At 37.3% G+C, this 54,774-nt stretch overlaps 2 long non-coding RNA genes and 4 other non-coding genes across 8 annotated transcripts; all 6 read left to right on the plus strand.

Annotated features, from left to right (window-relative positions):
- Nucleotides 1-24,246: 24,246 nt before the first annotated feature.
- On the plus strand, nucleotides 24,247-24,319 carry TRNAA-AGC. The gene has a single exon. It is a non-coding gene; the product is annotated as a tRNA-Ala (tRNA).
- A 9,611-nt stretch (nucleotides 24,320-33,930) lies between these two features.
- LOC113284186 lies at nucleotides 33,931-39,885 on the plus strand. Of its 3 annotated transcripts, XR_003327979.1 has the most exons (4): nucleotides 33,931-34,160; nucleotides 34,911-34,957; nucleotides 38,666-38,797; nucleotides 39,755-39,885. It is a non-coding gene; the product is annotated as an uncharacterized LOC113284186 (long non-coding RNA). The 3 variants fall into 3 exon arrangements; XR_003327978.1 differs by lacking the exon at nucleotides 39,755-39,885 and having other exon boundaries at nucleotides 38,666-39,062; XR_003327980.1 differs by lacking the exons at nucleotides 38,666-38,797; nucleotides 39,755-39,885 and having other exon boundaries at nucleotides 34,911-36,433.
- On the plus strand, nucleotides 35,028-35,119 carry LOC113284773. The gene has a single exon (XR_003328387.1). It is a non-coding gene; the product is annotated as a small nucleolar RNA SNORD96 family (small nucleolar RNA).
- LOC113285055 lies at nucleotides 35,315-35,401 on the plus strand. The gene has a single exon (XR_003328566.1). It is a non-coding gene; the product is annotated as a small nucleolar RNA U36a (small nucleolar RNA).
- Nucleotides 39,886-46,459: 6,574 nt separating the features above from the next.
- On the plus strand, nucleotides 46,460-48,116 carry LOC113284185. The gene is made up of 3 exons (XR_003327977.1): nucleotides 46,460-47,598; nucleotides 47,684-47,824; nucleotides 47,931-48,116. It is a non-coding gene; the product is annotated as an uncharacterized LOC113284185 (long non-coding RNA).
- Nucleotides 48,087-48,159, plus strand: TRNAA-AGC. Its single transcript has one exon. It is a non-coding gene; the product is annotated as a tRNA-Ala (tRNA).
- The last annotated feature ends 6,615 nt before the right edge of the window (nucleotides 48,160-54,774 follow it).

Below are 54,774 nucleotides of genomic sequence, written 5' to 3' on the forward strand. Positions count from 1 at the left end.
GTAAGATGCGTCCGCTGATTTACAGCTGGATAAGATTAGGAGAGAGATAAAGATGAGAGGTATATCTGCTACACAGCTGGACTAATTACGTGTGATGAATTAAAGATTTCTACTTCCCTATGGCCTTATTGAATAAAACGTAATGATGATTTTTTTTATTTTTTTTCAACACAAAAATAACAAGACAAAAATTTAAATGGCCATGAGAGAAGGACTTTAGAACTTAGGTCTTCGCAACTTATGATGTCTTGGTATCATGAACTTCAACAATTTATATCATTTGCTCTTATAACTTCTTGTAACTAAGTCTTCAACATTGATTTTTGATTTATTATTTTCTGTTGTTGCTTCTAAACCTTAAACGTCTTCAACTTTCTTCATAGATTTTAATGTCGCTCCGCTTGTTGATGATGATAAGTTCCTACTGAGACAGAGTCGTAATCCAGTAACTAAGACTACATTGTGAGGTTGCTTTGTCTTTCTGGCATTTCCTTCTGACCTAATTGCCTTTCCATCATGTATGGTTAGGTCCATCATGATTACCCTCTAAAAGGAACAAGTTCTCTCCTGAATTTCAAAGATCTCAATGTCTTTTTTTCTAATGTCTCAATAGAGTGTTATCCCTAGCAATTCCAATTTCTATCTTTTCGGAGAGAAACAGTATGTAAACTTAGCTAACTGGATACTATGTGACGCTAGAAGTTTCTCCCTTACCCCAAAACTTAAATATAACATTTTCCTAAATGTTCTAAAGATAAAAATAAAAACATGAACAAGGAGAAACTGTTACCACTTGAGGGGAAAGAAATAAGGAAGGATATTACCGTAAGCATGAGTGTAGGTGCCTCCCAGAAAATGCTAAATTTAAAGTCTTTACCTAGACATCAAATACCTCAAAAAGGATTGTGACCTTCCAAAGTCATATACCAATAGCCGAAATAGTTGTGGGTCCTCAGAGCCAAATAGAGCAGACACAAAGGAAAGACTACCATCTCGGATTAGAAAAATAAGCAGACAAAGAATAACTTGATCTAGGGATTTTCTCAAGGCAACTAGATTTATCTGGGGTGTCTCTTTGGGCTCTATATGAATGTCTAGGAAAATAGGTTCAACCGGATGACATGTTTCTAAGAAATGGATTTCCTCATGGATAATATCGGGAGGATCGGATAGCAGAGTTTGAAGAAACTCAAGTAATACCTTAGAGGCATAAAGCTCGAGTCCCAAGTTAGGGACTTCAATTAGGGATACTTGAAGATCACAAGAATCATCATTACCCCCTAAACTTAGGGTGAACACTATCCTCAAATGGACCAAAATCTATCGGATGGATTCTAGGGTCCATAAAGTCAACAAAATGACTAACTTCTTTTGGGGACTGGTCATCTAAACGAACAACATCTTCGTATAATGGATTATCAAAGAAAATCTCTAGCATAGGCTCATCAACTAAGGTGTTCGTCATGCTCATCTCCCCCGAATCACTAAAGGGTTCCTCAAATAAAGGATTATCAAACACACTGCAGGCCAACGGATCTTTACCTAAAGTGCTAATCATGTTCACCACTTCTAAATCATCTATTTCAGAAGACTTAATCACATCAAAGACATTTAGCTCAGTAGTCATATTACCAAAAGATATGTTCATAAGTCCGGTTCTACAGTTGATGACAGCATTAGATGAGGCTAAGAATGGGCGACCTAAAATCACCGGGATTTGAGCACTTGGGTCCTGAACAGGCTGGGTATCTAGAACAACAAAATCCACTGGGTATATAAACCTATCGACCTCAATAAGAACATATTCTATGACACCACGAGGCACTTTGACAGACCTATCAGCTAATTGAAGTGTCATTTTGGTCGGTTTCAACTTACCAAGACCTAGCTGGGTGTAAACATGATACGGAAGTAAGTTAACACTGGCTCCTAAGCCAAGTAATGCCTTATCGACCATGTGATTACCAATCGCACAAGATATGGTGGGGCGTCCAGGGTCCTTATACTTAGGGGGTATTTGGTTCAGAAGAATAGAACTTACTTGACCAGCTAAAAAGGCTTTCTTATGGATATTAAGCTTACGCTTTCGTGTACAAAGATCTTTAAGGAACTTGGCATAAGCAGGCATCTGCCTAATTGATTCTAATAACGGAATGTTTATGTTCACCTGCTTAAATGTTTCCATTATCTCGTTGAAATCGACTCCTTCTTTGTTGGGGCTAACAACTGTGGATATGGGGCTCTAGGCACAAAGGTAGTCCTATCAGGAATTTCTTTGGACTCCTTAGATATTGTTTCAGTTTCCTCATCTACGGGATCCTCCTCTTGTGAAGTAGAAGGTGGAACTACAGTATGTCCACTAGGTATGGATACCTTATTGTCTGTCGTTTTACCGCTCCTAAGGGTTGTAACTGAATTCACATGATTTTACAACTTCTCTCCTTTGGGTTAGGATCAGTATGACTAGGTAACTTTCCATCTTCTCTCTTACTTATATACTTATCTATTTGGCCGACTTGAAGTTCTAATTTAGCTAGAGTGTGCATGGTTTCTTGTTGAAAGCTAAGGTGGTTGGCTGATAACATATCATGGTTCTTTGGTAACATAGTAAGAGTTTCTTCTAAGGTCGAGATCCTTTTCTCAAATGTGTTCTGAAACTGAGTTTGACCTGAAGGGTCCTGAGTATGACCAAAACCTGGGGAGGTTGAAAATTACTAGAATGACCTTGATTCTGTCCCTTAGACCAAGAAAAATTAGGATGGCTTCTCCAACCATAGTTGTAGGTCTCTGAGTATGGGTCAAACTTCTGACGGTTTTCAAACCTAGCATTATTATAAACATCATGGGCTTGCTCTTCACTAACCTGACCTTCCCAAAACGAGCTATTAGGTTCTACTCCACAACTAGAGACTTTAAAGGCTCTAATCTTATCATCAGGTTCAACAAGAGACCTATGTTTAGACTGATTCAATTCCAAAGCTTCTAACCTTCTAGACAAAGCCGCAAACTTAGCATCTGACCCAAATCTTGAATCTACCATATTTGTGCTACTTCTATTGACCAAGAGTTTCTTAGGGGGTTGAACACAAGGTTCCCACTGTTGGGATTTTTCAGCAATAACTCCTAAGAAGGTAAAAGCATCATCGACATTTTTACTAGTGAACTCACCAGCACACATAGACTCGACCATGGCTTTGGTCGAATAGTCTAAACCATTATAAATAACCTCTACTAGTTTCATTTTCTCAAACCCATGGTGAGGACATTCGGATAGGAGATCATTGAATCTCTCTAAAAACCTATAAAGAGATTCCCCCTCTTGTTGCTTACTGGAACTAATTTTCTGCCTAACAGTTGAAGTTTTATGCTTAGGGTATAATTTCAAATAGAAAACATCAATAAGTTCCTGCCATGTTTCTATAGATTCAGATGGTAGGTTGTTAAGCCTGGTCTTGGCTTTATCTCTCAAGGAAAAGGGGAACATCTTAAGTTTCAAGACTTCATCAGTAAGGTCCTTAATCTTAATTGTTCCACAAATTTCTTCAAAGTCCCTAATGTGAAAGTAAGGGTTTTCATCATCTTTTCCTAAGAATATAGGGATCATCTGAAGAATACCAGGATTCAACTCATAAGTAGCCGTAGAGGCTGGAAATTTAATATACTATAGTCGGTTGGTCCTTGTTGGGTACATGTACTCCTTCAAAGTTGTCATTTTTGGCACAGTAAAAATCCTAGGGGTTAATTCCTCACTAAGACTTAAGTTCTCAAAACTGAAGTTTCCAAACACAGGGCTCTCAAAAGAAGAGTCTTCGAGCTCCCCGTTTACAAAAGAAAAACTTCTAGGCTCGTCACTAATCAAATGGCCAAAAGTATCTCTTTTCCAAGCACGCTCACTAAGGGACTCGAGCGATTTTCGCATACACTACAAAAAATTAAAAATAAAAATCCTAAGGAAGGGAGGTTCTAAGCAACAGCAGGCTGACTCCACCAAAACAAACCTAAAGATTTCTAGCAAACAAAAAGCATGATGGCTCCACTTAGATTGTTTCTAGACCAGCTTCTAATCTTTCGAAAGGGAATTCGTTAAAATTTAAGCAAACCCCTATGGAATCAATCCGAGTCAAAGTAAGTTAAATAGAGGCAAAGGAAGCTCGGTGGATCTTTGATACCCAAGGCCTCACTGGTATTACAAGGCGGCGCAGTCAACTCACAGAAACCATCATGAACTTCGAAGTATGCTTAAAAGAGTAACCAATATTTTTCGAATGACTTTACTATTAAGCTCGTTACCTTATCGGTCTCGTTCTATTCCAAATTTTAAAGCTTGGGTTCGCGTATTTTAAAGCTTGGATTTAGAAAACGGTTCAGATTTTTGATTGTCGTTGTATTTTTAGTAAATAGGATTCGAACTCTTAGACTTGTTAAGATTAATTTTAAAGGAATAAAATAGAGAGTTATTGGGTCTAGGATTCGGCCAAACTCATATCAATAGGTTCAATTATTCATTCTCAGACAATTATCGAACGACAAATAAAACAACATCGACTCTTATTCTTGCCAAGGTAGATTCTCCAAACATTAGTTATAAATCGTAAGCATGGGACATCAAACATCTAAGCAAGCATGACCCATATAATAAAATAATAACTAATTTTTTCAAATCATAATTCTATTTTAATTAAGTGCAAAAGTCAAATAGAAAATAAAACAAATTCACCCAGGTATGAAATTCGGCTTCCTCCGTCGACCCCGTGTTGGGGTCTAGCTTCTCATGATAAAAACACACTCAAAAAATATGATTTATAGCTCAAATGGTGTTTTTATTAATAAAACAATGAATCTGCAACGCTGTATATGCGTTACAGAAATCACTGTTACAATATTTGTTGCAAACTGAAGCTACTTGTTACAATGGACTGTTACAACATTTAAGACGCTAGGATGTTGGAAAAATAAGACACTAGAAATAACGACTGCAGTTTGCGGTCTTATTTTCTTCGTGGCTTATTCTTCCTGCAGGTGATGATTCACTCTACAACCTCCTATTTTACACTCAGTCTCTGCCCCAAACTCTCGATGGCCTTTCTCTGCTCCCAACCACTCTATTTGTACTCCACAGGTCGAGAAAATCTTTGTAGTAACTCCATATATTCTTTCTTCACTTTGCTGCATGGTTAGGATATTTTATTTCCATTCTTCTTCTTTCTTCTCTTCTCACACGTCTTATACAACTCAGCACACTCCTTACACGCTGAATACAACTCCAAGGTGCAGAGTAAAACTCGTGCAAGCATGGCATATTCACGTAATCTTCTTAACATAACCCCATGAAACTCTCATGCTCTGTTTTCACCAATCCACGTAACCATCCCACTTTTCTCGATTCCAACTCATATACCAGTCCTGTTTTATTCAAACAGGATATTTTAAACTGATTTCAGAGATTAAATCTCCACCGAGCTTCTCCAAAATCTTCACAAAATCTATACAGGGAATATCGCAGGTGACACACCGTTTTTCCTGTTTTATCTTCAAGTTCGATATCCATCCCAAACTGATTGAAACTATCGACCATACCATCCCTGTTTAGTAGAAACAAACTAGTTTCAATCCAAATCTGAGGTTTAGTCTCTCTCAAACTCCCCACAATCCTTCACAGAAACTTTCGGGTTTTTAAGCCTTCCCTGTTTTCTTCTCTCCGACGATATAGACCAGGTTAATCCAATCCAAAGCCCTTACCAACCCTATTTGGGTCTAATAAAGCTATCACAAAGAAATCAGCGATTGAATCTCTCCCTAGAATGCCCAAAAATCAAACCCTAAATTATGTTCTTCACTGCCATATTTTCCCGCCAAAACTGTTCTTGCTATTTCCATCAATCGTTGATTATCCAACCAAATGTAACTGAAAAAAAGCACATTACCAACTCTATTTAGGCCCTAGGAACAAACCCATTTGATTTCAGCGCTTTAGTCTCTTCCTAACGCCTTCAAATCTTCAACCCTAATTTTGCAGCCATTTTCCCGCCAAAATTCAAAATTCAAACGAAGAATATGACTGCCCCTTATCCAGATCCAGCGTCCCTTTAGCAATTTGGGGTATATTTATCAATTCTTGGGGTGTGAATAGTAATAGGGTTACCCCTTAGTAATTGAGGTGCCCCTTAACCAGCGATGAGAGTCCGAATAACACGCGTCCTCCGGGTACAAAAACCACTTTTCGAGCAACTTTCTCCATAAGAGCTTATTTCACAAAAACACCTACAAACAAGTTTATTAGTGATAAAATGAGTCCCATCTAATGTATTTATGGGTGAAAATGTGTCGCACTTTCGTGCTCATCATTTCTCTCGTACTGTTTCCGATGGAGAAGCTAGATAGTTTGTGATCTTTTGATTCTTGTCGATGATGTTCAGTCGAAGAGTTATTTTTGGTTGTACACCATTTGAATTCGGTCGGAGTTGGTTGAAGTGCAAGATCGTTTGAAGAAACAGGTTGGTCTATTTGTGTTGCGATATGTTCCTATTTTGGTAAAGACCCATTGTGAGGAATTAAAAAGGTATCGCTTGGACACTTCAAGAGTTTAAAGAATAAAGATATAATACTACAATGTGTATAGTGGTGTGGCTATGGAAGCTAGCACATACTACAAGGAGAAAGCGCGATGCATGAATTTGAGTAGGGCTGCAATTTCGGCGTGTTTTTTCGTCAACCTTTATTATCCATTGGCTATTTGATTTCCTGATGATCGGTGTGAGACTTTCTGTTGGATAGAGCTACATTATAGCAATGGTAATATTTGGGGGTTTTCTTGACTGCTACAGTTATTGAATTTAATTTCAATAGTGAGAAAGCCTGTAGAGATGAAGGTAGATATTTCTATTGAGAAATTTGGTTCAGCAACGATATAGTTTCCGTCAAGTTATTTTCTCTAGATAGCATGAGTAAATAAATACAACAGCGTCTTGAATTACTTGGAGCTTGAATAAGTTACCAAAGGTTTCAGATTATGGCTGGGGCGTGATTGGGTCTTTATATGTGAATGAGGGTGACATTGAATTCTTGGAGCAAGATTGGAAAAGGGATATGCACAAGAGATAATGTGTGACAGTATGCATTTTTATGAGGGTGACATTGAATTCTTCGACGATGGTCACAGTTCTATCCGAGTCCGATTGTGTTGTGGTTTGACTGTCATGAAGTCGAAACTACATGCTTGCTTAAGAAATTGGTAAAAGACTAGATTGACAATTATGTCAAAGCCCGTTGAGGTTGCTGAAGTGGTGTAGAAGATTGGTGTGTCAGCTATCGAAGACTTTGTGAAGTTGAGCACGTTTTTGGTATGTATGCATTGGTAGAAGATATGATGAGCTTTTTGAAGGAGTAAAACTCAATTGAGGAAATATGGTCAAAGAATCATGATCCATTCGAAGATAGGCTCGGTAAAGTAAGATTCATACCGATGAGCTCGATATTGGCACGCAGTGGCAATGATCCGTGGATTGGTTGTATTTGGTGCGCAATTAGAGTTATGCTCAGTATGCTTTGGTACATACAAGATGGTTAGTTTCTTGGAAGCTATCATGGAGGTTGGTTTATTACAAACTGGCGCAAAGTTTCTCGTTAACTCGCTTTGGAGGACATGCTCGTAGAAAGGAGCATGCGCCTGATCAGTTGTTTGAAGAAGCAATTGGCTTAGCTGGAGTTTAGAGACGAATATGAAGACTATGGTTATTCTAAGGTAACACTTAGGCAGACGCTTGGAGGCTAATGTGGTAGTTCGTTTGATGATCGATTAGTTATGGATGTTATCCCTAAAAGATGTGTTGCGTAACTTGGAGTTAATGGCTCGGAGTAGCGGAACATTAACTCAGGTGGAGCAAGGCCAGTCAATACGGAGTTGTGTTCGTAGTATGGAACAAGTTCGAAGGTGCAAAGGCTCAAGGACGCATAATCACTGTAACTAACTTCGTACGGTCTAATTGAATTGGCATTTAATACACCTAGAATGATGCCAATCAATGTGGAGTTGTGAACATAAAGGAGTAAGGTGTTTCTCAATATGATGAATAACGGATGATCATATGATGATAGTTGTTGAGATGGTCAGATTTGGAGATTTTTACAATCATCGGTAGGTTGGATTTTTAGAAGATGGAGGGATAACAAGTTGATTGTATCATGCATAAATGCATGATCCGAGGTTCTTATTTTTGGTGTACTTTTCTAGGTTCTCTACTAGGCTATTTATATACACATAGGTAGGGATTAGGGTTAATAACTTGTCTACAAAGTTCTTAGACTTTTGGAAGAAGTAAACAATCCAACAGTTCTCATAACTCTTGCCGACTGATTTTGGTTTACCTAAAATCATCTCCACCGACCCAACAAGTTTGAGTTTATCTCAACCTTTCCACCGACCTATTTTAGGATATAGGCATTCACGGTTTTGGAGTTACCGTGTCCTATAAACACGCCAGTATCCAACAATTCTCCACCTCGGATCATGCATTCATGCATGAGACGATCAATACACGAAATCTCCTTCGTCTTCTAACGTCGATTGCGCCATAGGCTGCCTACGTATCCTCTGCAAGGAATCAAACCGACCGTAGTTCACTTAATGGCCTTACTAGAAGGCCTCCACCAGGTTCCTAAGAACCTCTACCCCAAAGGGTATCACCAAACCGGAAGAATGTGGATCAATTTCGAGAAATTACGAAACTTGACACCAGATACTACTTTCGTTAACATATCAACTGGATTGTCTTTGGTATCTATCTTCACAAGTAGAATGTCTTCTTCTTCCAGAATTTCTCTAACAAAGTGAAATCAAACATCTATATGTTTGGTTCTGGCATGATGCACTTGATTCTTATCCAAGTAAATTGCACTAAGACTATCACAATGCACAGGAAGTTGTTCATGCACAACACCCAAGTCATCCAGCAAACCCTGTAACCATATAGCCTCCTTAAATGCCTCTGTCACTGCCATATACTCCGCTTCAGTAGTTGAGAGAGCCACCGTAGACTTCAAAATCGATCTCCAACTAACCGGTGCTCCGTCCATGGTAAATACATACCCTGTAGTTGAACGTCTCTTGTCCAAATTACCAGCATAGTCAGAATCCACATAACCAACACACAGCTGATTGTTCCCATATTCCTTCACAAACTCCAAGCCAACATCAACAGTACCATAAAGATACCTCAAAATCCATTTCACATCTTTCCAATGTCCTTTACCAGGATTATGCATATAACGGCTGATCATACTTACTGCATGTGAAATATCCGGCCTTGTACATACCATCGCATACATCAAGCTACCAACAACACTACCATATGGGACTTGGTCCATATACTCACGCTCTTCTTCAGTAGTAGGAGACATATTAGAGCTCAACTTAAAATGAGGACCAAGGGGATTACTTACAGATTTAGTTCCTTCGCAGATACCAAATTTCTGTAACACTTTCTTCAAGTATGCCTTTTGAGACAAACAAACTTTACCCTTCTCTCTGTCACGTTGAATCTCCATGTCAAGAATCTTCTTATCTTCTCCCAAATCTTTCATCTCGAACTCAGTTGATAATTTCTGCTTCAGATTCTCAATCTCTTTCTTGTTATTCAATGCTATCATCATAACATCGACATACAAGAGCAAATATATGAAAGACCCATCACGTAGCTTCTTGAAGTATACACAATGGTCATATTGACTTCTTGTGTATGTATGGCCAATCATAAACTGATCAAATCGCTTGTACCACTGTCTTGGAGACTGTTTCAGCCCATACAACGATTTCTTCAGCTTGCATACACAATCTTCTTTTCAAGCAACTTTGAACCCACTCGGCTGAGTCATATAGATCTCTTCTTATAGATCACCATGTAAGAAAGCCGTCTTGAAATCTAGTTGAACTAGGTCTAAATCATATTGTGCTACCAAGGCCAACAAAATTCTGATTGATGTGTGTTTCACAACTGGAGAGAACACCTCATTGTAGTCAATCCCTTCCTTTTGGGCATAACCTTTCGCAACTAACCTTGCCTTGTAGCGTACTTGATTCACATGAGATCCTTCTTTCTTAGCATATACCCATTTGCACCCAATTGCCTTCTTACCGTTCGAAAGCTTCGTAAGAATCCACGTGCCATTCTTGCAAAGAGACTCCATCTCATCCTGCATAGCAGCTTCCCATTCTTGATGCTCTACACTGTGTATAACTTCAAAATAGGTATTAGGAATGCCTTCTTCAATAACTGGTAATGCATAAGCTATAAAATCATTCATCCAACCAGGTTTCCTGATTGATCTTCTCGGTTTGCTGGTTGCTATGGTCTCAGTGACCGTATTTTCTGTATCTTCCACTGCTTCATGTTCCTCTTCATAAACATCATCACTATCATTTGAACTTCAGTAGTTACCTCCCTTGTAGACGTCACGCCTTCGGAAGTAGTCGTAACAGATACAGACTTAGCTGGAATTAGTGGAGTTGCATCAATATCCACCTGATAGACATATTTATGTGTCTCTTTTGATCTTAATTGTATATATTGTTAGTTCTCGATTTTTTACTTATTATGGTGTTTTATGTCTTTGTAGGTATTTTTGGGCAGTAAACATTTTTGGAGAAATCGGCTCGAAAAGTTGATAAAGGCGCCCCGGAGGACACCTACTATTCGTAATCTCAGTTTGGATAAGGGGTACTTCAATTACTAAGGGGCACCTCACTGTTATTTGTACCCCAGATATATTATTTACACCCCATGGCTATGTGCACCCTACTCTGGTTGGGAGGCATCCTATATTCCTTGTTTGAAAATGAAGTTTTGGCGGGAGAATGAGTTACAGCTGCGTAACTTTCTGGCAATAATTTGGGTGCGATTCTGTTGGACTTGTTCACAGATATGGATCGTCATGGGCTTGGTGCAATAGAACAGGAATGGTAACGATTTATTTACATATAAAAAAAAGGAAATATTTCGATTCGAGTGAAACAGGGAGATAGGCTTCTCGGATTTATATTTGGGAAGAACTGGAGAGATTTAATTGGATTTGTTGCCATGTACTGATTGATATGACCCTGTTTTATTTATAAGGGAAGTTTTACCGAAGCAGGGAAGGTGAAGATATTCACAGGATTGTTTGGATATTTTAAGAAGAGATATACTCGGATATTTTCCGTAGTTTGATTGCTTCGGGGTACTGCTGTTGCAGCCGGTGGTGAGTCTGAGGAGGAGCAATAAGAGCTCGAGTCTGTGTGACAAAGTTTGGCAGTTGATTTTCGCGACAACAAAACATGGCATAGGTTTATCGGGTTTGTTTGGGTTGAGCAAAAATAAAGGAAAGTACGTGAGAATAAGATAAGATATCTTCCTATAGAGATTGTAATCTATCTATGGAGAGGATTGAACATGTCACACTCTGTTATTACGCGTTAAAAAGAGAAATGAAAAAGGAAAGAAGCCGCGACTTCCGGTGAAAGGCAGAGAGAGATTTGGAAGATGTTTTAGGGATATTTTGGATTGTTCCAGGGAAGAAGAAGGACAGTGCAAATCGCAGAAAAAGAAAGTCGCAGAAACCGTTACCCAATCTTTCAAATCCAATACCTTTGTAACAATTTTGTAACAATTAAGTTTGAGTTCGCAACACTTCTGCTAGGGTTTCTCTGTAACAGTGGGATTTGTAACAATTATCTCTGTTACAAACTCGCTGCACTATATTATTTTTCAATAAAAACACCTTGTGAGCCATGTTTATATCTTTCTGGTGTGTTTTCGACATGAGGAGCTAAACCCCAACACTAGGATGACGGAGGAAGCCTTATTCACAATTGTTTGGTAATTATATTAGATTCTTTTTGACTTTTGCACTTGATTCAATTGATTTATGATTTTCACTAATTAGTTGTGATTTTGTTTGATGGTGTATGCTTAGACGTAAGAGATTTTGATATACCATGTTTGTGATTTACATCTAATATATTAGAAATTTACCTTGGAAAATAAATAGAGTCCATAAAAGAGCTAGAATTGTTGTGAGTCATTATATGAACCAATTGAATGTGATTAATGCTGGAATTCGAAGTCTTAGTGTCTCTCGTTATCGTGACAATTCTGTGAATATACTTTATTTGTTTTTATTTTTAAGTCTGAAATTGAGTCTACACAAGTCCGAGTTGAACGAACTTTACTTACCATTTAAAAAACTACATCAATTTTTGGCGCCGCCGACGCGGATTTGTGTTAGGTTTTAGATTTATTTTATTTCTTTTAGAATTTTTGTTCTCTTTTACGCCTTTGGTATTTTTTGATTCTTTTCAGATTTCGATCGAAGCTACAAGGAAAGAAAAAGTGTTATAAAAGGAAGCATCGCCAAAGAAGGAAAGAATAGAGGAATCCAAAAGGAGTGAAGAAGAATATTTTGTATATAGTTATTTTGTTTTATTTTTAGAAACTGTAAATAGGGTTTTAGTTTTTGTAATTTTTCTTTTTATTTTTGGACACTTTTTGGACTTTATTTTTGGACTGGACATTATTTTTTTTAAAACCCTATGGAAGGGTTAAAATTAAATATAAACTGTTTGCAGGGAAGGACGACAGTTACGATACTGTCTCGGCCCCTTGGATTCGTACACTGACATCGGAGTCGGTGGCCTGAGTCGACTTCAACGGTTCATCGCCCGTATGGTACGGGAGGTAAGACTCTATACACCCACGAATCCCCTGTCAGTGGGTTTTATTTTGTGTGACAACTCACACCCTGCAATAGAATGTCGAACTGGTATTACAATAGCCAATACAACGAATATCCGACTGAGTTTCAAAATGGACGTTACTACTTTGACCATAGTGTGAATAGTGGTTGGGAACATCAACCTTTTCAAGGTTATGGCTCATACCTTGATGATCCCAATTACTATCCACACACGCACCGGTCATACGAACAAAATTCTTATATTTCTCCTTTAGAAGAGTCCCTCAGGAAATTAGAGGAGGCGACACGTAAGTTAGCTGAGATGAATAACTTAGTTTATGACGAAAGAGAAATTTCTATACAAGGATCCTTCAAGCTGATAGCTGAGACGAACGAAAGAATTGCTCGAAATAATTTTAATTTCCAATACAGTGTTTCCAATAATACCCTTGAAACTGAGGATAGTAATTTTCATAATCAAGATGACGAGGATAAAATTGGTAACACTACTTGTTTAGATGAGGTTCAACCATTTTCATGTTATTATAATGATGATTATGATGAGGATAGTGTTGAAGAAGAATTTGAAATAAGTAGGCATAGCGATCAGGAATTTGTTACTCCAATTGAGCTTAATAATAATATTATTTCTAGTTCAAATCCAAATAATTTTAATAATTATTCACCTATTCAAAAGGACGAGGATTTGACTAGAGATACTCCCGTTTTAGACGATGTAGTATTTCCTTTTAATTACGAAGCTAATAATGGTTTAGAGGAACGAGTTTTTTCTGAGAATATTGTTTTAGAGTCTAGCGATTTAGAAACATTAGTCTTAGACAAAGAAAGTGAACTCGTAGAGATGAGTGAGGATGAACCATACTTAGAAGAATCAATTGACCATTTTCAGGAATTTAATGACCTTGAAATTAGGGAAGTTGTGACTAGTCTTTCTAGAGACACTGAAAACTCTAAGTTTGGGGGTGATTATCATTCTCCATGTGCTTTAACTATTAGAAAGGTCCCTCACTTGGGAATTGACATATGGGCCTCAACCATTTTACAAGATTATCTTCATACACGTTTTCCTGAACCTAGTGATTCCCATAAGGAAGTTCATTTGTTAGAAACCCATCCTCTAGTTGATGTGGTTTACCCAGGCTATGATATCCAGATTGACTTTGTTTTCCCACCAAATATTTTTCGACCAATTGTGGGAACGTATAAGTTTCATATGTGTCAATTATTAAGTTTTGAGACTAAACCTAATTACTTTAGGAGATTAGGGTCGACACATTTGTTTAAGATTGACCGCCAGTTTCATTGTGGTCGATTGTGTGAGTCAAATCTAATTGACTTAGAGGATCCTCAATTATTCAGGTTATTATTGTGTGTTACTAAGTTTTTAGTTGAGTTTTTCCAGACTCTTAAGCTTGAACATTCGGATCTAACTTATGAGGAAACGCAACCCATGAAAATATTTTATCTAGACTCAGTTATAGAACCTGAACCACAACTAGATGTAGTTGTCTTGAACAAGAAACTAGACAAGGGTGTGCTTTATTTGATTTTCTTGGAATGTTGCAGATTCCTTTTACTTGTGATAGCTCTATTTGGTTTTGATGACCCACAGATACTTCGGCTATTACTTTATGATACGAGGTGATTAATCCTTTCTTATGTCTGGATGAAGACGTTAAACTTAGCACTTCTTGGGAGGTAACCCAATTTCATGCAACACGGTAATATTTTTCCTTAACTCTTTTGCTTCATATGGTAACAGTTTCTCCTTGTTCATGCTTTTAATTTTATCTTTAGAACATTGAGGATAATGTTAGATTTAAGTTTGGGGGTATGGGAGAAACTTTTTAGTTGCAGTATAAATAAACTCCAGAGCCTAGAAATTTATGTTTACTAAGGGTGGCACTAACTAATCTAAGTGGATGGAAGCATGTTGGTTGTAGGAGTTGAGGAACCAATCTGATTAGATGGCAACATCTAAAGAGTCTATTCATAAAAGCACGGAGCTCAGGTGTTATAAATAACATGATAGTTTCACCATATCTCGTTGAGTCCTTTTCACTTCTATTTTTATTTTGTTTTGTTTTTAAACTATGTTTCTCTAAGTGATTAGGTGGGGCTCACTATTCAAGTTGTTACCAATGCTAGGGTGAATTAGAGTGATTGAGATTCAAAAAAAAAAATTTGAAGAAAAAAAAATTTGAAGAAAAAAAAATTGAGACCAGACCACCAGACCAACCGGAATAAATTCAATAAAGTCGACCACTGGTACCCTTGTATATGCCAGCTGAGTTGACATAGAGTTAGGATTATCGACCACTGGTTCCCTTGTATATGCCAGTGTGTTGATATTAGTCAGACTAGTATCTCAGTCCATTAGGATAGGTTCATTTTGGCGGAGGCCTTCAGACAGATATGAGAAACACCGTTCACCTAGTAAACATCAAAACCATCTATGTTTTTCTCTATATCCATCCTCTTGATCTATCCATGTGATTAGTTTGACTCCGGATATTGATGTCCATAGTGTGACTATCTGAGTAGAGCTCTGTCACTTTATATGAATTTTAGTATGCTTGAATGCAAACTCGTGTACAACAATTGGAATTTCGCATCAGGGTATTTCCTCCTGTATTCAATAAGTATGCCAACCAAGGAGATTCTTTAGTGCCTTCCGAGGTTTTGCGTAGATAGACAGGGTCTGGAGTAAAGGTTTTGTGGGTATATCTCTGGTAAGCCCTCTCGAGACTATAACTCGGCCACTAGGGCCACCTAGGGGTTTAAAGGCTTGTTGCATACGCTAAATGCAACCGACGATGTCTGCGACAGTGAATTAGGATTTTATTTTGTATATTGATTTGCTCGAGGACTAGCAAATAATAAGTTTAGGGGTATTTGATAGACACATTTATGTGTCTATTTTGATCTCAATTGTATATATTGTTAGTACTCGATTTTGTACTTATTATGGTGTTTTATGTCTTTGTAGGTATTTTTGGGCAATAAACATTTTCGGAGAAATCGGCTCGAAAAGTTGATAAAGGCGCCTCGGAGGACACCTACTATTAAGACTCTCAGTTTGGATAAGGGGTACTTCAATTACTAAGGGGAACATCACTGCTATTTGTACCCCAGATATATTATTTACACCCCATGGCTATGTGCACCCCTACTCTGGTTGGGGGGCATCCTATCTTCCTTGTTTGAAAATGAAGTTTTGGCGGGAGAATGAGTTACAACTGCGTAACTTTCTGGCAATAATTTGGGTGCGATTCTGTTGGACTTGTTCACAGATATGGATCCTCATGGGCTTGGTGCAATTGAACAGGGATGGTAACGATTTATTTACGTATAAAAAAAGGGAAATATTTCGATTCGAGTGAAACAAGGAGATAGGCTTCTCGGATTTATATTTGGGAAGAACTGGAGAGATTTAATTGGATTTGTTGCCATGTACTGATTGATATGACCCTGTTTTATTTATAAGGGAAGTTTTATCGAAGCAGGGAAGGTGAAGATATTCACGGGATTGTTTGGATATTTTAGGAAGAGATATACTCGGATATTTTCCGTAGTTTGATTGCTTCGGGGTACTGCTATTGCAGCAGGTGGTGAGTCTGAGGAGGAGCAATAAGAGCTCGAGTCTGTGTGACAAAGTTTGGCAGTTGATTTTCGCGACAACAAAACAGGGCATAGGTTTATCGGGTTTGTTTGGGTTGAGCAAAAATAAAGGAAAGTACGTGAGAATAAGATAAGATATATTCCTATCGAGATTGTAATCTATCTATGGAGAGGATTGAACATGTCACACTCTGTTATTACGCGTTAAAAAGAAAAACGAAAAAGGAAAGAAGCCGCGACTTCCGGTGAAAGGCAGAGAGAGATTTGGAAGATGTTTTAGGGATATTTTGGATTGTTGTTGGATATAAATAGCCCGTGGTAGAGTCCCATAGGGTGATCGGGAGTTGGGGGACCGAACGGAAGTGATTGGGTAGGTGCAGGTGAAGTTGCAGAGAAGCTTGCTGCTGTTCCAGGGAAGAAGAAGAAGGACAGTGCAAACCGCAGAAAAAGAAAGTCGCAGAAACCGTTACACAATCTTTCAAATCCAATACCTTTGTAACAGTTTTGTAACAATTAAGTTTGAGTTCGCAACACTTCTGCTAGGGTGTCTCTGTAACAGTGGGATTTGTAACAATTATCTATGTTACAAACTCGCTGCACTATATTATTTTTCAATAAAAACACCTTGTGAGCCATGTTTATATCTTTCTGGTGTGTTTTCGACATGAGGAGCTAAACCCCAACACTGGGATGACGGAGGAAGCCTTATTCACAATTGTTTGGTAACTATATTAGATTCTTTTTGACTTTTGCACTTGATTCAATTGATTTATGATTTTCACTAATTAGTTGTGATTTCGTTTGATGGTGTATGCTTAGACGTAAGAGATTTTGATATACCATGCTTGTGATTTACATCTAATATTTTAGAAATCTATCTTGGAAAATAAATAGAGTCCATAAAAGAGCTAGAATTGTTATGAGTCATTATATGAACCAATTGAATGTGATTAATGGTGGAATCCGAAGTCTTAGTGTCTCTCGTTATCGTGACAATTATGTGAATATACTTTATTTGTTTTTATTTTTAAGTCTGAAATTGAATCTACACAAGTCCGAGTTGAACGAACTTTACTTATCATTTAAAAAACTACATCACCACCCGCTGCAAAGGCTCACTAGTACTGGTGCTTCGGCTCTCCACCTGCTGAGAACCCCAAGACTTTACCATAGACGCTTCATCAAATGTAACTTCTCTATTCATGACCATCTTCTTCTCTACCGAATTCCAAATTTTGAATCATTTAACTCCTTTCTTCACACCCATAAAAATCCCTTTAACAGCATGGCTATCAAGCTTGTTTTCACTAACATGATACCAAGCAGGGCAACCAAAGATATGAACTGAGTCATAGTCATAAGTTGGTTTACCATACCACTTCTCCATCGGAGTTTTACCTTCTAATGCAGCTGATGGAAACCTATTAATGAGGAAGCACGCATATGTAACTGCCTCAGCCCAAAACGCTTTACCTAATCTAGGATTAGATAACATACATCGTACCTTCTCCAGCAAAGTACGATTCATGCGTTCATCTATCCCATTTTGTTGTGGTGTCTTCTTAACTGTGAAGTGCCTCTGTATTCCCTCATCCTGACATACTTGCAAGAATGGATCACTTTTGTACTCTCCACCATTTTCCGAACGTAGTACCTTGATCTTTCTGCCAGTTTGAGTCTCAGTTGCCTTTTTCCACCTCACAAAGACTTCTAGGACTTCATCCTTATGCCTCATGGTGTACACCCATACGCGCCTAGAATAGTCATCAATGAAAGACACGAACCAATGTTTCCCTCCCAATGATGCATTCTTGGAGGGACCCCAAACATCTGAGTGAACATAATCAAGAACTCCACTAGTGTTGTGGATTGCTGTACTAAAGCTTGTTCTTGTCTTCTTGTTTTTCACACAATGTTCACAAAACTCTAATTTGCAGGCAATATCACCTTTCAATAAATCTTGACGAATTAAAGAGTGTAATGACTTATCACCTGGATGTGCAAGTTGCATATACCATAACTTCGTGGTCTCCATCGCTGTAGTCTCGATGTGTTCAGAAATTGACACATCTCCTATTATTGTACTCCCAGTTAAGTAGTACAAGTTATGATGCCTTGTGACCTTCATGATTACCAACGATCCAGAGATTACCTTTAGAATGCCATTTTCAACGACTAACTTGTAGCCCTTAGCTTCCAAAGTTCCGAGCGAAATCAGATTCTTCTTCCCAGCAGGTACGAACCTTACTTCCTTTAGCTCCCGAACCATAACATCATGCATCTTGATTCAAATACTACCAATCCCAATCACCCTGCAGGTGTGATTATTCCCCATACACACTTCTCCATCAAACTCTTCAATGTTTGAGAACCAGTCCCGATGAAGACAAATATGATAAGTAGCACCAGAATCTAATTCCCACTTATCATAAGTTACGATAAAAGTCGATGGTATCACAGTCAGCGAGAAAATATGAAGCTTCATCGGAATTCACTTGACTTAGCAATGTTCACCTCGGTGTTATCCCTTTCTCTATCCTTACGCTTGGTACAATCCTTAGCCCAATGGCCAAAGTCATGACACCATGCACATTCATCCTTCTGCAGACGCGCTCTTGACTTTGAACGCGCTTTCACTTTTCGACGATCACCATTCTTCTTTTTCCTGTATGTTGAACGACCTCTTGCAAGAAGCAAGTCACTGTTAGCTTCACTTGACAATTCTTCACGGTCCATCTTCCTGAACTCCTCACTACGCAATGTTGTAGTGACCTCAGAGTATGTCATCTTATCCCTGCCGTGCATTAAATCCTTAATCACGGGTTCATACCTTTCAGGAAGAGAGTTTATCAGACACAAATCTTGTTCCTCGTCGTTGATCTTCTCATCATAGTTAACTAACTCAACAAGAAGTTTATTATATGAATCCCGGTGCTCTGTTAGAGTTGCACCTTTCTTCATGTTATAGCGATACAAATGTCTCTTAAGATGTATCCTATTAGCCACGTTCTTCACAAGGTACTCCTTCTCTAGCTTTTCTCAGAGATCCTTAGCTGAAGTCTCGTGCTGATAGTTAACTATTACTGACGTTGCTAAACACCCTCGAATCGAACCCAGACATAATTTATTCATTTTATTCCACTGCTTTTCAGACATCTCCACTGGCTGACCTTCTAAAGCTTCTTCTAGGTCAAGATGAACAAGAGCATCCATTACGTTTGTTCTCCATAAACCAGAGTTATTGGTTCCGGTGAACTTTTCAACCTTCAGTTGTGATCTATGAGAATGCAGTATTTATTCTTTTGTTTCTTTATCTTTACTTGTGGACTCCGAATGTTCCCCTAACGGATCATTCAGATCAACTGGTTTTTTCGGATCAACCATTGTTCACAAACAACCCAATATAGATAAAAAAACTAAACTTTGATATCAGAATTACCTCAAATAACTTCAGAAAAAATACCCCCGCTGCAATATTACGAATACCCAAAATTCCAAGAACGTAACCCGAGCTCTTGATTCCAATTGTTGCGCTAAAACCCTACGGAAGCGATTTGCACATCTACACAATGGTACTCTAAATAATGCAAAGAACACAAACTAGAAAGGAAAAGAGACAAGAATTTAACCAGGTTGAATCCTCGGGAAAATAAGAGATTTATATATTATCGTTTGGGAGAAAACATACAAACCCTAAGAGACAAAGAAGAATTTTTGTGTGTACGTTTCTAGGTTCTCTACTAGACTATTTATATACACATAGGTAGGGATTAGGGTTCCATAACTTGTCTACAAAGTTCTTAGACTTTTGGAAGAAGTAAACAATCCAAGAGTTCTCACAACTCTTGCCGACTGATTTTGGTTTACCCAACATCATCTCCACCGACCCAACAAGTTTGAGTTCATCTCAATCTCTCAACCGACCTATCTTAGGATATAGGCATACACGGTTTTGGAGTTACCGTGTCCTATAAACACGCCAGTATCCAACAGGCTGCATGTGACAAGGCATTAATATCTTGGTTGGCAATAGAGATTGGAAGGCAAGGCTTCGCTGTCAACCCAACCAATCAATGAGACGCTCCTTTAATTATCATGCATATATGACTGGGAACATCAGATTATGCTTAGAATTAAGCCAGTACAATCCCTATTACATTTTTGTGCATATTTATTCGATTGCTAGCACATCAATCAGGAATTAGATCATGGTCCCTTAACATGTACATTTCAACAGATAAATGAATGTTTAGCAACTAATGACCCGTTTTAAATAAATGATGACTATTTAAGAGAATGTTAAGCAAACCAAAACTCATTCCACACCAAATTTTCTTCTCTTCCTTCAGATGAATTAACGGCGGTCACCCCAGAATCCCACAACAAGTGATGTTATTCCAGTCGTTGATTTTTCAACGGAACGATCAACCTTAACGCGGTTGATGTTTTGTGGTTGTCGGTGGATGCAGGTGTTGAAGTTGCCGGGTAGTTTTTGTCTTTTTGGTTTGGGTGGTGGTGGAATTGTTGATGAGTTGCCCAAGATAGGCGGATCCAATTTTTAGATGTACAAGTTTTCCAGGTGATAGGCCGATCCAAGCAATCCCTTATTGGACGAGCAATCTGGATGAGCTAGAAGATCAGCCTGTCTGGCAAACCAGGATTGCCTGAGGTTGACAGGAGAGTTTATCTCGGAAAAACAATTACAGCAAAGGTCTCAGAAGAGTATACTTTCCGAGCTGTAAACAGTACTAAATTTAAAACATTTTAAGGTTGAGTTTTACTTCAATAATACCACGTAAAACCCCACTATGGCAAGCTTTTTTCTTATTCCAATCAAGCTTGCTAGAGGTTCACGAATTCAAGCTGCGCTTGTAGTTCGTTGTATACCTTGACTTCCCCCTCTCCATAGAAAAAATTTCATCTGTCCAACAACATCAAAGTTTCGTATAATGTTTCCTCAGATTCAAACAGGAATTCTTCCGAGTCAATCCCTATGTTCCGCCAATTGAACAAAAACAAGTTAGAACAATAAAGATGAAGTTTTCGTCTAATACTCCTAGGGATTAGATGCCAAAGAATGATTTCTTGAACTAAAAAAAGCTTTTGAAGCATAAATGCAGTCAGTAGGTAGCTTAATATACATACTTCTCCTGCCAAGTTCTCTAGCTCTACCTAAAATCTTCTTCATCTTCAGCTGATATATAAGTTGTCAGTAATTTCCTGCTTCTTGGAATTGGAACAAGAAGCAAATATGGATCGGTTTACCGAGTCATTACATTGTTACGCAACTCCCTTCGGTACAATGTAATGACTCAATAACCGATCCATATTTTCTCCCTTTAGTTACAGTATGTCACGAGACACAACCTTCTAATTAATCGAAAAAGCTGAGTAAACTCAGTTGTAAGACTCTCTGTTGAAGATCCGATTCAATTACCTCCTCCACCTCCTACTTAACTATTCCTGATGATATATATATATATATAGTAATCCATCTTATCATCATCAGCAATAGTTACAGTAGGAAGCGGAGGTATGTATCAATGCTGCATTTCAAACTTGTGTTTGAAAATAGCTCATAAGATTCTGGTACTTAGTAACAGGAACATTTCAGTTCTTATACACTCTAATCTACATACAAGAACACAGTATGCTATTCAATATGTAAACGATACAAATTACAGACCTGTACCAGCAAGTATCAACTAGAGTGATACTAAGATTGGTAGATCTCTTGGACTGATTCTTCAATGAAAAGATGCCATGGACGTATCACAAAAATTCTACTTGAGATGAAAATAGTGCCATGTTCCATGGCAGAGACTCTATCCTCTTGAAGCTCAAAATCAAAAAGGAAAACTAAGAGGAATTTACCTTTGGGGTTCCACTCCTTCTTCACAGCAGCTTCAATGGCAGAGAAAGAAGGTCTCCAACCCACAAAATATCCGACGAGTAAATTTTCGCAGACCTTGATTTCTTCTTCAAAATTGGAAGAAGAAATGATAATCTTCTTACCATCGCTAGATTGAGGCTTGAAGTAAGACAATTTGCTAGCAGAATTATCTTCTGAGCTTACTTTATCTTTTACTTTATCCAGACTCTATTCCGGTCTCTTTTGAGGGAAAGGAATTCAATGTCCTTGTAGAATACCCTTGGAAACCCCCTAGATGTCTCTCATGTGCCACGTTTGGTCATTCTAGTAGTAAATGCACTAAAGTGAAAAATTTTGGGTTCCAAAAGTTATCAAAGAAACTTCAGGAGAAGTTGAGAAGGTGGTAGCGACCCAAGGGAAAGAGATGGAAGTGGGTTTAAATGTTGGGTCGTCGAAGGAAGTGGCTGCAGTTATAGGCGATGTTTCAGTAAACACACTAGAGATGGTGGTTTGTGGTGGAGAAGAAGGATTTTCTGCTGCAAATGAAGGGGTGCAGTTGGAAATGGTGCCTCTCCCTGATGCTGACAAATGGATCAACAATACTAGAAAGGGTAAGAAATCTGTCAACAAAAGTGGGCCAAAGAAAAATCCGATTAGCTCCTTAAACACGTTCGCAATTCTAGATACCGACTTGGAATCTACATATGCAATTCACCATGATCCTAGTCCTGATAACCAGGTAGAAGAAATCAGAGAGGAAGTGTGCAGATCTTGTTCTCAAAATATGGTTGAAAATGGCAATGTGGAAATTTGCGAAGAAGGCGACGAAAATACAGTTTTTGGATCACTCTTTGAAGAAAATAAGTTTAAAGAAGGTAAAGAGGATGAGATGGAATGCTAGAAAAATGAAAGTTCTTAAACACTTCGATGCTCCGGTAAAATCCCTTACAGTTATTGAAAAAATTTCTGGTTTGTTAGGAGATACTGGCGGAAAAGAGACAAGCATATTTTGTGCGCTAAATGATACATATACGAAATCTTGGAAGGATAGGGAGCTTGGAAAGTTAGGATGGAAACAAGATCCAAACAATGACAAGCTTGGCAGAGGTCACCGGAAGTCGGCAAGAAGAAATGATGAGTTGCTTGTGTGGGAGGTGTTTAGCTGTGTTGGCTCTTTAGAGCTTTGTCTTCCTTTGTAGCAGTGTAATGTGCCTCTTTTCTTTTTTTTCTCCTTTTTTTTTTCTTTTTTGTTTTCTTTTATCTCTGTATTGGATCCTTTCTTTCTAATACATTTAACCTTTCTCCTCCAAAAAAAAGATTGGTAGATATTGATAGTTAGATACTCACGATCAACATTTAGTGGGGCATTGCAATTCAATGCGAGTTGTTGATTGCAATTAATAGCTAGTCAATTAATCAAGAATATTGATTGCATTATAGTTGTTAGATTATCTTTATTAAAACGAGAAATAGAATAAGATCGATTGCATAGATTAGAAGATTAATTACACCGGTAAGAATCCCAATTAGTACATTTTTGTGCATATTTATTCAATTTCTAGCACATCAATCAGTAATTAGAGATGGTCCCTTAACATGTAATTAAATCTTGAGCCATCGTAATTGACTGACTATATACAATGACCAAATACTGCTGTACTCTAAGCAACACCATATCTGGAGTAACTCGCATTTGACAGGGTAAGTGCACAGGATTTTCCGATTTCGCATTCCGATCCCCGTCAGTGACAAAACAATTTGTTTGTTACACTACTGCTAACCAATAGTGCATTTGCAGGTTATTGTTCTTCTGATATCATGACCGTCTTTTCTATTTCAAAGTTAGTTGAATAATCGCACTGAACGACGTTGCAAGTGACGATGATTGTGAAAATGATGACGTTGAAAGTATATTTTCAACAATTGTAACTTTACTGCGTATCTCTGATGATTCAAAATAAATGTTTACTTTATACTGACAATCCGATAATTGCGAGATTCGTGCAGTTTCCTCAGATACCAATCACGGGGATGTAGCTCAGATGGTAGAGCGCTCGCTTAGCATGCGAGAGGTATGGGGATCGATGCCCCACTTCTCCAACTTTTTTTTTTTTTTTTTTTTTGTAGTGATCATGTTTATAGTCTAATTTCACAGGCTGTTTGTATGGGGATCGATGCCCCACTTCACAGTCTAATTTCACTGTCTTACTTGCAATGCAACAAAGCTAGCTTATGACATTTTAGAAAGTCGAATACCTATTGATAGTTTAAGCCTATATATTTAGGTGTGTATCGTCAACCTCAATCTTCAATTGAAGTAAAAGGGTGTTGAGTTGCTTTACATCGACACGCATCAAGAAAGAGTTATTCATTTGATTTTAGACCAGAAACTTGTTTGTATAACTAACAACAAACTTAAATGGTTGGTAATTTTATCTTGCCAACAAAAAGAGGAAGACAAAATTTGTAGTGATCATGTTTATAGTCTAATTTCACAGGCTGTTTGATCAAACTTCCTATTCTTCTTGGCGTCTTTTGAAAAATTAAAGAGGATTACCATTATGAGCTTCATTTAGCTTATGATAATCCGGTCAAGGGAAGGGCACAAAGTTTTTGTTCTTGTAGAGGGTACTTTTTCACACGGTCATTTAAACATCATTCCTTGGATTTCCAAGAAGTAAACATTAAGCTCTAAACTAAATCCCTCCATTTCTCAGCTAGAATCCCGAAATGTGCGGCAGGCGGAACGACTGCATGCCTTCACAATGACTCCTTGTTGTTCAACCTGCCTGCAAATCAAAGATTGGAATTAGCTTAACCGTAACCATGTACCCGCAACTAGAATCCTACCAAAGTACCAATGCTCATAGACAGATAGACTGAGCCCACCATAACTTGAAGTCCGACAAAAACCCTACCAATATTGCATAAGATACGTGTTCTTATTTATATAGTACAGTATAAAAAAGAACGATTCTTTAGGGATCATGGTTTTTTTGAGGGGATCATGGTTTTATTAGACCACCTTCTCAATAGTTATAAGAGGTGTCCTAAAGCATTGAAATGACTAAACTATCCTTAATCTAATTTAATTTAAAACCAACCCAATAACCACCTATATATATATATGTAACTACCACCTCCTCCCACCACCACCTCCAATTATCACCACCACCAACCACCGATTACCACCACCACCACCGCCCACCACCGCCGATTACCACCGCCGATTACCACCACCACCACCACCTCCGATACCACCACCACCAACCACCACCATCACTATATATATATAGTTTAATTTAAAACATTAACAAAGATATTCTCACAAATCCATTACTTGCCATTCGTTTTTGGTTGAATAAATGAGAAGTAATCACTAAAATGAGTTGAAAATGGAAGTTGCAGAGAGGTTTAATGGAGGATTTTTTTTCAGAGAAAAGTTCGGTTATCACGAATTAATTTTTTCTTAACCGAATTCAGAGTTCGGTTGATTCGCAAAAAAATACTTTTAACCGAACTCTTTGTATTAAAACAACACAAGTCCGTAAGTTCGGTTCCTTCGCAAAATAAGGATATCACCGAACTTTAGTTTACGGAAATAATGAGAAGTCCACAAGTTCGGTTCGTTCGCAAAAATGTTAAGTTTTCTTTGTAACCGAACTCTACCTTTGAAACTTCGTAACCGGACTCTACCTAATTCGCCAAGAAATAAATTTCGTAGTAACCGAACGTTTGCCTAATTGCATACATGCATATATAAGCCCAGTTTGGTTGATCCGCAAAATATGTTGAAGTTTGCGAACCAACCGAACTTCTAACACTAGGTTACTTTTAACTTGTAGTCCGGTTGGGAACTTGGTTGCGTTGAAGTTTGCGAACTAACCAAACACACAAGATGTACCCAGATAAATTGTTAAGTTCAAAGTTCGGTTACCTACCATTTTATCCTAGGTAACCGAACATTACATTGTACGACCAAAACCTCCATTAACGAGCGAGTTCAGTAACCTACGTGTTTGGAAAACGTAACTGAACTACACTTTCAGGTGTATTCAGTTACATGTTCTTGACATATGGTAACCGAACAGGCCCAAATCTACATAAAAATTTTCATTTTGTTTTGAAAATTTAGAGCAATTCAACCAACATTATCTAAGTTTGAAGCATACCTGGGTACCCAAATACCATTTCTCCGGCTGTGGTTGGTAAAATCCATCGTTTTTCATGTTTTCCTTCTTTATCTTCTCTAACTTTACTCTCTCAATAATTCTACTTCTTTAAAAAAAAACCATCTGATTTTTTAATCTCACTAATTATCTTTAACTTAATCATCTCACTAATCATTACACTAACTATTATTAACACTAACTAATCATCATCCAAAATTAATCATGAGGGTAATTTAAGTACTAATATAAATATCTAGATAAGGGGTGACCTAGATTTACTTCTAATGTCTTTACCCAAAATAAAACCATGGTCCCCCACAAAAACCATGGTCCCCAAAAACTCGTTCATAAAAAAGGGAGACCTGGCATTCTCTTCCTCTTATAAACCCAAAACCCTACTACCTCTGGCTTTTTGATTTTTCATACCTATTCGTTCAGTCATAGAGGTGATTAGCGTTTTCACTCACGGTCATACCTATTGCTTTCTGTGCTGCATATGATAAGGGTCTTATTTATCCTCAAATTTTTTCAAGTTTTTTTTGATGAGTAAAAGTAAATTTAATTAAAAGATAGGCTTCACAAAGTACAAAAATGGCTAAAAATAGCTCATGCAAATACAACATTCCAATTACAAATTATGGTGCTTGAGGAGATATCATCAAAGATTTTTGTGTGTCTAACCCAATTAAAAATAGTACACTTCACTACAATCACAAGTTGATTCCAGGTTCTTCTCCTAGTACCATATAAACGATTATTTCTCTCACCGTAGATTGTCTACCAAATGGCAAAAGGAAGCAAACACCACAGTTTGTGCTTCAACTTCATACCTTTCTTGTTTCTCCATTCCCATAAAGTTGCCTTAACATAATCCGCAAAAACCAAATCCACTCCAAAGCTACTGATAAAGTAGTTCCACAATTTATAAGTTCCTTACAATGCAGAAAGAGATGCATGTTAGTTTCTTGCTTAGTGTTGCAGAAGAGGCAGTTACTATGATCTGATTTCCCAGCTTTCTGCAGATGGTCAAGTGTAGGAGCACCATTATAGCATAGAATCCATACTAAGAAGGAAACTTTAGTGGTATTTTAGAGTTCCATAATTGTTAATGAGGAAAAATAAGGTAGCCATCAACATCCAGGGATTTGTAGCAATTTGCCATAGAAAATTCACCTCCCTCAGCAATCCGTTGTCTCTCATCCTCCTCCTCATCATTACCGGAATACTAGTAGGATCACCCAACAGCTGTAACAAAAGGATTAATTACCTCTCCTAATTCCTGCTCATTCAAGTTTCTGGAGAAACCAAAGACCAAGTTGTTTCCGCGGAAATACAGTCCATAACAGAAGAATTCTTCTTTTTTGATAATTTGTATAAGGAATTAAAAGAAACCTGCAGAGAGGCATATCCAACCCATTTGTCTTTCCAGAATAGCACTCTACTACGATTTTTTCAAGTTATCTTCATAAATTTCCTCGATCAATGACCAAACGATTTTGTCCCATGCTTTCACAAACATTTTCCAAATTATTCCATCTTCCTTCCAATTTTCTTCAAATAACATTTTCTCTTCCTCTCGTTCTTCCACGGTTAGTTTACTAATGCGCTCATCCTCCCTTCGACCTGTTGGTACCCTTCCTTGGTTTTTTAGCTTGGAAATGATGATGACGATTGAATTTGAGGATGCATTGAATGTGCCACGTACATTGTAAGTTTTGGGCTTCCGGAAATACTACCTCTATTGCATTCATTTAGGCATGATCGTTATCCGTTACAATAACCATTGGAAAATTATCCCCGTTATAAATGGACCTTACTGTCTCCAACATCCAAATGAAACTCACATTGTTCTCATGATCTATTAAACCCCATGCAACCGTAAACGTGTTTTTGCCCGAAGTGTGGCAAGCAAAATGTTCAACAACACATGTTATATTTGTTTGTCTTATTGTCTTATAAGTAGCATCGATCAAAAAAATTTGATGAAAGCATTAAGCCAATTGGATTATTTCGGGATGTGCCAAGAAAATACGAACCACTTTACCATCCTTTTCTTCTGTTATCAACGTGTAGTCGTGTAACTCCGCAAACCAATCTGATTGTTGCATGACCGTTCTACCATCCCATTCCATCGTTTTGATCGTAGCTAGGGCCGACTTAGTAGTAAACAAAGAAGACAAGTTGTTGGGGTAGTCCGCCTTAATTTTACTAAAGATCGCACTCGATTTACAAATCCTCGTAGACCTCACCGTCTCCATTTGATTTGGTTTTAACTTCGCAACAATTACATGTCCAATAAGAGCACCTGGATCATCGCGGTTGTGACAACCATTAACAAATTTAAACATTTTCCACTCTTTAACTTTCCTACCCTCGGGCTTATAGAAGACAACCTTAAATGGAGATCCAATCTTCTTTATATGGCTTCGGTATTTCCTCTCTGTCTTCCTTACATACTTATGATTCTTTCCCTCGTGACTCTTTTTCTCCCCACCTCACTCACAGATCATTTCAAATTGAATGGGCTTACGCAACGGTTCTGAACTACCACACACATCTTCTCTTTTACCTTGCTAATACAACATCCCTTTGCTGCGCCTTACTTCCAAATGACTAAATGCGCATATAACAAAAAAAACTCATAAGCATAAGCATTTAACATACATTATTTGAAGAAAAGAAAAGAGTGGTCATGAGTATACCAAATCGTTTGCATAGTGCAGGGAATCAGGCCTCAAATAATAATCGTCATCAACCGCTACAATAGCATACGTACGAAAACAACAAGTTAGGCAATAATAATCGAACGCACGAGATGCTACCTTTCTATAGATTACGTAAAAATCGGAAGTCCAATACTTATATAGACATAGACTACCTATTATATAGTTGGAAAAGTCAATGGTTCCTAGAAAAAAAAACTTGAATAATCGGACGCATTATTCTTTTCCAAACTCTCGATTACAATCAAATTGGTAGATAAATTATTTTATCAACTATCGATTTTGCTAATCTACTGATTGTAAAATATGAAACAAACAAATTGTTATAAGTTTGGAGAAAAATCGTATTTGGGGCGACTTTGAAAATCAGTAGCAACGTAAATTTGCGAAACTACCGATTATAAAAAATTTAAATTTCAGTTTGGGGGTTTTTCATAATCGGAAGTATTATACGTACACGAAACTACCGATTTTAGATATTTGATGTCTCAGTAATTAACTTATTATACGTCATCATGACTTTCGTCATGGGTAAAGATGAAAATGGTTAAAGCAAAAGCTTACCAACACATATTTCGAGAAAAACATAGGCGAGTAAACTTGTCTCGAAATAGCAAATGTGTACGTATGAAAACTATCATACTTATACGACTTTTGTCTCAAGAGTAGGAGATAGAATAGATAGACTTTTAAATGACAGATGAGTTCAAGTCTCCACATACCTTTTGTTCGGATGAAGTTCTACTGGTTCCTTGAGTAGTTCTTCGTCTTCGTAAGATAATCTCCATGGAGTCTGGAGCTCAACTATTCCTAACTATCCTAGGCCGAGACTTAGTCATAAGTAAACTAGAAATCAAGACATATAGTTTTGATCACTAACATTGGAAAACATGCTTGATATAGCAACGCATGCGAGTTCGACCGATCAATGCTCTAACAATTAGTCGCTCCTAATTCTTTCGGGATCGCCACTAAAAATGATAGGCAAAAATAGTGGATCTTATAACTTGATTTGTTTCTATTTTACTTTGGTGAGCTTTCTTGTCACGACAAAGTATATTATCTAAATGAAATATATTATAGTAATAGTTTGCTTTTCTTTATGTTTGGAAAAATAACATTCTTTTTTTTTGTTTTCTTGTGTTTGGACTCTCTCAATTTTTTTCGATGATTTTTTTTCTTCTTTTTTTGCATGTTTTATACATGCACGTGGATACATATGCCCTAATAGGGATGAACTTTTGATATCATGTTTAAGCATACCTATTACTCCCTCTGTCCCTATTATATATTCAGAATATTAGATTTTCTTAGTCCCATAATATAGGCAGAATTCTAATTCCAAGACGCTTTTTGACATATATATATATGAGCTTATTTATGTTATATGGGAAATTGTATTGAGAATAAGACAAAGGGTAAAAACAGGAAGAGAAAAAATGTTAATTTACAAAAACTATGCAATTTCTTATTCTAAGAGATTTCATCCTCTCCGCCTATATATTAGGGACGGAGGGAGTATCAAACATGACCTCGATGTCACACATCCAAATTAATTAAATGATTCATTAAGGCATATCTGCAAAGCTAATCTCACACTTCCATGCAAACTACCACCACTCTTATAATTTTTTTTTGGAAAAGTAAAATTCATTCAAAAAAATTACTGCGTTAGCGCTCAAACTAATACAAATAACTATATATGTATGGAGAGCTAAAAACAAGATAAGTAGGGTACAACCATGGATCAAAGTAATATCCTATGCATGATGAAATCCATAAACTTAAATTGTTTAGACTCATGAATTCCCTATCTTCATTATTGCATTCAACAATCTAAATTTAACCCAAGATACAAACCCAACACTTATAAATCTGTATTGCACTATTAAACTTGGATTACAAAATGGATGGACTGATCCAAATGAACTACCAATGTGTCTCACAATTATGGTGAAGCCAAAGCCGAAGGTAAGAGGGGGGAGATGAAGAAAAAAAATAAATACATGTATCATTAACTTATCCTGTACATGTAAATAGTCGAAAATAAAGATGGTAAAAAGCTGAGATCATTTTTACTCCAATTAGGGTTTGATGGAGGACCTGATGATGATGATAATGATGCAACTGAAGATGATGAAATTTCTTTCTTCAACAAAGGCCACACATAATGAGGAAAAGAGGGCGAAATCCACCTAAACCAGGAACAACCAAGCGAAGTTGTTGAGTACTACAACCAATATCATCAAAGTGACCATTACAGATAATTTCTCATAATCTTTAATCTTCAGCCATTTTTTTCCATTTTTTGTTAACACACGCTGCCACAACCAACGTTTTTCCATCAAAATACTTGAATAATTCGAAAGCTAAATCATCATTTAGAAATAGGGACTTGTTTCACTGTAAAAGTAGTCTCAGATTGATTCTAGCAACTTGCTTCGAGATATGTACATCACCATAATATAATATCCAAGGGTCTGAAAGCGCACCCTTACGATAGCTGTCACGAGGGTGACCTCGTCACAACAGGACTCTATGATGTTTTTAGAAAATCATTTTCTTCAGTGGCACCAAAAAGAAATTCAATTGGAGTTTCTATTAATTTTTTATATTCTTTGGTATACGGGTTCCATATGCACGTATTACCCTCACCAACATATGATTCCATGCAAAGCAATTAATGAGAAACTTTTAGTCTATTAAATTTTATTTAAACTTTGTTTGTTAGACTAATCTGAATTTTTCCCGAGGTTGTGTTTTATTGTGAAGCAAACAAATTTCCCGACTCATGTTTACTTTTGGTGAATATGAATCAGATGGTGAGTTCTGATAGTTCGAACGATGATCCTGCAATACTCGTTGAAGAGGCAAGCAAGTTTTCCAAACTTACGTTATTATTCACCGCAGTGGTTGATGCAGGGAGTTGGTGATTTGGAGAAACCCAAAATCAGCAATTGATGGTAGGTGAACCTAATTTAAACCATTTGTTATGTTGTAAGTTATTTCCTATGTTGTGTTTGTGTTTTCTTTTTGGTTTTTATTTTTAATAAAATAGTAATTACTTCATTCTAAGTGTAGGTCTTGACGATAAGGATAACAAGAGTCGTCCTTAACATATATAAGATCTAAGGAGAATATAAATTTGAAAGCCTCTTTTTTTGTATTTTTTTGCACATATAAATTAGGCAAGGGTGGAAAACTAGCACCAAATATAAAAATTCAGAAATTTTTATATATTTATAATAACAAAAACTTAATTGTCATTCCAAAAAAGAAACTGAACAAACGACTAAAACAAAATATTATTCAAATATAATTACAAGATATATGCATTATTTTACATATGTTGTTATATTTTTAAATATATATTGAAGTATTACAAGAATTGCACATGCGAAACAGGAAATTTTAAAAGACTTTTTTAAAGATAATTTTAAGAGACGGTCCGCGAGTTATAACCCCAGAGCATCAAAACAAAAGTAACACAAAAACCCCATCAAAACAAAATTAACACAAACACCCCAAATTTAAATGTTGGTTTCATCAAATTTTATGATGAAACCAAAATAAAATTTGATGAAACGAATATTTAAATTTGGGGTTTTTGTATCAATTTTTAAAAATTTGGGATTTTTGTATCAATTTTGTTTACGATGGAGTTTTAATGGATCCCAACATTTGAGTGGGATTTTTGTACCACAAATTTGGTCACCTTGGATTTTTATTTATGTAAGATGTTTCTTATGTTTCCCATACTAGGTGTTTGCATTACTAAAAAAACCTAGCAAAGATAAATATTCGTAGTAAATTTTTGTATTATATATATATATATATAACCAAGAGTCACATTTTTGGGTCCTTTTTTTTTTTATAAACAAATCCAAAATATATATTAACTTGCACAAGGAATTACAAAGTTTAAGATAGGAAAATCCTTCTTTCTTAGCTTCTCAAAAAACAGAGATCTTTGCTCACACACTAAAGCTTCAGTAGTGAAACTTTTGATTCTAGAAATTCTAGCCTCCTTCGCTAGTTCATTTAGAGATAACATAAAATTCATATTTCTAAACAGAAAACACACATTACTAACTGAATTAAACAAGACTAAACATTTTGACACACTATTTTGCACCCTCTAGTGGATTTGAGAAGGAATGTCTCCATTGATTGTATTCGTTAATGTCTTGCAGTCGTTCAAAAAACAGCATGAAGATAGCTTCAATTCTTTGATCCACATTAGAGCTTGCTGAAAGGCCCTAGCTTCTGCATCTAGTGGGCTGATCGCCCACCCTGAGCCTGCTCTGAATTTACAACTTCCTCCTGATTTATTGTTGAGAGAAATAGCAAAACCCATTAAGTTATCATGATCTTTATAAGAAGCATCAAACTTGACAATCCAATCAAAATCATCTAGATTGATCAAGTCCTGGTTATCTTGTAGTTGTTTAGTTCCCTGAGTTGGCTTATCAATAGGAATGCCCAAAAGTTCTTTCCTAATCATATTAATCAGTTGCGAAGGATCTAAAGTCCCAACACAACATCAATTAGAGTATTTTCCCTGTCTTTTTTTTATTCCCATCGGCAGCTTCAACACAGACCCATCTTCTACTGTCTTTGCACCATGGTCTCGGTGTCATTGGACTGTCTTTGCACCTACACCGTGGGCCTCCGAATCTCATAATACTGATGGTATTTTACCCATCCAAAAAGTCCAAAGATGGAAGAAAAAGGAGGGGTAAAATAATAAATTCGCACAAACCCTAACTATAAAACCTTCACTAGTCCCTCCCCTTCTCTCTGCCTAGCAAGAACTTCAAAATGTCCATGATCCAAACATTGTGTTTGTTTGTTTCATTTCACTCTGTCTGTGATTAGATGGTGGAAGGCATTTACAATAAAGTTTAATCTCTTAGATTTTCATGCTTTTAAAAGATCTGATATTGGTGCCATTTTTTGTGAATTTGATGCCCTAATATTTCTTGGCGGATATGATCCATAAACACCTAATGGCGTTGAAGAGGCCATTATGTCTTCATAAATCAGGTCTGGCCATGAAATGTAGGCTTATATTTTAATTTTAAGTCAAATGCATTTTGAAGATGCTTCAATTGTAAGAATCCTGTTTTCAAATTGATTTTCTTACATTTTGCTGGTTTTGATTCTGGGCAGTGATTAGAAAGAGAGAGGGCTCTAGTGGGGTAACATAAAATTCAATCTCTCTGATTTCTTGATTAAGAGATAGATAATATGAATTAGGTGCCATCTTTTGAATCATAGTAATAAAAACCTCAATGTGAACTGGTGGTATAAGCAATCATTTATCTAAATCTATGATTCAAGAGTATTTGGTATCTTTTGAATATCTAATCTTCTCTATTATGATGAATTTCAGATTGATTTTGTTTTTCTACAGTGATTGAGTCAAAATTACACTTGATATGAGCCTATGTATATTCCTGCTATAACTATACAGATTGTACTAAATTTTGTGTTTCTATGATAATATTGCATTTATTTGGTTTATTGAGTGTGAAGACTATGTATGATTCCTTTGCAGTTGCTTATACCAAAATGATGCAGAAATTTAAAAACAGTTGAGATTTGTGTTTCAATTGGTAGTGGAAAGACAACCGTAGGGGTTTAGTTCAGTCCCGGTTTGTGTACTATCTTCATCTCACACTTGTGATTTGAATTCACTTTTATCAACTTTTATTCTTTTTTGGATGTTTTGTTATAGATTTTCCATTATTATGTTGTTCTGATGGATAAGAGTTTTGGGTTATTTATTTGCAGATCAGATGGAAAACTCTAGACTTACCAAGGGCCTCTCTCTTGCAGCGGTCAGTCTAGAATCTCAGTTTGCAAAATGCCATGATTTTTCAGTAATTTAGTTACATGTTTTGTGATATAGAGCATATGAGGATATAGAATTATAAAGAACACCATCTTTCGGGACTGAATGGCTTAATGCCTTGGTGACATATTCTGCAATTCTGAGGCTTGTAGGTCTTAATTTCGTTATTCACATTCTTAATTTTATTGGCGACCAGTAACAAACTGCTTAGTTTTCAACTGTCCTGCTTGGTTATATCGATGGTTTTACCTCTAAAAATTCTGGCTACATTTTTAATTATTGAATTTGAATTTCTGTTAGATTATGAGTACATCTCTAGTGTTTTAGTCTATGATCATATAATTTGCTACAATTACAAAATACCCGTGCTTCTGATAGTAATCTATGAAGCTAAAAAGGTAAAAATGGTTGACTTTCTTGATATGAGCCATTATTGATAGTTTGGAGGACTGCTACCACTACAACAGTATAGTGTGTCATAATCATTTTTCATACACATCGGTATAAATTACTTGAAAAGATTTTCATTTGAATCTACAGTTTGACATTTTGACATGCAATTAGTGTATTTTTATTTGAGGTTACATAACATATACGATACAACAATATGCTAGCTAGATAACAACAAAAGTAAAACATTTCAAAGTACTTGATATTGAGCCTAAAGTGTTTAACAATGCTAGACAATCATTAGTTTTGGTTTTGAATATCTAGTCTTCTCTTTTATGCTATGTATTCATTTGTAGTTGTGTATGCCAATGATGCAGAAATTGAAACCAGTTGAGACTAGTTTCAATCGGTAGTGGCCAGACAACCGTAGGAATGTGGTATCCGTAGATAACGAGTTTAATTCAGTCCCGATTTGTCTACTATTTCCATCTCACATTTTTTTAATGCATAATCTTTTTTGTATGTGTTGTTTAGTTTTTTCATTACAAAATGCAAGCTTTACCTTAGGCTGTTTCTGCTGTGATCATGCAAGACAAACTGTGGGACACAGCCCTCAGTAAGGCTAGCAGTTGCAGGCTTGCAGTTCTGTATGTCAACTTATTTTATAATTGAAGCACCATTCCATCTATTAAATGTTATGCACATCTGTATGTCATCTATAAAGCAAATAGGTCAACCTGGAACCAAGCTATTTAGCTCATGATGCCTTGATTTGATGTTTGTAAGCTCGGGTAGTTACATTCCATGACTGCATACAATTTTTGCATCTATTACAACTGCTTGAGCACTGATACATCTTTTTTAGCAATTACTAATGTCTACTTTATGCAACTCTTGTTCTTAGACTTCCAACGTTGTAACATTTTGATCTTGTCCACTGTCATCTATAAAGCAAATTGGTTTTCTTGGTATCAACTTTGTGTCGGAAGATGACTAAAGAGAATGCTTTGCCAAGCGTCTTTGCTCTTGAATAGTCATCATTCATGATGAGGTCTTGGTGTAGCTCAAATGTTGTTTCTCGTGTGCGCCCTATATATCCCTTATATTGGGCCTTTTTACTTTAATAAATGGGCTACTTTAATAATTGGTCTAGCATTGATTATTATTTCCCTCTGTTAGTATACTATGTGTGTTTACTTTTTGGTTTATGGTGTTATGCTGTTGGATTTGTCGGGGGAATGGAAAAATTGATTGATATAAGCCTGTCATGGAACTGACAAAAATAAACTGCTTTGGGGTTATTTTTGTTAATTCTAACAGAAATACAATCTTTAAAAACCGAAATATTTATATGTGAATTTGCATTTTAAGTCTCTAGTCAGGTAATAGAGATACAATCTTACTGATCAGGCATTGTCAAATACAAAAGTAATGATTTCACATTGGAACAATACCTGGTCTTTAAGTTGGTGTATTTGTATGTTTCTCTAGATGGATACCTGTAATTTAAGATCTTATAAAATCAATTACTTCAATTGGAGGAGTGCTAGACTCCTCCAGTTGTCCCTCGTGATCCAAAGGTTGGAGTTAGGTCCCAAAGACCACCTCTATTAATCCTGGGGTGGCGAGTAACATCCTAGTATTAGTGGGGCGAGTTTTTGGGTCCATCGGTTTCATCTCTGAGTCCCGAGAGTAGTACTGGGCAAGTTTTTAGGCCTTTGGATCCCATTCCTGGTAAGTCTAGCTTTTTGAGTTTGGAAAATGGAAAATTCAATTCTGAATGCCTGAGATAGCTTATACACTGGGGTTTGCTTTACACCCTTACTACTCTGGATATTTAGAAGCTTGATTTTGATGACATGCTTGTTTGGTTGCTTGTAGGTATGCTTTACTCTCTAGTCTCTCTTAAACATATGTAACTCTTTTTTTATCCCTTTCTGATAATTTGCTTGACTTTCATCACATGCTTATTGGTTGGGTTGTAGGTATATTATACTCTCAGAATTTTAGATTCTAGATTCGTATGCCCCGTTGGTGTTAAAATGCTTGCTGATTTGCTTTTAGGACAAGCTTGTTAGTTAGTATCAGAGGACTTATGAACTGTTCTGTGCTATTTTGGATTGTCTTCTTGCTTCATTTAACACCATGATTATAATCTCTTGGATCTGTACAGGGTTCTAAACCAACTGAACCTCTCCTGACCAGGCTGCACCTAGCACATAAACTAGACATTGTCTTCTTTTCTGAATCTAGAGCCTTAAAAGCTACGCTAGAGGCTACTTCTCTGCTTGTGGCTTTGCCAATTCCTGCATGCTCCCACCTGTTCGACTTTCAGGGGGTTTGGGACTGTCATGGAGAGACAATTTAAAGTTGGAAATCATGCATCAGTCTAGGACTTGTGTCGTAGATAATGTAGAGATCGAGTTCCTCTTTCCATTCTTTTATGGTCATCCTAAGAAATCAGAAAGGCTAAGTGGCTATTCCATAAGTTGTGTCACCAATGTAACTATAAAGCCTTTACTAGTCCCGCAATGCCTATCTCAGTAGTTCTACAGCTTCTCTCTGCCTTCAAAATTTCAGTTATCCGACCATGTTTTTTTTATATCTTTCTATGTGTGACCTTCACAGTGCTTAAAAAGTGTGAGGGTGTAGGTTCTCTTGATTTTGAGAATATTTCTTGGCGGAGATGATCCACGGACACCAAAAAACGGCTAAGAGGCCATGGATCATCTCAGGCCAAGGAATGTAGGCTTTATATCTTAATTTTTTTGTTAAGTGCACTTCGGCTAATATTACATACAGTTTCGCTTAACCTTGTTCAGTAGATTTAGCTCTCATTCTTAAAAAAAATCTATGATTCAAATATATGAGGTGTCTTTTGAATATCTATTCTTCTCTTTATTATAGATTCAATTGATTCTATTTTCCTACAGTGATTGAGTCAAAATTACACTTGATATGAGCCAATATTGCTGCATTCACTGTAAAAGTATGACATTTATTGGGTCTATTGAGTGTGAAGGTTACGTAAGAAATTGAAAACCAGTTGTGATTAGTTTTATCAACTGGTAGCGGCCAGACAACCATAGGGAAGCGGTACCCACAGATAACGGGTTTAATTCAGTCCTGATTTGTCTACTAACTCCATCTCACATTTTATCATATGAACTCATTTTATCGACCTTTAGTCTTACTTTTGTGTTATTTGATGCTTCCATTGTTATGTTGTTTTTGATCGTAGTTTTGCTGTTAGTATTATATTGCAGTGAAGAAGTTGATATTTTCTGTCGGATTTTGTTAAAAGGGAATGGAAACATTGGTTGATATAAGCTTTAGAGAAAACAGAAGTCTACTACACATATGTCAGAAAATGAAGTAGAATTAATCGAGGCTAAGGAGAGAATCGAGAAATGTGTAGCAGATGAAGGAACCCCAGGTAACTCATACTAATCCCTTTTTTTTCCTCATTAATCGTATTGTTCTCAAACTGCTTTTCTAGTCATGCTAATTTATACTGTTGCTTCTCATATTTCTCGAAACTCTGAAGTTTATGTATGACTATATGGTTGTCCATTTAGTTAGTTCTCTTGGAATCCATTGTTTGGCATTGTCCATATTTTAAGTTTATGCTTTAGGTGATAAATTTAACTTGGAAGGGTTCGCTTTACACCCTTACTATTCTAGATATTTAGAAGCTTGATTTTGATGACATCCTTGTTGGGTTGCTTATAGGTATCTTTTACTCTCTTAAACATAGATAACCTGTTTTTACCCTTTGTGATAAATTTTTTGACTTTCTTCGCATGCATGTTGGTTAGCTTGTAGGTATGCTATGCTGTCATAATTTTAGATTCGTATTCCCCCTTGGTAATAAAATGTTTGCTTATTTGGTTTTGAGACAAGCTTAGTTAGTATCATAGAACATGCTGTTCTGTGTTATTTTTGGATTGTTGTGTACTTCATTTAGCACCATGATTAGTATACTATCTTGGAACGGTCACGGCATTGGTTCTAAACCAACTGAACCTCACCTAAACAAGTTGTGTCTAGCACATAAACCTGACATTTTCTTCATTTCTAAATCTAGAGCCTAAAAGCTAAGCTAGAGGATACTTTCTCCTCGTGCGGCTTTGCCAATTCCTGCATAGTCCCACCTGTAGGACTTTCAGGGGGTTTCGGATTTTGGCTTGAAGAGACCATTTAAAGGTGAAAATCATGCATCAGTGTAGGGGAATGATCACACAATTATTACTTATGTTGTAGATAATCTAGAGATCGAGTTCCTCGGCTCCTTTTATGGTTATCCCAAGAAACCTGTAAGTAAGGCTAAAGGATTGGCTATTCATTGAGTAAATGGCTAAGGAAGTAACCACCATGTATGATTTCTTTGCAGCTATGTATACCAATGATGCAGAAATTGAAAACCAATTGTGATTAGTTTTGTCAAATGGTAGCGGCCAGACAACCATAGTGATGCGGTATCCACAGATAACGGGTTTAATTCAGTCCCAGTTTGTCTACTAACTCCGCCTAACATAAACTCACTGTAACAGTATGCTGAATCATTTTCATTTTTCACACATCAATATAAAATTGCATGAGAATTGAAAGTGCAGGTTAAATTCATTTAGAACGACATTTTGACATGCAATTAGATACAACAACGCTAGCTAGATAATCAACAAAAGAAAGACATTTTGGAAAAACTTGATATGAGCCTAAAGACAATGCTAGGTGATCATCAGTGTTGTTGTTTTCAAATTTCTAGTCTTCTACTGACTGCATACAATATCTGTGTATCCTTTTCACCAATTATACCCTCCTACTGACTGCATACCATTTTTTGGATCTTTTTCATCAATTAGAATAGTCTGCGACGGTTTTGTGCACTGATACAATGTCTGCAGCTGGTAGTAATTCTTACTGCAAAACTAATTCTTAGACTTCCAACATTATAACATTTTGATCTTGTCCCCTGTCATCTATAAAGCAAATAGGTCGCCTTGGTATTAACTTTGTGTCCGAAGATGACTAAATGATAATACTTTACCAAGTGTCCTCGCTATTGAATAATCATCATTCATGTCGTGGTCTTGGTGTAACTCAAACTTTGTTTTTCACGTACACCTTATACCCCTTGCATTGGTGCCTTTTTTTTAGTGATTAGACTAGCATTGAGTATTATTTTACCAATAATTCTTGGTTACCAAAGAGTCGGTTTCGTAAAACTTCTGACACACACAACCCTTGTGGGTAAAGTACATCCACTGCTTGTCTTCGTAGGGGACTCACAAGGCTGTCTGTCGTGATTTGTTTCCGGACCAATTCTTGATATACGTAGAATTATTGTTATTTTTCTATTAGTATATTGTGTGTGTTGCAGTACTATCCTTATACCTTGGATTATGGTGTTATGCTGTTGGATTTTTCTAAGGGAATGGGAAAATTGATTGATGTAAGCTTGTCATGGAACTGACCAAAATAAACTGTTTTGAAGGAAAATTTTGTTAGGAACCAGTTTAACATAGTTCTAAGATTGTTTATTTTGGCCTTCTCCATCTTATTAATATTACTCTGTTGGAATCATGCCTGGTCTTTGAGTTAGTTTCTCTTGTCTCTCTGAATACTTGTAAATATGCCTTTGAGTTAGTCTTCTATTGTCTCTCTGGATAAATTGAGATCATATAAAGAGCAAAAATAATATAAAGGCCAAGAGTTGGGTCCCGCAGGTTATCCCGACCCTCACGGAAGGGACTCACACCCATAAATACCCCCTGGTAATCCATGGGTTGGGAAGTCAGTTTCTGTGAGAGTCGGGATAGTCTGCGGGACCCAGCTCGGTCAATGTAGGAGCGCAATATAAAGAGTTGATGGATTTTTACCCCAGTGATCTCCACCCCACTTGGCTACTGAAACTTTTGGGGAGCTCAATTATCCTATGTTTAGTTTGAGAAATTTCCTTAAAAAGTTGACATATATATGCAAGAGATCATTATGATTTATGGAAGCAGCCGGGCTAGATTCACTAGTTATCTCGTGTGGCCTGTATGGTGGACCCTTGGTTCCAGAGATCTGTCCCTTGCTAATTCCGGGGTAGGGAGGTCTATCCAAGAATTAGTGGGGGCTAGTTTTTGGGTCCGCAGATCCCACCCCTTAGTCATGCCCTAGGATTAGCATGCGACAGGGTTTTGCACCTGTGTCCCATTCTTGAGTCACGCTGGACAAATTGCTGGACCAATTCACAATGAGTCTAGGATTTTTGGTTTGGAAAACCGAAAACTCAATTTGGATGCCTCAAAAGTATTCCATTTGTTAAAAGTGCAGCTAGCATTTTGAAAGGTCCATCGCTTCCATCAAATCCAGACGACTTGGAGCAAGGGGATAACCCGTGTTATTTGGTTGAAATGTTTCAGCTTTTGTGACTTTTCTCGTTTGCTGACAAGGCCCGAGCGAGGCCTGCAATGATTGAAGCATTCTGATGCAGGAGGTAGTTGAAGTTGAATATAGGGTGGTCTCTCTTTCTCTTTGTTCTTAAGGAGTTGTACAACACATCTTAGCTTTTTAGGGGATGGAGAAGATTATCTTTAAGAGGCTTCTCAGGAGCACTCTCTTGCAATTAACCATCTTATCAGCCACTCAAAGAAGGGCGATGATTGTAGATCTCCTATCATAAGGAGAACCACCCAGTTTGCATCACTGAACCCTTGCAAAGTTTGAAGTCCTTTTGTAAAGAGCAAACCATGATTGATAGTACCTTTGACATGCCGCAAAATCCTCTTAGCAGCACTCATATGAACATCAGTAGGTTGATGCATAAACCGACATACCTGGTTAACAACAAAATTGATTTCTGGCCTAGTCCAAGTTAAGTATTTTGTAAAACACCAACCACAGATCTAAATTCAGTTGCGTTGACTAGAGGAGTTCCATCATGAGCACTTAACTTTCCAGAAGAAGAGGCTGGAGTAGAACAAGGCTTAGCACCAACCATTTGTGTTTTATCCAAAAGATCTAGAGCATATTTAGTTTGAGTAAGAAAAAGTCCCGAGTCATTCCTCTGCACTTCCAAGCCCAAGAAATAATAGAGAGCACCCACATTTTTAATGGGAAAATGAGAGCTTAAGGCTGTAATGAGTTCAGTGCAATAAGTTGAGGAAGTACCTGTCAGAAGGATATCATGTACATAAACAAGTAGAACTGTTATTTTGTTTGCCAATTTTCTAAACAAAGAGAGATTGATCTGCTGAGGAAGGCTTGAAACCCATTGCAACAAGAATCTGATAAAGCTTGTCATACCATGCCCTTGGAGCCTGTTTGAGGCCATAAATGGATTTATGAAGCTTACAAACATAATGTGGCTTATCAGCATCAACAAAGCCTTGAGGTTGCTCCATAAAAACATCTTCTTGTAGATCTCCATGTAGGAATGCATTACTCACATCCAATTGGTGAATTTGCCAATCAAAATGGACAAGACAACTAAAGAGAGAAGAAATCTAATAGTGGTTGGTTTTACTACAGGACTAAATGTTTTATTGTAGTCCAAACCAGCATGTTGGTGAAAACCCTTCACCACAAGTCTAGATTTGAACTTGTCAATAGAACCATCTGCATGATATTTAATTCTGTAGACCCACTTGCAGCCTACAATGTTCTGACCAGGTTCAGGTTTCACAAGAGACCAAGTACCAGCATTTTCTAATGCAGTATGCTCATCTTCCATATAGTTCTTCCATTTGGGAATTTTGATAGCCTAAGTGAAACAAGTTGGAGTGATATGTGCTGTAGGACTAAGTAAAGCTGCTGGAAGAAGATGTTTTGTAGCAAAGTACATCTTAGGATTTGCAATACCAGATTTACCCCTAATCTGCATGGAATGCTCATTTTGAACCAGTGGTTGCTGAGAAACTGAAGAAGCAGTAGGTGCTGAAAGTGGTAGTACAGTTGAGTCTAAAGAAGTACTTGTAATATCTGTAGACTGAGTGGTTGAAGACTTAGAAGCTGGAGCAGGAAATTCCTTTGCAAAGTTGTCATAGCATAGATTTGAGGTAGATGTAGGAACTGATACTATGGAAGCATAAGGAAAAACAGTTTCATTAAAAACCACATGCCTTGAGATATATAACTTGCTAGAGATGGGATCCAAGCATCTATATCCCTTTTGCTGAGAACTATATCCAATAAACACACAAGGAGCACTTCTTGGAGCAAGCTTATGAGAAGTGTAAGGTCTTAACCAAGGATAGCACACACATCCAAAACTTCTCAAAAAAGAGTAATTAGGGGTTTTTCCAAATAACTTCTCAAATGGGGATAAAATGCTCTTAGTGGGAAGTCTATTAATAGTATAGTTTGCAGTGATGAAAGAATCAACCCAAAATGAATCAGGGAGATTAGCTTATATAAGAAAGGTTCTACCAACATCTAGTAAATGCCCGTGCTTAGCTTCAGCAACACTATTTTGTTCTGAGGTATATGGACAAGTGTACTCATGTTGAATACCATGGAGTTGAGTAAAAGCTGAAACTTCTTTGTTAATGAATTCTCCACCACCATCAGTTCTGATGGTAACAATCTTAGTAGATGATTGATTTTCTATTTGAGTTTTGAACGCAAAGAAAGTAGTCTTGAAATCATATTTAGCTTGTAGAGGAAATAACCAGCAAAACTTAGAGAAATCATCAATGACATTAACATAGTAGAGATATACAGTGTTTGACATTACAGGAGCAGGGCCCCAAATATCCATATGTAAAATCTCTAAAGGTTTAGAAGTACTAGTAGTGGAAATACTAAAAGGAATCTTGTGAGATTTTCCTAATTGACAGCACTCACAAAAGAGTGGTGTTTTTATTACATTGCAATCAAACTGTTTACACACTTTTTGTAGGGTTTGAAATGATGGATGAGCTAATCTGTGATGCCAGATAGCTAAAGTAGCTTTACTGATGTGGAGAGCTTTAGGTTGTGGGTGAAAGTTAATTGGATATAATCCATTAACATGAGGGCCCTGCAGCAGAATCTTCCCAGATTCAAGATCTGCACAGTATAATCAGATGGAGAAAAAGTGATGGAACAATGATTATCAGTGGTGAATTGGTGAACTGATAAAGGTTAATTGGTACATGGAAGACATTTTGAAGAGTAAAATGCTTAGCTGAAGTAGGTAAAGATACATACCAGTAGAATGAATAGCCATACCTTCTCCATTAGCTGTCTGAATATACTCATATCCATCATAGGCAGTGTAATCTTCAAGAGCAGAACTATCATTAGTTATGTGATGATTTGCGCCACTATCAGCATACTATGGATTCTCACCAAAAATGTTAGCTGCATCCAACATAGCTTGTAAATTCTTTGGTGGTGCCTTCCCTTGAAATGCAAAGTTTTACCTATTTTAGCATTCTTGAGCCAAATGATCAGCATCACCAAAAATTTGGCATGAAATCTTTGCACCAGAGACTATAGATGCAGGAGATGGAACTGAGGTAAAAGTTGGAGCAGCAAATCGAAATGACTGTGAATGAGAAGGACCTCTATATGATGGATTAAAAGGTCTCTTGCCTCTGTAATTAGGACTATGTCCACCTCTCATAACAGAATTAGGATTTCGAAATGAATTAAATGATGGATATGAATTGAATTGAGAAGGTTTGTGATTGTTATAAACTAGAAAAGCCTTATTCTCAGTATCGACAATGACATACTTAGATCTAGTTGAGATAACAATTTCTTCACTAAGAAGCAGATCTAGTTGAGATCTAGTGGATACCGTACTCGAATAGACATAGCGAAAGCATCAAATGAAGAGCTCAAACCTGATAAGGTTGTTACCACAATTTCACTGTCACTGACAATAGATCCTGCAGCAGCCAAAGCATCAACAACTTTTTTGATGTCAGAGAGGTAAGTTGTGATAAATCCATTTCCAAGACGAATTGACTGCAATTTGGTGCGTAGCTGAATGGTATGTGTAGCAGAAACTTGTGAAAAGCGATTTTGAATGTTCATCCATAACACAAAAGCAGATGTAGCACCAGCAAAGTAAGGAACAACAGATTCTGACATTGTAGAATAGAGAAGAAGTGTGATTGTTGAATCTTCATCTTTCCACAACATATAGGCAGGATTGATTGCAGCTGCAATGTGTTGAGGCAGACAAACATTTGTACCAGTAAGATAATTAGTAGCTCTGAATTTTGTTAAAAGAGCAAGAATCAATGATTTCCAAGTAAGAAAATTATCCTCTTTGAGTTTGAGTAACGATATTAGCCAGTTGATGAAGAGGATACTTAGAAATTGATTTAGGAGGATCCATAGAGCAATTGATGATAAACAAGAATCAATCAAGAAAAGAATTATTCAAGAAATTAGATCAAGACACTAGATCTAGAAATGAGCTACTGAGAAACACAATGAATCGAGTGATGAAGATAACAAGAAATCGAAACAGAAACAAAGAATCACTCGTCTGTAGATGAAGGATTGAGCTCAGAAGAAGCCATTAACGGCGAAAAAATTTGCATCGAATCCCTCAGAAATTATCATTTCTGAGTCTGATACCAAGATAGAATGATTAATGTTTCTCACAAAATGAAGTTACCTTTAACAGACAGGACTCAGAGAGAGATTAATACTCTCATTACAGAGACAGATAACCACACATACAATTGACCAAACAATGTAAGACACGTGTGAGTGACAGCTCATCTTGACAGCACGCAATGACAGGTAGAGTGACAGCTAGACAAACAGTTACAGTCACACAGTTATAGTTACAGAACAATAATGACTAACACAACTTCCACTAGAACTAGTTCTACCACCAGTAAACTTTGTCTCATACTCATTACCTTCTTCATCTTCTAAATACATTTTTAGTGCTTCCTCAGTTAAGTGTTTGTTGCATAAGTCAATTGGAACATTCTAAAGAAATTTAACATATATAAGAAGACAAAAACGGATTATTGATGTTTTTTATTTTTACTTCCACACAAGAGTGGAGGTTTGGAGAATTTTATAACTACATCTGATGTTATAAGTTTACGAGCCAAAGACTGCACTGAAGTGTATCGAGAGTTTATTTGGAGTCATCTGGGCGCCGTAGTTGTAAATATTCTCCAAACCTCCATTCTTATGTGGAATTAAAGAACATTGATAATTCATTTTTCTTCTTATATATGTTAACTTCCTTTAAAATGTTCCAATTGAAACCTGCAACAAACAATTAACCATAGAGACATTGCATATGTGGTTAGACCGTTAGAGAACGAAAAAGGTAAGGAGTATGAGAAATTGTTCATTGTAGATAGAAGGGATTTTACTGGAGGTTGGAGAAAGTTGGCTTTGGATCATGAGTTTGACGATGGTTATGCCCTATTGCCCTTGTATATGATGACTCATTGACAAAATAAGATTTAAGCGATCACCAACCTCTCTCTTTTCTTGCTTGAAGTTGGTATCTTTTAAAGTTGGTCGTGACTATGCTGTAAAACGATATTGATATTTGTACTTGGACGTACACATTTATTCAAAGGGTCTGACAGCGGGGGTGAAGGAAAGGAAACGTGTAGAATATAAAAAATTTTGGAACCAAGATCTGTTTCGGAAGAGGATGCTGAACAAAGCGTCAAGCCATAAGGAGACAAACTCGTAAGGATCTATCAAGCGATACAACCACCAAGTATTTGTTGGATGCGTGCATCAAGTCTGATGTCAAGTACCTTCCTCAAACAGCAACGTGGATGTTGGATAAGGTATAATATAGTGGAATCTGGATGGTAATCCTATTTAGAAGTGATATCTATCGCGAGCCGGCTTTCATGTATACTTTGAAAGGAAGAACCTGTCAGTAGGGATCAATATCTTCAGATCCAAGCTGAAACATAGAGGGCGTGCTTGATCAAGGACCTGAGTTGTTGTGCATCTCAAATTGGTTTACGATACCTTCTTTTTTGAGCTTTATCGCAAAAGAGCGTCGCTGAGGTTTTTCTTTTATTGTTCTGATGGCAGCTTGTTGGATACTTCTTGGAGACATTTGTTAATCCAACCTTTATCATTAACCATCCTCGGCTAATGAGCCCCTTGGCCAAGTGGCATAGATCGTACGTGTTTCATGCTATCATGGATATTGTCTTTATGTTATTTTATATTAATTCATCTTCAATGCATATACGAAGTTGAATGATCCTGCATGCGGTACAACAACGTGAGCGCTTTGCCGAACAGTTAAAGGTGCGTGTATACTCATCATCTTTATCTTCTACGTTTGTTAAGTTGCACCCCTGTTTTTATCTAATAAATGGGAATGTGATTTCAGGACCGACAATCTGGTGATGAGGAGACAGTGACATTAGACGAAACATCTTGTACGGCTTTGGATTACGGATTGCCCCCTACTGGTTGGCGCTTGGCGATTGACCGGCTCACTATGCTGCTTACTGATTCCCAAATCATCAAGGTGGTCCCTGAACTGGGCTGTTTTGAAATTTCTGTCTATCATATCACATATACATAAGCATGTTGCCGTTAATGTCATGTTAACTTTGCTTTTTAGTCTTGTATAGTACAAGACATGCTGTTTAGCCATATTGTGAATCGGGTTCGCTTGTTCTTGACGCGGCTAATTGCTTCCAGCATTGTGTGAAATGAGGACGAGGAGGAAGGGGTCCTTTATTTTGTGGAAAGAACAAATCCAAACGTTTTCCACAGATGCCAACGTCGGGGATGTAGCTCAGATGGTAGAGCGCTCGCTTAGCATGCGAGAGGTATGGGGATCGATGCCCCACTTCTCCAACATTTTTTTTTTTTTTTTTTGTACTTGCTTGCAACAAGATGCTGCAACTGTTTATCCTTCTATCTCAACAGACGAATGATCACCAGGTTCTTTCGACGACAAGAGAGTATGCAGCAAAAGAAGAGAGTATAGAGTGGGGATAGTTCACATGCAATCTCCCCTTGAGAGTACAAGTGTCTCTGCATCAACAGATGTATTGTTGGTACATTGTTCCCTCTAGAGTCGTATGAAGTATGAACATTTCATAGATTCTGCTGATACTCCAAAAACACTTGCACTGCAAACAAAGAACATCTGAGCTAAGTGTCTCACCACACACTTCCAAGATAGAGAAGTAACGCAAAAAGATACAAAGCTCCAAATGTAAAGCAGATTAATACTTAATGAAAGCCAAAGCTATACTTTCTATGACGTAGTTGGACACATCTCTGAACAAGTATTCGTCTCTGCTCTACTTGCCTGTTTCCAAAGCTTCAAAGCGACTTGATATAGATAAGCAAATGCATCTACTTTCCCTCAACAACTGTAAATCCTCAAGGCATATCGCATGTCTCATCGTACTTTTCTTCATTAGGATAAGTGACTTGGTTCCATAGCTCATCAGATGGTGCTCCTTCCTTCTCTCCTGCTAATGCATACATCCCATTTCCAACTACCTTCTTGATTCTGTATGGCCCTTCCCATTTGTACTCCATTTGTCGCTTATTGTTTTTCTGATAAGACGATTTTTGTCTCAATACCAAATCTCTTTTTTTGAATTTTCTCATGCTAACTCATTCGTTTTCTTGTGCGGTTGTTATCGCCTTCACTGAAGTTGTTCTCAGCTCACTTTCCTTGTTCAAATCATCCACCATTAGTCGCTCACTTCTCTTGCTATCTTGTATTTGTTGCTTCTAATTTCTTCGCTTGCTTGCACGTTCTTCATATTTGTCGACATCAATATCATGGCAAGTTTTTCCTTCATTTGGATCTCCTATGATTACTCCAACACCTTGAGGTAGCGGGAACTTTATCCATTGGTGGAAAGTTGAAGCGCACTCCTAGAATACCATGCAACCATGGCCTTCCTATCAGAGCATTATAAGATGATTCTACGTCAACAACGCAGAATACTATTTCTGTTGATATACTTCTTAAAGGAATTTGCATCTTCACCTCTCCCTTTGGGCTGTTGGCTATCCCGTTGAAACCATAAATTTTGTATGTTGAGAGGATTAGTTCTTCATCTCTACCATCCATAGTCTTGTATGTGTGATAAAACATAATGTCTACTGAACTCCCAGGATCTATCAGTATTCTGCTTATAGCCCATGTGTTCGCATCCTCCTCTTCATCGTCATCATTCTTTACCTTTGGAATGATTTCTAACTTGACTACCAATGGTTTCTCATCGTGTGGTTAACTTTCGCAAACTTTCATTGGTTCTTCTGTGTAAGCCGAACACTTTTTCTATCCCAGGTCTTAACATATTATTACTGATGTAATTTACTAGAAAGATGTTTTATAAATGATGAAATGATCGAATGGTACCCACTGGTAAACCTTCAACCATTGCAGAGCTTCTCCAGTTAGGCTGGCAGGGAAATATTTACAGAGTACCGCATCGTTTGTTTCCCATTGCAAGAGAATCTGCATTAGGCTCTTATATGTTGCACCGCACATGTGCTTCCATCAAAGATGTTAGTAAAGGCAGGGTGATTACACTTAGGCGGAATGACTGCACATTGTATTCGCCTAGAGAATGATGTTTTTCCAGCTTCTTCTATCGCTTCATCCAGTTGTTGTCTGCCTCCCTCTCTTCGCGTGGATATCATTTCTCTCATCTCTGCTTTCCTCATTCGTGATTTGGTCTTCATTTTGCTGCATAGGTCTTTTCAACCTCGCTTGCCTTATTCTGTTGTCATGATTATTCTTACGCGTAGCTTCTTGTATCTCTATTTCTTCGACTTCTTCTCTTCTTTGTATGCGTCTTTCTCTTTCATTCCTTGCATATATTTGTGCGATGTTATATCTTGCAGCTTCTTCTTCGCGTTCATGTTGATCTCTTATGATTTCTCTTCCTTGCAGTATGATTCTTCCTTGTTCTTCATCATCTTCCTCATCCAAGTCATCGTGAACGCGATGCCTCTCGCCATGTTGTTCGCGTCTATTGCCTCTGTTATCTTCTCTCGTGTGATACTCTTCGCCATGCTGTACCGGTCCTCTACCGGTTGTTGTTCTATGCGATGTTCACCGCGTAAATCTTGCAAGTCGTCATTTATCTAGAAGTTTTCAGCAATATTATCCAAAGGTGACGCTTGTCTGATATTTTTTCTACCAGATTGGTTACGCCTGGATGTACTCCTGCTTGTTCTTGACCTTGAGATCGCACGTGTGGTGCTTCTTGATCTCTGCTCTTGCAATCTTATATTTTCTTCTCTTAACTCATTATTCTGGCGCGTCAAATTCGCACGCTCTTCATGTTCTCTCATTCTTTCTGCAATCAACCTTTGTCGAAGTTCCTCAATTGTCATTTCTTCTTCATTTCCTTTTATTAATCCTGGAGATCCACTTCTTTCCTCTTCTTCTTATGTTGAATTTGTATTTGCGGTATGAAGGCTTACTCTATCGTAATCGATAACATTTTCCTGCATTGGCTCGCTTTGAACCTGAATTTGAGCTTGACTTCCTCTAGTGTTTCTTTCTCCCATTCTTGAAGATTCAGTGATTTCTCTCCTTCTTCTTTCATCGATTCTTCTACTCCTCCTAATTTCTATTGCCTGTTCTGCTGCAGTTGTTTGTCTCACCAGCTTGTTTATCTGTAATAATTTGTTTTGCTTTTCAAAAATACTCTCTTAGGAACCAAAGATTTTTCTAATGAAAATTGTTTTTCTTGACCCTAAAGGCTATTGACTGAATTCTTTAGATCTAGACTTCCAAACTTTTCCAAGATTATGAATATCTTCTAACTTGTTTTTAAGAACTTCCACTGACAGGATACATTATTCTAAGATGATTTCTTAAGGTAGGATGAAATCCTTTACTCTTCCCCTGTTTCTGGACGCCAAAATGTAGTTGCAGGAAATCCTACAACCACACCCCTACTAAATTTTACAAATCAATCTAAGTGAACTCCATGGAAATCACAAGAACATTCATTAATATCTTCCAATTGGACACAAAATAATAAGCAAACCCTAACTTGGGAAGAAAATAACTTTTCCCTCTCCTAAATATCTTGTCTAAACTCTCCAAAAAGTTCTCCCCAATACAAGGTCGCTCGGCTCTTTATATAGGGATGTACATAGTGGATGACAGCTAAGAAATCCTTTATTTTCAGATTTTTCGTGCGTTAATAATGCACGTTTACATTGACTCTTATCGCACAGACTCTATAACATCGCATGGCTCATCACACTTTACTCGTGATTAAGCTGACGTCATGTGATGCATCATTTGGATAAGTAGTACGCGATCGTCTTCGCTTAGTCTTGATGATCATTATTTCGCACGTTTAACTAGTGTGCGATATTTTGTATCTACAGTATATGGGGAGGAGTTTGAACTCGGAAATGTTGGTTCTGGTGACTGGTTGCTTCTCAGGAAATAGGTGATGTTGTTGCTGGTAGTGAGATTTATAAGACAAAACTGATGTTGTCATGGGTAGAGAAGTGATGTGCAGGTTGTGCGAAAAAAGTTAAGAGCGCATTCTTGAGCTGAGGCATTCGTTGCTGAAACTGTTGATTTCTTCTTAGAATTATTCTGGTATTTTGAGAAACTTGAGCTGAGGCATTTGTTGCTGAAACTGTTGATTTCTTCTTAGAATTATTCTGGTATTTTGAGAAACTTGAGCTGGGGCATTTGCTGCTGAAACTGTTGATTTCTTCGTAGAATTATTCTGGTATTTTGAGAAACATTTTTCTTTTACTCCTTAAAATTGTATGGTAACTAAGACATTTTTTTGTACTTTTAATTATTAGAAAAAAATTGATACTTTGAGAATGAAAGGAAATAAAATCTTTTTATGAATTTCTAGTGTTTTTTTTTATGGATCCTTATAAATTTTAGTTTTGGTGACAGCTAAGCAGAACAGACGTGACAACATATTCTGTCCCAAAAAATACCTGTTGGGACGCCATACAATACATGTTGTGACAGCAGATGTCGTCCCTGTTAGGAAAGTCAACTAAAATTAGTTAAGAAAAATGTGACAGGAATATTACCGTCACAAATGATATCATGACAATATAACCATCGCAATTGGCGTCACAAAAGGTATTTGCGACAACACCTAATGTGACGGCGCTATATCCGTCACATATGTACAGTTGTGATGGAAGACCGAGCTATTGTGACACTTTTTGGCCGTCACAATTGGTCATCATTTTTGTAGTGGTACTTGCAGAAATATGATCCGTGCGACAGTCGTAGCACATCAGAAAATGAAGAATGCATGCGAACTCAATAAAGTACAAAAGATGTAAGAGACTGGCAAGTCATCTTGGTTACGAGATAGTTTAAAAAATAATAATCATATGGGCGAATAAGCAAAAGGAGAAGATGAAAACATTGTATTGATCAAGAGTATGAATGCAAATGATAATCATTATTTCTTTATGATAATGTCATGCAAAAAGGAGAAAATAAGACCTTATGATAAGACCTTAATAGAAGGCTACATGCGTAAAACCTCTAATTAGGGAGGCTAGGTATCCAATTATGGCATGCACCCTAGTTCGCATACAACAAGAGGCAATAATAAGACCTAACACGCGTCATATTGGGAAAGCCTAGATAACATGGTTCAGGTGAAAGCTACACCGACCCTAGAGCCTGAGTCATGGAGATTTGGGGTGAAACAAAAGCCCAATCCAGTAGAGCGCTTTAGTTGAAAGACTAAAGTAAGAAGCTCTCTACTAAGGAGTGCAGAAACTCGATCAAGGCGCCGAGGTACACGGTTGAGTCAAGAGTTCTGGAGCGTACCTGACCGCTCTTGACAAGTCTTGACTATGATGCACTCGGTCCGAAGAAACCCCACTTAGGGTGGGGTCTTGTAACCATAAGCCATATCGGCGGAGGGATAAGAGGCCACGAAAACAACTGATTATTGCATCACTGGATAGGAGGAGCCCACCCTAACCCCGGTAGGGGTATGCTTCCTTGGAGGGGCAGTCAGGGGGAATCTAAGGACGGCACCCTCCATTAGGGAGCTGAATTGTGTCAAAGACGCAAATATCATGAGGCTTTTTACTCAAGGGAGTATTACAGCTTATCGTATTTGTGCAATAATAAAACCTAGGCCTGTCAATATCTGTCCGATATTCGGAATCCGTTTCCGATTATTCGAGATCCTATAGGATTATATCTGTTATATCGGATACCGGATATTATATGCTATTGGATAATTCATCCTTAACATATCAGAATCGGATTAGGGTATATCCGTTTGTTTAGATATCCGACATAATTGGGACGTAGTTGTAATTTTCCCATACCCTTATACTCCTCTACTCGAGGACTCGAGAAGACCGAAGACTGAAGTGAAGACTCATTTCGTTTTTTCTTTTTTTTTTCTTTTCTTCTCTTCTCAGTTCTCACCGGCGCCTCTCCACTGAATCTCTGCAACAATCTTTCTCTTCTTTTTTTTTTTTTCGTTTTAGCGGCTGATAGATCAAGAGTTAGTCATCTTCTCTTCTGCAACGTCAATTTGTTAAACTTGGCGTGAAAGATCGAGGGTGTGGAAAGATCAGGGATTAAGCTATACCCTAAATTACCCTGGTACCAATCTTTCTCTTCTCTCTGTGTAGAAAGACAGAAAGTTATTTAGTATTTCGGATATAGAGTGATGAATTTATATGAGTTTCTATGTAATTAGAATTTATTAGGGTTTTGAAATCAGAAATTGCAAATTAAGGTTTTTGTTGTTGTTTCAAAATTTGGGTTTTCTTCTCAATCATAGGATAAACTTGTTGAGTTTACTGGTTATTGTTGATTGAATTGAATCATTTAGATGATGAGTGAAGTTGGGTGTTCTCTTTATTGGTTAAATTTTAAGGAAAACCATAGGTTGTTCTCTTTATTGATGTCAACTTGCACAGTATAGTAGCCTGATACTCTAGGAGTGTATTTAAAAAATCACAGTGGGAGTCCTTTCACTGCAGAATGATATTTATTTTTACAACTGCAGCTCCATTTGATTGTTATTTGTGATTGTTTGCAGGACATTGTTGTCGGAGCAGTAAAGAAGAGGCGTCCTGCTACTAAGAAGCCTTACTCTAGGTAAATGATTGTTATGAACTTATGAAAATTGCCTGAATATAAAAGTAGGGTCATATATTTTGGTCACATGTTATTCTTTTATAGTGTTTATTAGCCATACAGGGAACTAGAAGGAAATGTGTCACATATATATTAGCCATACAGCTAGCTACTTGCTTCACATGAGGTCCATTATAAAAAGAAAGAAATTAGTTCTAAAATTCTTCCACTGATCATTCAGAAAAGGAATGAAAGCGAAGTCCATTAATCTAGGTTATGAATTACGGTATAAAGAAGATAGTGAGAGTCGGGACGATTAACTTAACGAGTGCATTGCTTAGCTTAATTGAAATGAAAGAATACTGATTATGTTCCAA

Source organism: Papaver somniferum, chromosome 5, assembly GCF_003573695.1.
Source record: "Papaver somniferum cultivar HN1 chromosome 5, ASM357369v1, whole genome shotgun sequence".
In the NCBI taxonomy this organism is placed as follows: Eukaryota; Viridiplantae; Streptophyta; class Magnoliopsida; order Ranunculales; family Papaveraceae; genus Papaver; species Papaver somniferum.